This window comes from Pseudophryne corroboree, chromosome 6, assembly GCF_028390025.1.
Source record: "Pseudophryne corroboree isolate aPseCor3 chromosome 6, aPseCor3.hap2, whole genome shotgun sequence".
NCBI classification, from domain to species: domain Eukaryota; kingdom Metazoa; phylum Chordata; class Amphibia; order Anura; family Myobatrachidae; genus Pseudophryne; species Pseudophryne corroboree.
The window spans coordinates 29,088,639-29,160,727 of NC_086449.1; the positions used below are offsets into that span (position 1 = coordinate 29,088,639).

Genomic DNA, 72,089 nt, shown 5'->3' on the forward strand with positions numbered 1-72,089 from the left:
CTTTCATTGTGCAATATTTAACCACTAACAAAGGAATGCAGGTAATACTCCATATAATACAATTATTAAACCCCAGAAAGGCATGCAAGGGTTAAGGGGGTGTAGCCCCTTGCGACGGTGTGAAGAGCGCCCGTAGGGCGCGATGAAGCACCTAGTATATATATATATATATATATATATATATATAACATTGAATATTTTATAGATCTGAAATGAAGAATATTTAATACTGTATATAAGTTCCATCTGTTTATTTTCCCATCTTACCTCATCTTTATGTACAATATACTTTACAATGTTGTCCAGGAGACCAGTGCCCTTTTTATTCATTTAGATCACATTTATTCATTTTCTTTGTGAGAGAGAGGGTGTCAGGGAGAGAAAGAGGGAAAGAGAGAGAGAGAGAGACAGGGTGTCAGGGAGAGTGGGATAGGGAGGGGGACAAGGCGGGAGAGAGACAGAGGGTGTCAGAGAGAGAGAGAGAGAGGAGCAAGAGTGAGAGAGCATGTCAGGGAGAGAGAGGGGGGGACTAAGAGAGGGTGTCGGAGAGAAGGGGAGAGAGAGACGGTGTCAGGGAGAGGGATAGGGAGGGAAGAAGGTGGGAGAAAGACAGAGGGTGTCAGAGAGAGAGAGGGAAGCAAGAGTGAGAGAGCATGTCAAGGAGAGAGAGAGGGGGGAGACTGTGAGAGGGAGGAGAGAGAGGGTGTCAGGGAGAGAAAGAGGGAGAGAGGAACAGGGTGTCAGGGAGAGAGGGATATGGAGGGGGAGAAGGCGGGAGAGAAACAGAGGGTGTTAGCGAGAGAGAGGGGAACAAGAGTGAGAGAGCATGTCAGGGAGAGAGAGGGGGAGACAATGAGAGGGAGGGGAAGAGAGAGGGTGTCAGGGAGAAAGAGAGGGTTTCAGAAAAAGGGAGAGAGAGGGTATCAGGGAGAGAGAGGGTTTAAGGAAAAGGGAGAGAGAGGGCGTCAGAGAGAAAGAGACAGGTGGGAAAGAGAGAGGATTTCAGGGAGAATGAGATAGGGGAGAGAGAGAGAGGGTTTCAGGCAAAGGGAGAGAGAGGGTCTCAGGGATAGATAGATAGATAGATAGATAGATAGATAGATAGATAGATAGATAGATAGATAGATAGATAGAAAGAGGGAGAGAGAGTCAGGGAGAGAGGGCTAGGGAAGGGTAGCAAGCAGGAGAGAGACAGAAGGTGTCAGAGTGAGAGAGCATGACAGGGAGAGAGAGGGGAGACAGAGAGGGATGGGGAGAGAGAGGGTGTGGGAGCACTCTGAGCTGGCGGCGGCCCGGGCTTTATACGCCGATGACAGGTCACGTGCTTGTTCATAACATCTCTCCACCATACAGGGTTTCGGGATTTTATAGGACCAGTGTCGGACTGAGGCATGAAGGTCCCACCAGGGGAACGCAGTGGTAGGTGCTTATGTTTAGGGGTGTGACCAGTCTCCAGAGGAGGTGTGTCCAATCGGGATGTAGTTAATACGCCGAAATCCCTACAGCCGGGAATGCCAACAGCGCTCACCATGGCTATTCCCACTCGTGGGTGTCCACGACACTCATAGAATGGAAATGAAACCTGCGGCGAGCGCGAGCCCATAAGGGTACTCTTTGCGCTCGCCTCGCAGCCGGTATTCTGGCAGCCGGGACAGCCACCAGCACTGGTTTTGCCTGTTTCATTGATCATAAATAATTGAATTGGTTCAGGACCACCAATCCAAGGCACCCCTGCAAGTGCCCCGAGTCACCCCAGGGAGCCACGGCACACAGTTTGAGAACCACTTTACTAGATTAATCACAGCAATGCACTGCAGAATATACACCACAGTCCTGTGCAGTATAAGGTAACGTATATAGGCCCTCATTCCGAGTTGATCGGTCGCAAGGCGAATTTAGCAGAGTTACACACGCTAAGCCGCCGCCTACTGGGAGTGTATCTTAGCATCTTAAAATTGCGACCGATGTATTCGCAATATTGCGCTCACAAACTACTTAGCAGTTTTAGAGTAGCTCCAGACTTACTCTGCCTGTGCGATCAGTTCAGTGCTTGTCGTTCCTGGTTTGACCATACATACACAATAGGTGAAACCAAGTGGCGCCCCCTTATCACACCAAAGATGAAAACAAATAGCTTACACAATAGATGTGTGCAGGATGAATTCCTGCTCCAAGACACTTAATGAGACAATCTGTGTTAGCAGGGAGGATTCCTGCCCCCAATTCACTTAATGAACTAGAAGAAAAAATACAAAACACAACACATAGTGCATCCCATTTGAACAAAGGGTGTGTGGATTTACTTATTGGTACCACTCACAAATTGTAGTAGATAAAATTGCATGTAGTACAACGAAGTTTTCAGTTAACTTTGTTCCATGGATGCTGTTCCCATAGAAGCTTGAAAAAGAAATTGATAATAGTGCAATACCGTCTGTGTATTTGGTTCAAATATATTTTAATACACAACGCACTTACAAACAAAGATATAAAAACAGCATTTAAAGGAAGATATCCAGAGAGCCACAATGAGCAGTGTGGAGATATAATCACCAAAAGTCCCGGTAACTGACGGTGTCCCAAAGACTGCTGAGTAGTTCCTTAGTATCCTCCGTCAAAGCTGTAAAAACGTCCCCCAGGCTTGAGCGCTTTCGGACAAATTGTCCTTCTTCAGAAGCATGCTTCTGAAGAAGGACAATTTGTCCGAAAGCGCTCAAGCCTGGGGGACGTTTTTACAGCTTTGACGGAGGATACTAAGGAACTACTCAGCAGTCTTTGGGACACCGTCAGTTACCGGGACTTTTGGTGATTATATCTCCACACTGCTCATTGTGGCTCTCTGGATATCTTCCTTTAAATGCTGTTTTTATATCTTTGTTTGTAAGTGCGTTGTGTATTAAAATATATTTGAACCAAATACACAGACGGTATTGCACTATTATCAATTTCTTTTTCAAGCTTCTATGGGAACAGCATCCATGGAACAAAGTTAACTGAAAACTTCGTTGTACTACATGCAATTTTATCTACTACAATTTGTGAGTGGTACCAATAAGTAAATCCACACACCCTTTGTTCAAATGGGATGCACTATGTGTTGTGTTTTGTATTTTTTCTTCTAGTTCATTAAGTGAATTGGGGGCAGGAATCCTCCCTGCTAACACAGATTGTCTCATTAAGTGTCTTGGAGCAGGAATTCATCCTGCACACATCTATTGTGTAAGCTATTTGTTTTCATCTTTGGTGTGATAAGGGGGCGCCACTTGGTTTCACCTATTGTGTATGTATGGTTCCTTCTAAAAAACCACGGTGAAGGTTTTTCTGTGTAACCAAGGGCTGACACCTAAATATAAGCGCAAATAGGATCTACACAAGTTTGTTCCTGGTTTGACGTCACAAACACACCCAGCGTTCGCCCAACCACTCCCCCGTTTCTCCGGCCACTCCTGCGTTTTTTCCGGAAACGGTAGCGTTTTCAGCCACACTCCCATAAAACGGCCTGTTTCCGCCCAGTAACACCCATTTCCTGTCAATCACATTACGATCGCCGGAGCGATGAAAAAGCCGTGAGTAAAAATACTATCTTCATAGCAAAGATACTTGGCGCAGTCGCAGTGCGAATATTGCGCATGCGCACTAAGCGGAATTTCACTGCGATGCGATGAAAAATACCGAGCGAACGACTCGGAATGAGGGCCATAATGTATAAGTGCAGCGTCTGGAACCTGATCCCTAGAGAAGGAGGTGGGCTCAGGGCCGTTGTGAGCCACGTCAGGCCCTCTGGTAAAAGGGGTGTGGCTTAAAAAATTGAGCGTTCTGACGCCCATTACTATATTGTTTTTATATAAAAATATGCCTGCGGGATCGCTCCACAGGGGGGCGCTATTTTAGCACGGGGGGGGGGGGGGGGGGGGGCACCTGCTTCCTGCCTTACTTGCCCAAGAGGCGGGTCCCTCCTCCCCGGCCAGTGCCGTCTTCCCAGTGATATTTGGAAAGATGACGCTGGCTATTAAAGAGCAAAGACTGGCACAGTCTTTGATTTCTATGTGCGGTGCCATCTTGCCAAAGAGATTACCAGGAAGATGGCACCACCAATGTTGGCAACATTACAGGTATACTGGGGTGGGGGAACGGACCTGGGCCACCTCAGGGCCCCTCCAGTAGCCCGGGTAGTTTGTACCTGCTCCCCCCCCCCACCTCTCCGTGCCACTGGGTGGGCCCACCGGTGGTTTCCCCTGCACCCCTGTGGTCGAACTATGGGCCCTGTCCCCTGTGGGCCAGAGATCCCAAATACTGACGCCGTTATCCCGACACTACTCGGAATGCCGACGCCAGGATGCCGACATTTATCCCAACTGCCGGGATCCTGGATAACGATTTCACGGGCCGCCGCAGATGTAAGCCTCGGAGGGGTACATAGTGTACACTGCTGAGTGTACATAGCGCGGGCCTCAGCCCCCTGACTCAGTTACATACACCCAGTACATGGAGCCGGTCACACAGCAGACCATTGATGTTTTGTTAATAATCATGGGTAGGTATGGTCATCGGCCATCGATGTTTTCAAATCATCAATGGTTCATAACCAATGACGAATACTTTTACCATCTAATGGGGGAGAACCAAATGGTTACCCACCATCGATGGTTTAGAGCTACCGAATTTCTTTAATTTTTTCCCCCCTCCAAGGGGTAAATTTACTAAGGTGGGAGATTTTTTAGCACTGGTGATGTTGCCCATGGCAACCAGATTATACTTACAATTTATCTAGCTGCTTCTAGCAGATAATAGATATAATCTGATTGGTTGCTATGGGCAACATCACCAGTTCTAAAAAATCTCCCACCTTAGTAAATTTACCCCCAAGTGTCTGGGTACGGCGCTTAGCCCCGCCCCCTGACAACTGCAAAGTCCCGCCCCCGGGCCTCTGATTGGTCTGCTGTTCATAGTACATTAATTCAGGGGTGACCATCGATCGATTCCATTGTACCATCGATGGCGACCATTGATGGTTAAGGTTAAGCAGCAGATGGCCATCCTTAATCTCGGGTGGTTTATGGCTGAAGTTGAATACTTTTACAATCAATGGCAGGTGAATCTGATGGATTCCTGCCACCGATGGTACAGGACTACCCGATGGTTATTTCTTTTCCACAAGGTGCTGGGTCACACAGAGCATAACTCCACCCCCTGACACCAACAAAGTCCCGCCCCCAGCTTCTAATTGGCCCCCGGGTCAGTCAAACAACAGGGATGACCATCGGTTGGTGAAACAATCGATAGTTACCCTTCAAATTATTTGCAAATCATCGATGGTTACTTGTCTTTCCACCATCGATGGAAGGCAACACTGGGCAGCATGCCACGCCTCCCGGCTTCAGGCTTTGCCTCCTCTCTCCGGACCGCACGGATTACTTTACAGCTCCGCCCCCCCCGGCCGCAGGCCCTGCCCCCCCGGCCGCAGGCCCTGCCCCTCCCAGCCGTTGGCTACACTACCGTACCGCCTAATCACCCGACCGCAGGCCACGCCTCCCTCCCAGCTCCCCGCCCCCTGGATCGCACAGCAGCGCAGCAGGCGGCCTCTCTGCCCCGCGCATGCGCACAGTGACCGGACGCCTCCCACGTGACGTTAGACGTTACTACGTGTGACGTTGCTTCGTGTGGCGTCGCAAAGACAAAGGCACATTGTGTGTCCCGCCATTACCGCGCCCAGCAGCAGCAGCCCGGACAGCAGGCAGCGGGGAGACGGGTCACACTGAGGTGAGCGCGATAATGTGCATGGCAGGTGTGTGCGGGGGAATAATGTGTGGGTGTAATAAGTGGGGCGGTGGGCATGGCAGAGGTGGTGGGGGGGATATATTGCACGGTGTATGTGTGGGTGAGAAAATTTGTAGGGGGGGGGATAATTTTTTGGGCGGGGGTACAATGTAGGGGGTATAATGGGAGGGGGTTATAATTTGTGGGGTATAATGGGAGGGGGATATAATGGGTGGGGTATAACTGGGGAGTTTGGGGTATTATTTGTGGGGGTACAATGTGGGGGGGTATAATTGTGCTGTGTGGGGCAGTGGGCATGGCAGGTGTATGTGTTGGGGGTTGATGTGGGAGGTATAATTTGTGGGGGGGGGGGTATAATTGTGCTGTGTGGGGCAGTGGGCATGGCAGGTGTGTGTGTTGGGTTGATGTGGGAGGTATAATTTGTGGGGGGGGGGTATAATTGTGCTGTGTGGGGCAGTGGGCATGGCAGGTGTGTTGGGTTGATGTGGGAGGTATAATTTGTGGGGGGGGTATAATTGTGCTGTCTGGGGCAGTGGGCATGGCAGGTGTGTGTGTTGGGGGTTGATGTGGGAGGTATAATTTTTTTTGGGGGGGTATAATTGTGCTGTGTGGGGCAGTGGGCATGGCAGGTGTGTGTGAGGGGTTGATGTGGGAGGTATAATTTGGGGGGGGGGGGAGTTAATTGTGCTGTGTGGGGCAGTGGGCATGGCAGGTGTGTGTGTTGGGTGATGATGTGGGAGGGATAATGTGTGGGGAGAGGGGTGGTGTGTGTACGGCTAGCAGGGCAGTGTATGGGGGGATAATGTGGGCACGGCAGGTGCGGTGTGTACAGCAGGTGTGTGGGGGGGAGTATACTACCGGTATGGGGGGAATATGAGCTGCACAGCTTCCACCTTCTGATCATATTCACTACATTCTCATCTTCTAGAGTTCTCTAGGATTAGTTGGGGCAGGGCATTGAGAAGGGCACATTGTTGATGTGACACTTTGCGCACGTGTTTATAGAGGGTTTTTATACATATACTTTACTCTTCATGCTTCATATGGGTTGGTATTGGGGAACCGGTGTTTGGGATCCCGGAGGTCACCATACCGATCCCGGTCTCCAGATTGCTGGGTGGGAGTAGTCCCAGTTAGTTGGCATGCTGGCTGTCCACTGCTCGGAATTCTAGTGAGCAGAGGTTTCCTGACCGCCGGTCACATAACCGCATCCTGTTTCAGATACCCCTAAATACATATAGGACGCCCATGTAACGCCTAACATCTGTACTCGGAAAAACACTGTATATAGCCAGTCTTCTTGAAAGATTGCCTGTAGCGTATAACAAGTAGATAACATGAAAGGTCTCCACCAGCGCTGTAGTTATGATACTTAGGTGTTATAACACAGAAAAGTTAAGCAGAGGGTTAAAATATATAGTAGTGTTCACGGTAGGCTGTTTTAGCAGGGCGCCGCGTATTGATACAAGGGGGCGATTTATGGTCCTGCAGGGTGCACTGGAAAAGGGCAGGTTGAAGAAGCACTAAATTTCAAACAAAATGGCCGCAGTCATACGTGATCATTTACCCAAAGCAAATATGGCGGAATCTGCGTCACTTGTGCCATTGTTGTGATATCAGATGAGCGTGACCATGTGACTGTCTCCTTCTAGCATTGCCGTGATCGCTCTGTCGTCCAGGCTACGTTGTGTGCAGTTGGTGAGAGGTAGCGCCGCCGAGTCGGAAGAGGATCTCCAGACTGGAGTCGCGAACGAGCTTCGGATCCCGCGCCCCATTTGAGACCGGTAAATGACTTTCCCTTGCTGGCCGCTGTTCCTTTATCAGCGCTGGGCTCCTTGTTATCACCTTACAGGTCCGGACCTCCCCCCAATAGTGAAGCTGGGGGAGCTGTGGGCGAACGCACTGCCCAGACACCCCTGCGCTCTGCCCACATCCTAGGGGGAACATTGAGTAACTGGTTGCTATGTGCAATGAAATCCCATGGAGGCTGTAGGTTTCTCGTGTATGCCAAGATGCCGCCTGACGTGTAAGATCTCGGGAGAGCTCTGACACAAAGCGGCAGTGGTGCTTTCACTAATTGCATTTCTGCCAATGGTATCTTACTGACAACTAGACCCCTGGATGTATGCTATTGTGTGGGACAGATGCCTATCTGTAGCTGGTAATCCTCTTTCTCTAACGTCCTAGTGGATGCTGGGGACTCCGTCAGGACCATGGGGAATAGCGGCTCCGCAGGAGACAGGGCACAAAAGCAAGCTTTTAGGATCACATGGTGTGTACTGGCTCCTCCCCCTATGACCCTCCTCCAAGCCTCAGTTAGGTTTTTGTGCCCGGCCGAGAAGGGTGCAATCTAGGTGGCTCTCTTAAAGAGTTACTTAGAAAAAGTTTTTAGGTTCTTTATTTTCAGTGAGTCCTGCTGGCAACAGGCTCACTGCATCGAGGGACTTAGGGGAGAGATTTTCAACTCACCTGCGAGCAGGATGGATTGGATTCTTAGGCTACTGGACATAGCTCCAGAGGGAGTCGGAACACAGGGCTCGCCCTGGGGTTCGTCCCGGAGCCGCGCCGCCGACCCCCCTTGCAGACGCTGAAGATGAAGAGGTCCGGAACCAGGCGGCAGAAGACTCTCAGTCTTCATCAGGTAGCGCACAGCACTGCAGCTGTGCACCATTGTCAGCACACTTCACACAGCGGTCACGGAGGGTGCAGGGCGCTGGGGGGGGGCGCCCTGGGCAGCAATGTATAATACCTGTATGGCGAAAAATACATCACATATAGCCCTTGAGGCTATATGGATGTATTTAACCCCTGCCAGATATCTAAAACTCCGGAGAAGAAGCCTGCCGAAAAGGGGGCGGGGCCTATTCTCCTCAGCACACAGCGCCATTTTCCCTCACAGAAAGGCTGGTGGGAAGGCTCCCATGCTCTCCCCTGCACTACAGAAACAGGGTTAAAACAGAGAGGGGGGGCACTGATTTGGCGATATGTATATATATTAAAATGCTATAAGGGAGGAACACTTATATAAAGGTTGTCCCTGGATAATTATAGCGTTTTGGTGTGTGCTGGCAAACTCTCCCTCTGTCTCCCCAAAGGGCTAGTGGGTCCTGTCTATCAGAGCATTCCCTATGTGTGTGCTGTATGTCGGTACGTGTGTGTCGACATGTATGAGGAAAATATTGGTGAGGAGGCGGAGCAAATTGCCTGTAATGGTGATGTCACTCTCTAGGGAGTCAACACCGGAATGGATGGCTTATTTATGGAAATTACGTGACAATGTCAACACGCTGCAAGCCGGTCGACGACATGAGAGGGCCGGCGAACAAATTAGTATCTGTCCAGGCGTCTCAAACACCGTCAGGGGCTGTAAAATGCCCATTTACCTCAGTCGGTCGACACAGACCCAGACACGGACACTGATTTCAGTGTCGACGGTGAAGAAACAAACGTATTTTCTTTTAGGGCCACACGTTAAGGGCAATGAAGGAGGTGTTACATATTTCTGATACTCCAAGTACCACAAAAAAGGGTATTATATGTGAGGTGAAAAAACTACCTGTAGTTTTTCCTGAATCAGATAAATTAAATGAAGTGTGTGATGATGCGTGGGTTTCCCCCGATAGAAAATTATTGGCGGTATACCTTTTCCCGCCAGAAGTTAAGGCGCGGTGGGAAACACCCCTCAGGGTGGATAAGGCGCTCACACGCTTATCAGAACAAGTGGCGGTACCATCTACGGATAGGGCCGTACTTAAGGAGCCAGCTGATAGGAGGCTGAAAAATATCCTAAAAAGTATACACACACATGCTGGTGTTATACTGCGACCAGCGATCGCCTCAGCCTGGATGTGCAGAGCTGAGGTGGCTTGGTCGGATTCCCTGACTAAAAATATTGATACCTTTGACAGGGACAGTATTTTGTTGACTATAGAGCATTTAAAGGATGCATTTCTATATATGCGAGATGCGCAGAGGGATATTTGCACTCTGGCATCAAGAGTAAATGCGATGTCCATATCTGCAAGAAGATGTTTATGGACACGACAGTGGTCAGGTGATGCAGATTCCAAACGGCACAAAGATGTATTGCCGTATAAAGGGGAGGAGTTATTTGGGGTCGGTCCATGGGACCTGGTGGCCAGGGCAACTGCTGGAAAATCCACAGTTTTTTTTTTTTACCCTAAGTCACATCTCTGCAGAAAAAGACACCGTCTTTTCAGCCTCAGTCCTTTCGTCCCTATAAGAGTCATATCTGCCCAGGGATAGAGGAAAGGGAAGAAGACTGCAGCAGGCAGCCCATTCCCAGGAACAGAAGCCCTCCACCGCTTCTACCAAGTTCTCAGCATGACGCTGGGACCGTACAGGACCCCTGGATCCTACAAGTAGTATCCAAGGGGTACAGATTGGAATGTCGAGAGGTTTCCCCCCTCGCAGGTTCCTGTAGTCTGCTGTACCAATGTCTCCCTCCGACAGGGAGGCAGTATTGAAAACAATTCACAAGCTGTATTCCCAGCAGGTGATAATAAAATTACCCCTCCGACAACAAGGAAAGGGGTATTACTCCACACTATATGGTGGTACTGAAGGCTAGGTGAGACCTATTCTAAATCTGAAAAATTTGAACACTTACAAGGGTTCAAATCCAGATGGAGTCACTCAGAGCAGTGATAGCAAAGAACAAGGGGACTATATGGTGTCCCGGGACATCAGGGATGCTTACCTCCATGTCCCAAAATTTGCCTTTTCTCACCAAGGATACCTCAGGTTCGTGGTACAGAACTGTCACTATCAGTTTCAAGACGATGCCGTTGGATTGTCCAAGGCACCCCGGGTCCTTACCAAGGTAATGACCGAAAGGAGGATTCGTCTTCAAAGAAAATGGACGACCTCCTGATAAGAACAAGGTCCAGAGAACAGTTGGAGGTCGGAGTAGCACTATCTCAAGTAGTTCTACGACAGCACGGGTGGATTCTAAATATTCCAAAACCGCAGTTGTTCCGACGACACGTCTGCTGGTCCTAGGGATGATTCTGGACACAGTCCAGGAAAAGGTGTTTCTCCCAGAGGAGAAAGCCAGGGAGTTATCCGAGCTAATCGGGATCCTCCTAAAACCAGGAAAAGTGTCAGTGCATCATTGCACAAGAGTCCTGGTAAAAATGGTGGCTTATTACGAAGCGCTTCCATTCGGCAGATTTCACGCAAGAACTCTTCAGTGGGATCTGCTGGACAAATGGTCCGGATCGCATCTTCAGATGCATCAGTGGATAACCCTATATCCAAGGACAAGGGTGTCTCTCCTGTGGTGATTACAGAGTGCTCATCTTCTAGAGGGCCGCAGATTCGGCATTCAGGATTGGATGCTCGTGACCACGGAGGCCAGCCTGAGAGGCTGGGGAGCAGTCACACAAGGAGTGTGATCAAGTCTGGAGAATTCTCTCCACATAAATATACTGGAGCGAAGAGCAAATTTATAATGCTCTAAGCTTAGCAAGACCTCTGCTTCAAGGTCAGCCGGTATTGATCCAGTGGGATAACATCACGGCAGTCGCCCACGTAAACAGAAAGGGCGGCACAAGAAGCAGGAGGGCAGTGGCAAAACTGCAAGGATTTTTCGCTAGGCGGAAAATCATGTGATAGCACTGTCAGCAGTGTTCATTCCGGGAGTGGACGACTGGGAAGCAGACTTCCTCAGCAGGCACGACCTCCACCCGGGAGAGTGGGAACTTCATCGGGAAGTTTTCCGCATGATTGTGAACCGTTGGGAAAGACCAAAGGTGGACATGATGGCGTCCCGCCCGAACAAAAAATGGGACAGGTATTGCGCCAGGTCACGAGACCTTCAGGCGATAGCTGTGGACGTCCTGGTAACACCGTGGGTGTAACAGTCGGTGTATGTGTTCCCTCCTCTGCTTCTCATAACCAAGGTATTGAGAATTATAAGACATAGAGGAGTAAGAACTATACTCGTGGCTCCGGATTGGCCAAGAGGGACTTGGTAACCGGAACTTCAAGAGATGCTCACAGAGGACTAATGGCCTCGGGAGCTAAGAAGGGATTTGCTTTCAGCAAGTACCATGTCTGTTCCAAGAGGAACCGTGGCATCGGCCTTTAAGAAAGGACCTGCTCCAGCAGGGACCTTGTCTGTTCCAAGACTTACCGCGACTGCGTTTGACGGCATGGCGGTTTGAACGCCGGATCCTAAGGGAAAAAGCATTCCGGAAGAGGTCATACCTACCCTGGTCAAAGCCAGGAAGGAGGTGACCGCACAACGTTATCACCACATGTGGTAAAAATATGTTGCGTGGGTGAGGCCAGGAAGGCCCCACGAAAAAATTTCAACTAGGTCGATTTCTGCACTTCCTGCAAACAGGAGTGTCTATGAGCCTCAAATTGGGGTCCATTAAGGTTCAAGTTTCGGCCCTATAGATTTTCTTCCAGAAAGAATTGGCTTCAGTTCCTGAAGTCCAGACGTTTGTCAAGGGAGTATTGCATATACAGCCCTTGTGTGCCTCCAGTGGCACCGTGGGATCTCAACGTTGTGTTGGGATTCCTCAAATCATATTGGTTTGAACCACTCAAATCTGTGGATTTGAAATATCTCACATGGAAAGTGACCATGCTGTTGGCCCTGGCCTCGGCCAGGCGATTGTCAAAATTGGCGGCTTTGTCTTACAAAAGCCCATATTTGATTTTCCATTCGGGACAGGGCAGAACTGCGGACTCGTCCCCAGTTTCTTCCTAAGGTGGTGTCAGCGTTTCACCTGAAACAACCTATTGTGGTGCCTGCGGCTACTAGGGACTTGGAGGACTCCAAGTTGCTAGACGTTGTCAGGGCCCTGAAAATATATATATATATATATATATATATATAATTCCAGGACGGCTGGAGTCAGAAAGTCTGACTTGCTGTTTATATTGTAGGCACCCAAAAAGCTGGGTGCTCCTGCTTCTAAGCAGACTATTGCTCGTTGGATTTGTAGTACAATTCAGCTTGCACATTCTGTGGCAGGCCTGCCACAGCCAAAATCTGTAAATGCCCATTCCACAAGGAAGGTGGGCTCATCTTGGGCGGCTGCCCGAGGGGTCTCGGCTTTACAACTTTGCCGAGCTGCAACTTGGTCAGGGGCAAACACGTTTGCTAAATTCTACAAATTTGATACCCTGGCTGAGGAGGACCTGGAGTTCTCTCATTCGGTGCTGCAGAGTCATCCGCACTCTCCCGCCCGTTTGGGAGCTTTGGTATAATCCCCATGGTCCTGACGGAGTCCCCAGCATCCACTAGGACGTTAGAGAAAATAAGATTTTACTTACCGATAAATCTATTTCTCATAGTCCGTAGTGGATGCTGGGCGCCCATCCCAAGTGCGGATTGTCTGCATTACTTGTACATAGTTATTGTTACAAAAAAATCGGGTTATTATTGTTGTGAGCCATCTTTTTTAGAGGCTACTTCATTGTTATCATACTGTTAACTGGGTTCAGATCACAAGTTGTACGGTGTGATTGGTGTGGCTGGTATGAGTCTTACCCGGGATTCAAGATCCTTCCTTATTGTGTACGCTCGTCCGGGCACAGTACCTAACTGAGGCTTGGAGGAGGGTCATAGGGGGAGGAGCCAGTACACACCATGTGATCCTAAAAGCTTGCTTTTGTGCCCTGTCTCCTGCGGAGACGCTATTCCCCATGGTCCTGACGGAGTCCCCAGCATCCACTACGGACTATGAGAAATAGATTTATCGGTAAGTAAAATCTTATTATTGCACAGATATGAAATGTATGCTCCTCTATTTAATGGATCATCCACACTACTCTGCTGCTGTAAAGTTTTCTATAAAAACATGCGTGTTCTGTACCAAGGTTTTTGTTTTTTGTTTTTCTTTTGTCCCCCTCAATGTCTTGGACAAATCAGTGGTTATTTGTGTGCCTGTCTGCAGCAAATAAATTGTTCTACCATTCCATGCGATTGCGATGGGCACCAACATTAGCGTGAAAAGTGCACCCAAAAAACAGTTGAATTACCCCCACTGTGTTTATAAACGCGACCACTTTTTAAGATGCATCATTTGTCTTATTTCTGAGAACGCGGTATTGAATTCCTCTGCTCGTCCAACAATGGTGAAATCTGTATTCAATTTCTAACTATCCCCCTTTATTTTGTAGCCATGCATCGTGACTCCTGCCCGCTGGACTGCAAAGTCTATGTCGGGAATCTGGGTAACAATGGCAACAAGACTGAATTGGAGCGGTCATTCGGCTACTACGGACCCTTGCGCAGCGTGTGGGTGGCCAGGAACCCCCCTGGCTTTGCGTTCGTAGAATTTGAGGACCCCAGAGATGCCGCAGATGCAGTGAGAGAATTGGATGGACGGTAATTACGGAGTGGTGCACGGCTTCTCGTATAGCTTGCTGCGTATTGTAAAGGGTTCATCGTTTGTTGGGATTATTTCCTTTTCCATAGGTGGGGTGGAAATCTTCTTTAAAAAAATAAAACTTGCTCCTGTAAAATTAGATGTTGCTCATTGGGCTGGCTGTAGCTGCTGTCTGCATACTGTACGTGGCAGCAGTCTGCTAGTGTAGATGTGACTCCATATATGGACACAACTCCTTACTGCAGTGTTCTTGGCTACATCTGCAATATGTGGGGTTGTCAGCGCGTCGCAGAGCGTCTTGGATTTGTTCTCTGGTTTGTGGAATAATTTGTTTTGCTTTTCTCTAGAACTTTGTGTGGGTGTCGCGTCAGCGTGGAACTATCTAATGGTGAGAAACGAAGCCGTAATCGTGGACCTCCGCCGTCGTGGAACAGGCGACCTAGGGATGACTATCGCAGGAGAAGCCCCCCGCCTAGGCGCAGGTATGACGAACGATTTGCTGTTATTTAGTCTACAGCTAAGTATTGTGCGTCTGAGCGTCCTATCATTTCATTTACCTGACCGTAACGTTAGATTCTCTCGTGTTTGGGCCATATATATATATTACATGTAGTGCAGACATTAAGGGTGGAAATCAATTATCGCGCCCAATCTCCCATCTAAAGTGACTGGAGATCGCAGGGGTGATGATCAGTTGTGTCCCAGGATCGCACCCTTAGAGGTTGGCGCGGCTAAACCCAACCAAAGTGCTGATCACGAAAAAGTGCCGTTTGTGAGCCCAAACGGATCACTTTATGTATTTCAGCTTGCTGCCCCTGGGGGGTGCGAGCTAAAATGCAGACGCCGGCAGCCATCACGCCAGAACGGAGCTACTGTAGTACAATTGCTTAGCTCTGTTTGTGCGCCATCTAGTGGCTGTCGGTGGGATAAGATTTGTATTCCACCCTAAGCATGTTAGTGTAACAACCATTGTCTTTTGCATGTTATGTTGGCATAAGACCCTTGTCATAGAAGATAAATATACGTATATATGTATCCATGCTGAGGCAGGAGACACCATTGTTATGTAGGGAAGAAATAAGCAGGCCTAGTAGGTCACCTCCCAGGCTGTACTCTGCAGAAATCTATCTGCACACTAATGCATATGTTTAGAGGGAACACCTATTTATTTGTATTTAGTTTTGGCATTATATTTTCCCTTTACGGGTGGGTTTTTTTTTTTTTAATGATTTTTTTTTTTTTAGTGAGATGTAAGGTGGTGTAGTATTGCCTGGTTATATTCCCAGCATGTGCACCAGTTAGTGAGTGGGGAATAAGGTACTGCAGTAAGGTGTAGTATTGTCTGGTTATATTCCCAGCACGTGCACCAGTTAGTAAATGGGGCATCAGCAAAAGCAACACAACTTCTGTTATGGCTTCATCTCTGTGGTGATTGGATGTTTAATATGACCCAAGAGATTTATCATTTTACACTATTTCTGCTTATTATACGGAAGCTATTGGTGTGCAGCTTTTATTATGCCCTAGTCTGGGCCCCTAACAGTTCTCATGCTTGCTTATGCTTATTCATTTATTTTTTTTAATTACATATTTCTAGTCCATAGTCTTTATTCACCTGAATAGCTGAAAGATAACATTTGGGTCCATTCAGTCGTTTTACCCTGCAGCTACCACTAGGGGGCGCAAATCGGAGCAATTCAATTGTTGCTCTATTTAGATGCCCGGTAGCCGTAGGCATGAGATTTCTTTTCATATTCTCCAGAGGTGCAAGAGGAAATGTGCGATAAATTGTCATGCATTTGGACGCCCAAAGCAGGTCTTTAGACAGGTTTAGCAGTTCTACGCAGCTCAACCCTGTCTGCTTATGCTCCTAAACATCAATTATATTGTGACTATAGTTTAGACGGGATAATTAGATGCCCAAAACAATTGAATCGTCCCGATTGAGCTTTGCTGCTCACAGTACCTCGAGACTCCATTCCTTGTACCCAGGCAATAGCTGGTTATACTATTTTTGTTTGTATTTATTTCTTTTGTTGTATGTATGTGTGCCTTTGGTCCATCTAATAAACATGAAACCCGTTACAGAGTCACCATCATGTCTCTTCTCACCACCCTCTGGGTCTACATTAGTCAACTAGCCTTATCAGCGTCATGTGACCAACGCGCCCCATTCAGCTTGGCTGGTGTCGTATCACATGACCCAGGCATGGCCAGTCATCAGGTTGCACCGCCCTTTGGCTCCCGAGCATGCTGTCCACTCAGCCTTCCTCCTCTCCAACCTTAACCAATACTCCGCAGCAGCAGCCCGCACATTACCGGCCAGCAGTCCGCACGGCTGTTAACTGTGTCAACAACTGCAGCGCCAGTCTACGGCTGAGCAATAAAAGCGGGAAAAAGCACCACATCCCCCTCCGCCAACCATCTAAATTCAACGCAACACCTGGCAAAACCTTGTCAACAAATTCTACTTGCCCGTCCGGCATCCTCCACCATTTCTAGCTTGTTGCAACCCAGACAACTAGTAAGTTTCCTCCTGGCTCATACAGAGTTTTCTGCTGGTGTAAGTAAGACTTTAAGCAGCTTTTGTAAGGGCATTCATTTCTCTAAGGCTGGCTGTGCATAGACTGGAAGGTAAATGACATTGCTTGCAATTCTAGACACTTATGGGTGATAGAGAATTCTATTTGTGTGAGCCTGGGCCGTATGAGCTATACAGAGCACAGGTGTGTATGCCTATTGTGGCTCATTTACTCACCTGATCGGCCATCTTCTAATGCCGGGGTCTAGATCTATACTAACCCATCGTACATTCAGCTAACCAAGTATGGGACCGTGTAATTTGCTTACGGAAATAATTGTACCAATTACATAAATCAGACAAGCGAAATGTGTATATAATTTTAGTTGCCTAAATTTCTTTAAAAAAAAATTGTTTGTTTCGTGCTACGGCCCCTGGGTTGCATGATTCTGATTTCTCGAAGCCAGTCTGGGTTCACGAGTGGTGTTCAGGGTAAAATCCCCCCACCCCCACAGTTGGTAGCTACCGAGTGGGGGCACTATAGCGAGTGTGGTTCCTGCTTAGGTTCAGTATCCTTTTCCTGTCTCCTCCCAATCCTTCTAGGTGGTAGCCATGGTTTATATCTTGCCTAGGTATAAATTGGGTCCTTCACTGAGCAGGTTTGGGATTCCCCCTGAGTGGTCTGCAGTCACCGCTGAAATTCTTTTTTTGATTTATTTTTGATTTTTTTTCCCCCCATTTGTATTAGATCACCCAGGAGAAGGAGCTTTTCCCGTAGCCGTAGTAGGTAAGGTTCCTTTTGTATTACAGTGCGGTCTGTCTGAGTTAGGTCATAGGTGCAAAACCTCAGTTTTTCCTGTGTTTGGGAGAATTGCTGTAAGGAGACGTTCTCTCGGGAAGATACTGACAATGTAGGCAATTCAGTTGAATAAAGGCTAATTATTAATCAGTCTAGCTATTTGATGTTCCTAATTATTTGAGTATTTATTGGAATCCTCATATTGCGTAAAAGTCCTCCTGTGAGCTGCATGGGTGCCTGCTGTGAGTGGTTCTGGTTTCATGTCTCAGGCATTTCGTGCTTCTAATTCCAGGTCTCACACCTGTTAGGGTGCTGGGAATTGGAGGCTTGTAACTATGATCCCATAGATCAGAGAGGGGACGTCTAATTTCTGTTTTTGCCTTCAGGTCCCTTTCTAGAGATCGCAGGAGGGAGAGATCAGTGTCCAGAGAGAGGAACCTTAAACCCGCTCGTTCCTTTTCTAGATCAAGAAGGTATTTGATTCTCACCAACTCAAACCTTGAAACTGATGTACCAGATTTTTGTTAAGACTTAAAGACACATTGGGGGCAGTTGGTCTCGCTTGCCTGATTGCGCCTTATCCCCTGTCTAAACAGATGGTGCGATATTCAGTTTAGGTTTTTAACACTCTTGTTGCGCCCAAGTGGTGGTAATGATGATTATATAGCACTTGTCTCTAAACAAACTGAGTCCTGCTGGAGAAATCCAAAACATGTTACAGAGTACAAAGGATTTAGAATGACTGCAAGTAGAAACTCACACGGAAATAATATAAACAAACTTAGAGTACAGTAATCACTGCATGGTTGGTGCAGGCATTGGGGCTAATAACTTCCACAGATTGTATATTCCACCCACCAGGTGAGGCAAGACAACTTGGGCGCAGTACTTATGATTACCCTGTGCGGAATAGGTTACGCCTAGAAGAAATAGGCCAGAATGGGTGGTTGCATTCTGGGATATATATATAGATATAGATATATTTTTTTTTCATACGCTTAATATCATTCAGGTGCTCGAAAGGGAGGTCTATTACTAAGCAAGAAAAAATAAGAATTTAAACTTACTTGTAAATCTTTTTCTCCTAGTCCGTAGAGGATGCTGGGGACTCCGTAAGGACCGTGGGGTATAGACGGGCTCCCCAGGAGACACGGGCACTATAAAGAACTTTAGAATGGGTGTGCACTGGCTCCTCCCTCTATGCCCCTCCTCCAGACCTCAGTTAGAGAAACTGTGCCCAGAGGAGACGGACAGTACGAGGAAAGGATTTTTGTTAATCCAAGGGCAAGATTCATACCAGCCCACACCATCCACGCCGTATAACATGGAATATACGAACCAGTTAATGGTATGAACAAAACAGCATCAGCCCGAGACTGATCAAAACCGTAACATAACCCTTATGTAAGCAATAACTATATACAAGTCTTGCAGAAGATAGTCCGCACTGGGACGGGCGCCCAGCATCCTCTACGGACTAGGAGAGAAAGATTTACCGGTAGGTTTAAAATCTTATTTTCTCTTACGTCCTAGAGCAGGCATTCGCAACCGCGGTCCTCAAGGCACACCAACAGTGCAGGTTTTAGTGATATCCAGGCTGCAGCACAGATGGTTAAATCAAAATAACTGAGCTACTAATTAAGTCACCTGTGCTGAAGCTTGGATATCACTAAAACCTGCACTGTTAGTGTGCCTTGAGGACCGTGGTTGGGAATCCCTGTCCTAGAGGATGCTGGGGACTCCGTAAGGACCATGGGGTTTATACTTAAGCTCCAGACCGGGTGTGAGAGTGCGGATGACTCTGCAGCACCGATTAAGAAAACATGAGGTCCTCATCAGCCAGGGTATCAAACTTGTAGAATTTGGCCAAAGTGTTTGAACCCGACCAAGTCGCTGCTCGGCAAAGCTGTAATGCCGAGACGCCTCGGGCAGCCGTCCAAGAAGAGCCCACCTTCCTAGTGGAATGGGCCTTAACCGAATTTGGTAACGGCAATCCAGCCGTAGAATGAGCCTGCTGAATCATGTTACAGATCCAGCGAGCAATAGTCTGCTTAGAAGCAGGAGCGCCAACCTTGTTGGCTGCATACAGGACAAACAGTGCCTCTGTTTTCCTAACCCGAGCCGTCCGGGGTACATACATTTTCAATGCCCTGACTACGTCAAGGGACTTGGAATCCTCCAAGTCTCGCGTAGCCACAGGCACCACAATAGGTTGGTTCATATGAAACGATGAAACCACCTTAGGCAAAAATTGAGGACGGGTCCTCAATTCTACTCTATCCACATGGAAAATCAGATAGGGGCTCTTGTGAGACAAGGCCACCAATTCGGACACCCGCCTTGCAGATACCAAGGCCAACAACATGACCACCTTCCAAGTGAGAAATTTTAATTCCACCGTTTGAAGAGGTTCAAACCAGTGAGATTTTAAGACCTGTAACACCACGTTATGGTGCCACTGGAGGCACAAAAGGAGGCTGGATATGCACCACTCCCTTTACCAAAATCTGTACTTCTGGGAGAGAAGCCAATTCTTTCTGAAAGAAAATTGATAGGGCCGAAATCTATACCTTAATGGAGCCTAATTTCAGGCCCATATCCACTCCTGTCTGCAGAAAGTGGAGAACACGGCCCAGATGGAAATCTTCCGCAGGAGCATTCTTGGCCTCACACCAAGATGCATACTTTCTCCAGATACGGTGATAATGCTTAGCCGTCACCTCCTTCCTAGCCCTTATCAGAGTAGGATGACTTCTTCCGGAATGCCTTTTCCAGCTAGGATTCTGCCGTCAAACGTAACCGCGGTAAATCTTGGAACACGCAGGGCCCCTGTTGCAACCGGTCCTCTCTGAGAGGAAGAGGCCACGGATCTTCTGTGAGCATTTCCTGAAGATCTGAATACCAGGCTCTTCGAGGCCAATCGGGAACAATGAATCGGGAGCACTGATTTCTCTGTCCTCCATCTGGGGGACGCTGCGCCGTTACTTGTGGGTTAGAGGTGTGTGGTAGTGGAGTTTGGCACAGAATCTATCTAAAGCTGACTCCTCCCCCCTCTAACCCCTCCCATCTCCTTCCTGCTCAGCCATCACTCAGTTTGTTTTGTGCCTGTGGAGTACAGACACAGTTTTTATTTCTCCTAGATTTTTTATTTTTTATTTACAAGATACCTAGTCCCTGTTTACAGGTGACAGGTATTAATGGAGTGGGTCTAATATTCCACTCGAGGTTGCTGTCAAAAGGCCACCATACCTGGGTCACTGGGGCCTTTATTCACTGAAGACGGCAGAAAAAGGTACCGGACAGCCAGCAGGAGCGGCGTCGGAGACTTCTCCTCTACACCCACAGTGAGACCTGAGGGGTTGTGGGGACAGACGGCGAACAGGTCCGGGAGAGTCTTCTGACCTCCTGGGACCAGCTAGAAGCCGCCGCGGACGCTGTGAGTAGCGACGCGCGACGGCCCGAACTTCCGGTTTGAAGCGCGGGGTTACGTCAGCAGTGCAGGGACGGCTTCCCGCCCTGCTCTGCCCGCGCGCGCGCCACTCTGCCTGCCGCCATCTTCTTCAGCCGGAGACAGGGGAACGCTGTGCGCTTCACACACGGAGCCGTCCAGGGGGAGAATTTTGATTACATAACCGCAAGTATAGACGGGGCTAATCAAGGGGGGGATTACAGAGTAGCTCCCATGGTCTAGTGGATTAATGCTCCATACATTGAACCAAGCAGACCAGTGTTCAACACAGCTCACTAGTCAGGAATTTATGATACTTTTATTTAGTATATAATTTCGGAATGGAAAAAATGACTAGTAAACCGGACAGACCTACAAAGGGCAAAACGACCTCGGTTGTTTATTTTTCCTGCTCTGTGTGGCTCAAAGCTGGCAAAAGGTAGTACTGACGCGGGTACCTTATGTACTTCATGCTCTGGTGCATCAGTGACAGATCAGCAGGGAGGTTCCACAAATCAGCCAATGCCCCCATGGGTTAAAAACATGGTGGATGCCATTTCAGATTTGCGTCAATCTAGGGAGACAATCTGATCGGACTCAGGTGGAGCCTTTATGGGCCCAAAATATGGGCAAGTGTCTCACTGATTTAACTCGGTCCTTAAATAAGTTTGTAAATGCTGCCAGCAGTTCAACTGCTACTAAGCGATCGCAGCCGTTACCCGCTATAGCGTTTCCAGGAGAGGAGGTGGAGTCTGTCATCTCCTTTGGAGGAGGGGGAGGTAAATCCTGAATGGGATGAAGTTTCGGCTTGGGAAGATGAGGAATCTTCTACTAGTTCAGGTGTTAGATTGTTAATAGAAGCCATTCGTCAGACTCTTAATATTCAGGACACGGTGGTGGAGGAAACTCCTTCCCCCTTCTTCAAACGACAGAAGAGACAGGTTACTGCCTTCCCTTCTTATTCTCACTTTGCGGATATTTTAAAAGAACCCTGGCTTAAACCGGATTCTCGTTTTCAAGCGCCTAAAAAGTTTAAATTTCTATATCCTTTTACAGAGGAAGATGCAAAGTTTTGGGAGACGGCCCCTAAGGTAGACGCTCCTATTTCACATCTGGCAAAAGCTACGGTTATTCCGTCGGTACAGTCTGTGACCTTAAAAGACGCTACCGATAGAAAGATTGAAGCATTACTAAAATCTATGTTTTCTTTATCAGGTGTTTCCCTCCGTCCAGTGCTGGCAAGTGCCTGGGTACTTAAGGCCGTGGATGAATGGCTTGCACAGGTGCTATCTGGAATGCAGTCGGATGATCCGTCGGAAGCCATTCACTTAGCGGAACAGATTTTGGAGGCGCTCACTTATGTGGGTGAAGCCTTGTTGGATTCGGTTGCGCTACAGACCCGGGTTTCAGCCTTGACAGTATCCGCAAGACGCTCTTTGTGGCTTAGAGTTTGGAATGCTGATTCTGACTCAAAGCAAACATTGACGGCAGTGCCTTTTGAAGGTGAGTTTCTTTTTGGATCAGAGTTAAAGAAAATTATTTCAGATACTACTGGAGGAAAGAGCCCTTTCCTTCCATCTGCACCTCACAAACCAAAACCTACAAGGTTTTGGTCCTTTCGTACACGGGGCAGAGGTAGTTTCCAATCCTTTCGTGCTTCCTCCAGATTTCCTAGACGGGGGTCTTTTAGAGGAAGAGGATCCCAGGCTATTTGCAGACCGGCCAATAAGCCTGCCGACAAACCTGAGGCATGACGCCTCAGGTCCCCTGGAGGGATCGATGAAGGTTGGGGCCCGGTTACTTCAGTTCAGGGAAGTGTGGCTCCTATCGAAACCGGATCGGTGGGTAATGGGGGTCATATCCAGAGGATATATGTTGGATTTCGAAGAGACGGTCCCAACCCGACTATTCATAACACCTCTCCCAGACGATCCCTCCAGACGGCAAGCTCTTCAGGCAATCACAACCCTCTTACAAAATGGAGTAATCATTCCGGTTCCCTCTCATCAGAAGGGTCGGGGGTTTTACTCGGGTCTTTTTCTCGTGGACAAGCCGGATGGTTCGTTTCGGCCCATTCTGAATCTGAAGGCTCTAAACCCGTATCTCTCAACCCAAAAATTCAAGATGGAATCCATTCGCTCAATTATCGCAGCCATGGAGCCAGGGGAATATTTGGCTTCAATAGACATAAAAGACGCCTACTTACATGTCCCGATTTGGATAGGACATCAGTCTCTGCTGAGATTTGCAGTCGGCCCGGAGCATTTCCAGTTTCAAGCTCTTCCCTTTGGTCTTTCTACGGCCCCCCGGGTTTTTACAAAGGTCATAGGCCATGTAGTCGCAGTTCTTCGTTGCCAAGGGGTCAACATCACTCCATATTTGGACGACCTGTTGGTCAAGGCACCGTCAGCGGAGATTCTCACTCAGAACCTGCAGCTAACAATCGAGACTCTACAGTCGTTCGGGTGGATAATCAACTTTCCAAAGTCATCTCTACTCCCTTCTCAGAAGATGATTTTTCTGGGACTTTTATTCGACACCAACAGCCAGAAGGTGTTTCTTCCTGCGGACAAGATTCAGGATCTGCAGTCGAGAATCCGAACCCTGTTACACTTACCAGTAGTGTCGGTCCTCAGATGTATGCAGGTGTTGGGCAAAATGGTATCCTCTTTCGAGGCAGTTCCATATGCCAGATTTCATGCCCGTCCTCTTCAAACTCCGATTCTCAACTGTTGGACTCGGACGGAACCACGTCTCGAATTGCAGTTGATCCGCTTGTCGATAAAGACTCGTCAGTCTCTTCAATGGTGGCTTCACAGTCACAATTTGAAAAAGGGTGCACCGTTCACGATCTGGTCTTGGATGATGGTCACCACGGACGCAAGCCTCAGTGGTTGGGGGGCAGTGTTCCAGACTTATCACTTCCAAGGACGCTGGAACAATCAGGAGTCAAAATTACAAATCAACATTCTGGAACTAAGGGCGATTCGATATGCACTCCTTCACATTCAGACCATGGTACAGGGTCAACCAGTTCGTGTGCAGTCCGACAATGCCACCGCAGTGGCTTACATCAACAAACAGGGAGGAACTCGCAGCTGGTCCGCAATGAGAGAAGTCGCTCAGATCCTCGCGTGGGCGGAACATTGGGTCCCTGTGATCTCCGCAATTCACATTCCAGGAGTCGAGAACTGGGAAGCAGACTTTTTGAGTCGTCACACGATTCATCTGGGAGAATGGGAACTTCATCAGGAAGTGTTTCTCACTCTAGTGGACCGATGGGGAATGCCAGACATAGACCTGATGGCGTCTCGCCTCAACGCGAAACTTCCTCACTACGGCGCAAGGACTCAGGATCCACAGGCATTCCTGATCGATGCTCTAACTGCTCCATGGCAATTTAAACTGGGGTATGTGTTTCCGCCAATCCCACTGATCCCGCGCCTACTTCAACGCATTCGGCGAGAGGGTCTCGCAGTGATTCTGGTGGCTCCAGATTGGCCGCGTCGACAGTGGTACACTCTTCTGCGCAGTATGGTCGTCGGAGACCCCTTTCGTCTACCTCTGCGACCAGATCTTCTTCTTCAAGGACCTTGTCGCCACCCAGATTTACATCGGATGGCTTTGACGGCTTGGCTCTTGAATCCAAGATTTTAAAGGCAAAAGGTCTTTCTCGATCGGTTGTTCAGACGATGATTCGAGCTAGGAAACCGGTGACTTCTGGCATTTACCATAGAGTATGGCGAATTTACATTGCTTGGTGCGAGCAGCGGAGCCTAACTCCGCATTTGTTTAGACTACCTCGACTGCTCTCTTTCCTTCAGGAGGGTCTCGATAAGGGCCTAAAGCTTTCTTCACTAAAGAGTCAGGTTTCAGCTTTGTCGTTTCTTTTTCAGAAGAAGATAGCAAATATTCCAGAGGTTCAAACATTCTTGCAGGGAGTACTTCGGATTCAACCACCTTTTGTTCCTCCCTGGGATTTAAACTTGGTCCTTACGGCTCTTCAAACCTCTCCATTTGAACCTTTGGAATCGGAACCACGTTATCTGACGCAAAAAGTTGTTTTTCTGTTGGCTATTGCCTCGGCTAGACGGGTATCTGAATTGGCGGCTCTTTCTTGCAGACCCCCCTTGTTAGTGTTTCATGAGAACCGGGTGGTTCTACGGACAAAGCCTTCCTTCCTTCCAAAGGTTGTTTCAACTTTCCATTTAAATCAGGACATTGTCCTTCCGGCTTTTAATCCGACCTCTCCTCCTGGGGAGGAATCTCATTTGGCTCTCCTGGATGTGGTTCGAGCCTTACGTATCTATTTGTCTCGCACAGAGTCATTCCGTTGTACGGATAACTTACTGGTTTTGATTGATGCTCCGAAACGAGGTTGGCCGGCCTCCAAAAATACTGTGGCCCGTTGGATAACTTCGGCCATAAGACAGGCTTACGTGTCTTCTCATGTTTCGGTTCCTGACTTAATTAGGGCTCATTCTACTAGAGCTGTTGGAGCCTCTTGGGCTGTTCGCGGTGGTGTATCTGTTGAGCAACTGTGCAGAGCAGCGACCTGGTCGTCAGCTCATACTTTCACAAAGTTTTATCGTTTTCATACTTTTGGTTTGGAGACTGCCTCTGTTGGGCGTCGTATATTGAAGACTGCTATGCCGTCACCGTCTCCCTCCTCTCATTAGCTTGCTTTGGGAAATCCCACAAGTAACGGCGCAGCGTCCCCCAGATGGAGGACAGAGAAATGGGGATTTTTGTTTACTTACCGTAAAATCTTTCTGAGTCCATCTGGGGGACGCTGCGATCCCTCCCATGGTTTGTCTGGTTGATTGGTTAGTTTTTTTGTTCTGATCTATCTCCTTTGGCTTGGTTAAACGTTAACTGAGTGATGGCTGAGCAGGAAGGAGATGGGAGGGGTTAGAGGGGGGAGGAGTCAGCTTTAGATAGATTCTGTGCCAAACTTCACTACCACACACCTCTAACCCACAAGTAACGGCGCAGCGTCCCCCAGATGGACTCAGAGAGAGATTTTACGGTAAGTAAACAAAAATCCCCATTTTCGTCTTGTGGTTCTCAATATCTTTGATATGAGTGGAAGAGGAGGAAACACACATAGACCGACCGAAACACCCACGGTGTCACTAGGGCGTCCACCGCTGCTGCCTGAGGGTCCCTTGACCTGACACAATACCTCCGAAGCTTCTTGTTGAGGTGTGACGCCATCATGTCTATTTGAGGAAGTCAACGACTTATCTCTGCAAAAACGTCCTGATGAAGTCCCCACTCTCCTGGATGGAGATCGTGTCTGCTGAGGAAGTCTGCTTCCCAGTTGTCCACTCCCGGAATGTAGACTGCTGTCAAAGTGCGTACATGACTTTCCGCCCAGCGAAGAATCCTGGTGGCTTCCGCCATTGCCACTCTGCTCCTTGTTCCGCCTTGTTGGTTTACATGAGCCACGGCTGTGACGTTGTCTGACTGAATCAGAACCGGTAGGCCGCGAAGAAGATTCTCCGCTTAACGCAGGCCGTTGTATATGGCCCTCAATTCCAGTACGTTGATATGTTCAAGCCAGGAGGCTTGTCTACAGTCCCTGAAAATGTTTTCCTTGCGTGACTGCTCCCCCTCCTCTGAGGCACGCGTCCGTGGTCACCAGAACCCAGTCCTGAATGCTGAACCTGCGACCCTCTAGAAGGTGAGCACTCTGTAGCCACCACAGGTGGGGACAGGCTGATTTTCTGATGAATGTGAAGATGGGAACCGGACCATTTGTCCAGAAGATTCCACTGAAAAGTCCTTGCATGAAACCTACCGAAGGGGATGGCCTCGTAGGACGCCTCCATTTTTCCCAGTACTCGAATGCATTGATGAACTGACACCGTTTTTGGTTTCAACAGGTCTCTGACCATGTTCTGGAGTTCCTGGGCTTTGTCCGTCGGGAGAAAAACCCTCTTTCGTTCTGTGCCCAGAATCATGCCCAAGAAAGATAGTCGTTGGAACCAACTGTGACTTTGGCAGATTGAGAATTCAGCCATGTTGCTGCAGCACTCTCTGGGAGAGCAACACGCTTTTCAGCAACTGTTCTCTCGATCTCGCTTTTATCAGGAGATCGTCCAAGTACGGGATAATTGTGACTCCCTGCCGGCGCAGGAGCACCATCATTTCTGCCGTTACCTTGGTGAAAATCCTCGGGGCTGTGGAAAACCCAAACTGCAACGTCTGAAACTAGTAATGACATTCCTGTACAGCAAATCTCAGGTACGCCTGATGAGGATATATGGGGACATGAAGGTATGCATCCTTTATGTCTAGTGATACCATAAAATCCCCCCCCATCCAAGCTGGAGATAACCAACCGGAATTTGAACTTTTTCAAGTACAGGTTTAGAGATTTTAAATTTAAAATGGGTCTGACCGAGCCACCCGGTTTCGGGACCACAAACAGGGTTGAATAGTACCCCTGCCCCTGTTGAAGTAGGGGAACCGTGACAGCCACTTGTTGTTGACACAGTTTTTGAATAGCAGCTAAAACGATCTCCCTTTCTGGGGAAGAAGCTGGTAAGGCCGATTTTGAAAAACCGGCGAGGAGGCACTTCTTCAAATTCCAGTTTGTAACCTTGGGACACAATTTCCATTGCCCAAGGATCCACCTCTGACCAAACCCAGACGTGGCTGAAGAGTTGAAGACGTTCCCCCACCGGCGCAGACTCCCTCAGTGGAGCCCCAGCGTCATGCGGTGGATTAAGCCGGAGAGGACTTCTGCTCCTGGGAACTAGCCGTAGTAGGCTGCTTTTTCCCTCTTCCCTTACCTCCTGGCAAGGAAGGAGAAGGAAGAGCCCCGACCTCTTCTGGACTTATGCGACCAAAAAAACTGCATCTGATATTGCAACGTTTTCTTCTGCTGTGGGGAAACATAAGGTAAAGTAGATTTGCCCGCGGTAGCTGTGGAAACCGGGTCCGCGAGACCTTCCCCAAATAAATTCTCACCTTTTGTAAGGCAAAACTTCCATATGCTTCTTTCAGTCGGCAACACCCGACCATTGGTGGGTCCACAGGGCTCGCCTAGCAGAAATCGCCATGGCATTGGCTCTCGGACCTAGTAGCCCAACGTCTCTCTGAGCGTCTCTCATATATAAGACTGCGTCTTTAATGTGACCTAAGGTCAATAAAATGGTATCAGTCAGCTGACAAGGTATCCGTCCAAGCCACAACAGCGCTACAATCCCAAGCCGACGCTATTGCCGGTCTGATCAACTCATGAGATGGAGGGGAAAGGTTACCTCAGGTTTCTTTTTCTTAAACATGTGTACCCTCTTGTCAGGGACAGTGGGGTCATCAGTGATATGTAAAACATCCTTTACTGCAATAATGAATACTTTTGGCCACACATGGGTGTAACCTCGCATCATCGTAGTCGACACTGGGAATCAGAATCCGTGTCGGTATCACTGTCTGCTACTTGGGACAGGGGATGTTTCTGAGACCCTGAAGGGCCCTGTGACACAGCCAAAGCCATGGATTGACTCCCTGTTCTGTCCCTGGACTCTGCTTTGTCCAACCTCTGATGTATAAGACGCATTTGCATTTAAACATTCAGCATATCCATCCAATCATGTGCCGGCGTTGCCGACAGACACCACAATCATCTGCTCCACCTCCTCCTTAGATGAGCCTTCTGCTTCAGACATGCCGACACGTGTACCGACACCCCCAAACACTCGGGGATATATCTATATGGAGACGGTTACCCAAAGAGGCGCTTTGGAGAGACAGTATTCCAGCGCCAACGGACACTGGAAACCAAATTCCCAGACAAAACAAATAATTATACACTCACTGCGCCAATAAAATGTGCCCCCCCCCCCCCTCCTCTTTTTTTGCTCTGTCAGTGTTCAGCAGGGGAGAGTCCGGGGAGCCAGCTTCTCTGTAGTGTGCTGTGGAGAAAATGGCGCTGGGTAGTGCTGGAGGATTAAACCCGCTGAAATTTTCTATACTGGCGGGGGATTCAATAATGTAGTGCCTCCGCAGGATATATATATCTATATCTGTCCCAAGAGGTTTTGAATTGCTGCCCAGTGCGCCCTGCACCCTTCAGTGCCCGCTGTGTGTGGGAGCAATGGCGAGCAGCGTTACCGCAGATAAGATCTGAAGTCTTCAGCCTTTTGAAGTCTTCTTTCTTCTAATACTCACCCGGCTTCTATCTTCCGGCTCTGCGGAGGACGGCGGCACGGCTCCGGGACAAACGGCGAGGGTGAGACCTGCGTTCCAACCCTCTGGAGCTAATGGTGTCCAGTAGCCTAAGAAGCAGAGCCTATCATTGCTTCTCTCTCCTCAGTCCCACGACGCAGGGAGCCTGTTGCCAGCAGGGCTCCCCGAAAATAAAAAAAACCTAACAATTCTTTTTCAGAGAAACTCGGGAGAGCTCCCCTGCAATGCACCCAGTCTCCTCTGGGCACAGGAACTAACTGAGGTCTGGAGAAGGGGCATAGAGGGAGGAGCCAGTGCACACCCATACTAAAGTTCTTTATAGTGCCCATGTCTCCTGCGGAGCCCGTCTATACCCCATGGTCCTTAAGGAGTCCCCAGCATCCTCTAGGACGTAAGAGACATTGTTTCCCCCAGCACCCTGAATGATAGTAACCAGATATAGATACCACATAATATTAGAATTCAGAGATCTTGGTTACACATTTGCGCAAATGTATGACCAAGATCTCTGAATTCTAATATTATGTGGTATCTGTATCTGGTTACTGTTATCATTCAGGGTGCTGGGGGAAACAATGTCTCTTTCTTTTCTTCTTGCTAGGACATAAGTCAGGTCCATGTGTTATGCATCTGATCCACAAGCGTATCAGTTAAAGCAGCCATGTTGGATGCACTACAAAGCATACACTGGGAGATAAGCCATGCAAGGACTCGAGGCATATATGGGAAGACTGACACGTGTGTAGTAGTATGGTATACCTTATATGACTAGATCCACGTAGAGTACATCCTGCCCACCAAGGAACCATCTCAGACGGCCCTCAGGGGAGCACTGTAGGTTACTGCTGGAAGGATATGCAGGTAATGGAGGTATAGCATGCAGAAGTAAATGGAGGAAACAAAAGTAAAGTCCTGGTTAGTGCGGCCAAACCAGGACTTGGCGATTTTCCCCCCTCCTCCTCATGCCGACATGTCTGCATGCATAAAGTCTTGAATAACTGCCATCGGGGCGCATCGTACTGCCGCCGGTAGAAAAAATGATTGAATCGCATAGAACGAGAAGGGCGTTTTTTTTTTTCTGTTATGGTATGTGACCTTTTTCCATTTTCTTTTCCAGCCGCTCAAGGTCAACCGAGAGAAAATAGTCCGGCTATCTTCAGCAGTGCACAGAGGACGTTGAATATTTTTCTTTAGTTTTGTCATGATGCTTTTTAAATATTTTGTTCATTGGGTGGTTGTGTTTTTTTTTTTTTTTTTTGTAGTTTGTCCTGTAAGTAGTGTTGGAAATGTTTTGTTCTGGTTCCGTACAGGCAGACTGGTAAATAAACTGCTGACTTTGTAAATAATTTTTTCCTATCGCATTGTTTCAGGCATGACCAAACCTTTTTTGAAGGGCTATCGAGCTTTAATCTTTATGGGGAAAACATCAGCCTCGTGTAACAGCCGAATCTTCTGCATTCTGTTTAATCTTTTCAAATGTCTGGAGGATGCACTGAGGTTTTCTACTACATATCTGGTTTGTGGGGGGATTGGGGGAATTATCTCTCGCAGCTAGCTGCAAACGTAACACATTATTTATATTCATGTTTCTGTTAAGATTGGGAAGTTGATGTGCTGGGATGGTCTTGGGAGGACGTATTGACCTATAACCTCATCCATTTCTCAGTGATAAGCTGCCACCGCATTCCAGGCCTCAAACTCGCAGCTTAAAATGTAATTGTAACATTGTGGCGGAGACCTTCTTTTTTTATTTTTTATCAGTGACCGATGTGTATTGAAACGGTAAAATATCCTGGTGAGACTTGGTGGTACACATTGCCACGGCACAACGCATCGGGTCCCTTTTGTAGGGAATTGCTGCAGACCCCAAGGCGTAAGATTATTGACCTCTGCGGAGCGCCCTCCACTTCCGAGATTGGAGTATATGGGATTAATTCATAAAGCGTGGAGGAGTTGCCCATGACAACCAATTGGCTGCTTTGTATGATTTTATAGAATGCACTTGATAAATGTTACAACAATGCTGATTGGTTGACACGGGCAACTTCTTCACACTCTCACTGCTTCATGAATCGGCAGGTTACACTCGGCAGTCACCTGTACGTACATCTTTCTGTTCCCCCATAGAGTGAGGTTGTGTTGCGCTGTACATAGTTCCATGTTACTTGGAACGTTGCGTCACTGAAAGGCTCTGTGCCATTGCTGATGTAAAGTTGTTTTTCTTTTGTTTGTGTAAGTGACTTTAATCCTGTGACTTATGTTTTGGGGGGATTAAAGTTGGGTTAAATAAATGGTGAGGCCTGTCTTCTCCTTCCTTGTAAAGTGTTTTGGGAGTTTATTATCCGGACAAAATTCCAGATTGATGTATTATAAAAACTGATCTCTGTTGGGTGGCTTCATGTGTTATATTGGATAACTAGTTACCAGCCCGGCAAAACGACGGCACAACAGAACAGTAATGTCTGCCGCTGGCTGTACATGCTTGAAAGGAGCAATGATTGTCGGATGCCATCTAGTGGCCGCCGGTGCGCAAAACACTTGAATTACCCAACGTACCTACAGAAGTAACATCGTTACATAGAACGCAAATTGCCATTATCAGTCTTTGCTAAGCGGCTTGCTGTATCCAGCTAGGAAATGTAATTCTCTATCATATGCATACACACTTTAGGTTAATTTGCTCCCAACAAAATGTCACCTAACCAGCACATTTTTGGACTGGGAGGAAACCCACACAAGCATGGGGAGACTATACAAACTCTACACAGTGCTGTAAAGCAGTGATGCTAGCCCCTACACCAACTGTGCGGCCTGTGTAATGACACACTGGTACTTTCTTTTTCATCCACTAGGGGTCACTGGAGTACTCTTGGGATATGGATAGCTTTAGCAAGAACAGGGCACTAAATATTTAAATTTAGAACTCTCCTCCCCTCCATATCCCAGAGTACCTCAGTGTTTTTTCTGTGCTCACGCACTAACGAGGCTTGTGTGGAGCTCCCACACTTATTTTGGAGAAAAAATAAATAAAAAAAATATATATAAAAATTTCACCAACTTTATTCACATCCCATCCCCCCCCCCCCTTCCCAAAGGCGTGGGTCCGGGATAGTGGAAGCTGCAACAAGCAGCTGCTGCTGGTATGTCGGTCCTCACTACAGAGCACCCTCACAGCCACGTGCAGACAACCTGCAGGAAAGGCTGGACGGAGCTTGCAGAGAAGCCCCGTCATAGCCCCTCACCACAGGCATCCAGGTATGTTGGGGTGGTCCGCTCACGCCCTGCTGTGTGGGGACACTGTTATCTATGCGTGCCGCCCGCCGCTGCTACTTGCGCTTGTAAGTGGCTGCCAGAGCCTGGTGTCTCCATAAGATGTGTGTGTAAGGTGTCGTGCGTGTACGTACATGTGTGTCAGGTGTCACATGTGTATGTACACACATGCGCTTGTGTGTCTAGGGTCACGCGTACCTACCAGTTGTGAGGTGCCACTTTGTGTCAGGTGCTGCGTGTGTATATGTGCATTAACTGCTACATGCATGCAAGTATGTGTGTACCAAGTTCTGCACGTGTATATTAGTGTCTGATGCTGTGCTTGTATATGTCTGTGGGCCTAATTCTGAGTTGATCGTAGCAGCAAGTTTGTTAGCGATTGGGCAAAACCATGTGCACTGCAGGGGGGGGGGGGGGGAGGGAGGGAGAGAGATATAACATGCGCAGATAGTTAGATTTGTGTGGGTTATACTGTTTCTGTGCAGGGTAAATACTGGCTGCTTTATTTTTACACTGCAATTTAGATTTCAGTTTGAGCACAACCCACCCAAATCTAACTCTCTGCACATGTTACATTTGCCTCCCCTGCAGTGCACATGGTTTTGCCCAACTGCTAACAAATTTGCTGCTGCGATCAACTCAGAATTAGGCCCTGTGTCTGGTGCTGCGTATGTATGCATCAGTTGCCGTGTTTGCGTGTGTCAGGTGCTGCGTGGGGGGTGGCCGGACACACAGCAGGGAGGAGGAGAGGGTGGCCGGACACACAGCAGGGAGGAGGGGAGGGTGGCCGGACACACAGCAGGGAGGAGGGGAGGGTGGCCGGACACACAGCAGGGAGGAGGGGAGGGTGGCCGGACACACAGCAGGGAGGAGGGGAGGGTGGCCGGACACACAGCAGGGAGGAGGGGAGGGTGGCCGGACACACAGCAGGGAGGAGGGGAGAGGGGGGTGGCCGGACACACAGCAGGGAGGAGGGGAGAGGGGGGTGGCCGGACACACAGCAGGGAGGAGGGGAGAGGGGGGTGGCCGGACACACAATGGTAGGGGGGGTGGCCGGACACACAATGGTAGGGGGGGTGGCCGGACACAGCACGGGGGGGGCGTCCACAGCAGGATACATAGACAGTACTGCGGGATCTCCCAGTCGGGCTGCGAGGAGAGGAACGGTGCCCGGTGGTCAGCGGCTGTCCGAGGTGCCTCCTACTGCCAGCCCCACCCTGTCAGGAGCGACAGCAGCGGGCAGTCCACTGCACCACAGACCCGGGGAGGGGACGCAGGCAGCCGCCAGGGATGGTACGGCGGGCTGCCGGACACACCGGGAGGGGAGGGTGGCCAGACACAGTCAGTGGAGGGGAGTGTGGCCAGACACACAGGAGGGGAGGGTGGCTGGGGACACAGCAGGGGGGTGGGTGGCCGGACACAAAGCAGGGAGGAGGGGTGGTGGCCGGACACGCAGTGGGAGGAGGGGGGGGGGTGGCTGGACACAGTGGGAGGAGGAGGGGGGGTGGCCGGACACAGTGGGAGGAGGAGAGGGGGGGGGGGGGGGGTGTCCGGACACAGCGGGAGGAAGGGAGGGGGTGGCCGGACACACCGCAGTGAGGACGGACGGACACACAGCAGGGAGGGCGGGGACGAGGACGGACACACAGCAGGGAGGGCGGGGATGACGACGGACACACAGCAGGGAGGGCGGGGGGAACGGGACACACCGCAGTGAGGACGGGGGGGTGGGGGGTGTACACAGTGGGAGGAGTGGCCGGACACACAGCGGGGGGGGCAAGATGGCGGGAGACAGACAGTACTGCGGTAGCCCCCAGTCGGAACGGAGACCGGCGGTCAGCGGCTATGTGAGACGCCTCCTACTGCCAGCCGCACCCCGTCAGGAGTGACAGCAGCAGGCAGCCCACTGCACCACAGACGTGGGGAGGAGATGCAGGCAGCCGCTAGAGGCGGTCCGGCGGGTGGCCAGGCACACAGCGGGAGGTAGGGGAGGGTGACCAGACACACAGCGGAGGGGGAGAACTGGACACAGTGTAAGGGGAAGCTGGGTACACAGCAGGGGGCTGGCTGACAGAACTCACCCAGCGCTGCGCAGCTCCGACTATCTCCTCTCGCTTCATGGACCTCAGTGAACTCACAGCCTCACACCCCGGGAACCGCTGGCTGTCCTCCTGTAGCTCCACGTGACTCCTTCCCTCTCTGTCTCCTCGTGCCCAACTGCCAGTGTATAGGCTACTAGAGCCTTCCACCAATGACAGAGACAGATGTACAGCGTCATCCATCTTCCTACACCCAACTTAGTGAAGCTACTCTTTGTACACCCCTTGCTGGTGGCCACTGCGCAGCCGCAACAAATTGAAAAGCACTATCTTTATAATGGGGCATATTTTACTTAATTAAAAGAAATTGATAACTTTCTGAAAAACCTTAACCCCAAAAGGCATTACACTGGGACAAGATCTATCTAATAAAACAAACCCCAAGTCTTAATTCGTCCTCTATCCTGACTTCCCATAAAAATTCTCATTCACTATATGGGAAAACGGTGTCAAAAAGGCAAACAGGAAGTCACAGAAAAAAACTGACAGTTGAAACTTTAGGTTACTCCCAATTCCTCACTTTTTATTATTTTGCCCTGAAATTTGGCATGCAGCACCGGGTGACGATTCTACGCGCCCATGCCAAATTTCAGCTCAGTATGTCCTCCTATGTCACTTTTGAGGTGTAGCCCCTCAAACACCATGCCCCCATCTCAGGAGTTCCCTATGGGAGAATTCCGTTTGTTCGATTCAGCCTTAATATAAGGGCACGACCGTGCCCTTATTATATATATATATATATAAACATCCATGAAAGCGGCACTTGGAGACTTGGTTAAAGTGATGAAAAAAAAGTGCTTTTATTGTAGCATCATCGATCTACGTATCGGGGTCGCAGCCCCTTCGTCAGGATAAATGCTTACATGAAATAAAGTGCTTAAATACCTGGTGAATATCGGAGTCCTCCCCGCTGCTCCCTGTCATGCTGCCCGGTTTCCGGTCCTGTATTCACTACACCCCCGGAAGTGACACAGCTCCGGTCCGTCCGGCTAACGTGCTGGGGCTGTGGAGAGTAACCATAGCAACCATAAACAACTCATGTTCAATGTTGCCATTGTGACAAACTCAATCACATTGTATCTTAGTACAAAACAAAATGCATAGATAAATATAGCATTAATGTAACAAACAGCTGACAAATTCATGTGTACAAATAAAATAAAACTTGTTAATCATATTAATGCAATTAGCTGATATACTGAAATCTTCTATAAAAAGCATCTCAGATTTAAAGACTCGTTCAGGCCCTTCGGGTATTGAGTATCCAACTCATATATCCATTTGGCCTCAATCTGAAGGAGTTTTTTAGACCGATTACCACCCCTGAGATTTTTAGGAACATGATCTATAATTTTGTAGCGCAAAGTCGCCATACTGTGCCTTGCTTGAACAAAATGGCGGGCAACCGGTTGTTCACTGTTGCCTGTTTTTAAAGCCTCTCGGATGGCATACCGGTGTTGTGCCATCCTAGTTTTAATTTCACAGTCGGTCTTGCCTACATATACCAGTCCACATGGACACGTTAATAAATAAATTATGAATCGTGAACTGCACGTGAGGAAATGATTAATATTATATTTCCTCCCTGTGTGAGGATGCTGAAATGAATTCCCCGGGATTAGGTAACTGCACGTGGTGCACCCACTACATCTGTAACAGCCATGTTTGCGTTTCAAAAAATTCCTAGTATCAGGGCCTGTGGAAAAGCCTGAAATATCGGTCTTAACTACATAATCTCTGATACTGCGTTTCTTCGAATAACTAGACAAAAGTTTTGTCTGGTATACTTCTCCCAAATCTTTGTCAGTAGCTACTATTGGCCACAGCTGACGTGCCTTTTTAGCTATGCATGTGCTACTGGTATTGTATTCTGTAACCCATGGGAATCAGCCTTTTAATGATTTTCGTTTATTGGATTTGAGTAATTGTTTCCTTGATATTTTTATTGCTTTTTCCCGTGCCAACCTGAGCTCATTCAGCAGATAACCTCTCTGTAAAAATGTATCCTGCATTGCATCTAGCTGAGCATCCCTGGTCAGTTCCTGATTATTAATGCGACATACACGGATGAATTGTGAAAAAGGAAGGCCTTTTACTGTAGATCCTGGATGGAAGCTATCAAATTTAAGCAAGTTGTTTCTATCAGTCGGTTTTGTGAACATACTAGTGTTAATAACACCATCTGTAATTTCTACTAATATGTCCAAGAAATGAATCTGTGTCTTATGGGTCTCCATAGTGAATTTAATCGGGCTGTCAGTGTTATTATGCAGTTCTACTAGAGAAATAAGATCCGATTCTTGTCCCAACCAGAATATTAACACATCATCTATGTATCTCTGGTATAGTTGTAGACGTGTAGATACATGGATGTCTTGTAAAAAGATCTCTCTTTCAATTTCCCACATAAATGAATTGGCAAAGGCCGGGGCTACAGCCGACCCCATGGCACAGCCAGTGCGTTGTATATAAAACATTTTGTCATATAAGAAATAATTGCGAGAAAGAGAAAACTCTAAGAGAGAGAGAAAAAAATTAATATCTGGACCTGTATACAGCGGGTTATTTGTAATGAAGTGTCTGACTGCAGCCACACCCACCCCATGTGGTATACAATGGTACAAACTCGTGACATCAATAGATGCCAACACAACCTCCTGTCTCAATCGTCCCATCCCTTCCAGTTTGCGCAATAATGCTGAGGTATCTTTGAGACGTGTGGGTGTATTTTGTATACACGGTTGTAAAAAGTAATCACAGTATCGGGAAATGGCTTCACACAAGGAGCCCCTGGCTGATATAATAGGCCTGCCAGGTGGATTAGCCATATCCTTGTGTAATTTGGGAATAATATAGAATATAGGCACAATCGGGTATTCTACCAACAGGGCTTTCTTGATACCTTCTGAAATTATATTTGATTTAATCGCATTATCTAATAATTCGTCTAATTCACGTTTAAAAACATTAGTGGGGTCAGCAGATAATACACCATAAGTATTCACATCAGATAAAAGTCTGGTACATTCGATCTTATAACTTTCTATATCTAATACCACTACGCCTCCCCCCTTATCTGCATTTCTGATGACAATGTCCTCCCTCTTGCCCAAGTTTTTTAATGCTTCATATTCAGCTTTAGGCAAATTGGGATAGACTTTATCATGACACTCATCTTTAGCTGTTTCTAACATTCGGCTAAACGTCCTGATGGATGAATTCACAGTATTCGGTTCAAAATTAGACTTAGACTTAGTTTTCTCACCTGTGGAGGAATCAATGTATTACCTGTGTCCACATTAGATGGACACTGTTTAGCAAAATGTTCTTTTAATTTAAGAGACCTTGTGAGTTTATAAGTCTCTATTTTCCACTGAAATGGGTCCAGTGTGCTTGTCGGCACAAATGATAGTCCTCTGCTGAGTACTGCCTCCTCCGCTGTGGACAAAGGTTTAGAGGAAAGATTAAATATTAGTTGTTTTTCTGCGCCTGATCCTCTCCTGCCGCCTCGTCTGCCCCCCTCTCCTCGTCGGGGCACTTCTCTTCCTGCCAGGATTGCCCTGGTGCGCACACCTAAAGGGACATCTCTCTCCTTTCGTGGATTTCCATGGGTTAATTCCTCTGATTCACTCATCGAAGTACTGGAATGATGCGGACGTTGATACCGTTTTCTGTATTGTGTCACATGTTCAGATTGCGGTTTGGAGGTGTTACTCCCCAACCATGTGTACACCCTGTGTAGGTCATAATCTTGTTGTACCCGTTGTTTCTTCTGTTTTTTAAATTTAATCAAATTTGCTTTATATACTTCAACTTCATCCGAAAGCTTACTTAACCAATCAGGTGGAGAGTCTGTTATAATTCCATGTTCCCGTTCAAAATTGGCTATCTTCTCCTTAGTTATATTTAACTCACGAGTTGACTCCTCTATCACTAAAACCATTAGATCCATCGAACATTTGTTCAAAACTGAAATCCACTTCTTACAGAAAGTGGCATCGAATCTACCAATGGTCGGTGTATTATAAATTCTAAAGCCCTTAGGTATTTGTTTGGCTCTATGATAATCAGAAAGAGTCATTGCGTGGTATAAAAAGTCTATTTCTCTTTTCCTCAGTTTAAACAAATCTCTATAGTGGTCCTCATGAGTGGACCCAGTAGTAGTGTCAAATACCTGTTCCTTGTAGAGGATTTTTTCCACCTCGGCATCCGAGAAACTCAGGGTATCGGTGGTATCACACTGGAGAAACAACATGGCTCCTTCCACTGGCGTCTCGCTGTTTGTTGTCATTATGCCGTTTTATAGAAAGTGCAAGTGCTGTGCAAATAATATTCCTTAAAGTGCAATAGTGATAATAAAGTGCAGTGAGAAAACTCCTGTCTTTTAGCAATGGGGGATGGGTCGGTGCCTTGGTTATTGCTTTGGAGTCCTGTTGCAAGGATCCTATGCATGTATGCAAAACCACGTTACCCGGCACTCCTGTGTATTCCCTCCGTCAAGTGACAGCTGCTCCCGTGCCTTCTTAAACGAGAGTGCATGCTCCCGTAAACAAAACATCCATGAAAGCGGCACTTGGAGACTTGGTTAAAGTGATGTGCTTTTATTGTAGCATCATCGATCTACGTATCGGGGTCGCAGCCCCTTCGTCAGGATAAATGCTTACATGAAATAAAGTGCTTAAATACCTGGTGAATACATACCGTGTTTCCCCGATAATAAGACACTGTCTTATTATTTTTTTTGGACAGAAAAACACCAGAGGGCTTATTTTCAGGGGAGGGCTTATTTTAATGAACAATAATTCTTTTATCCTCCATCATGCCCCCTGAGTGCTTATTTTATCCTCCATCATGCCCCCTGAGTTCTTCTTTTATCCTCCATCATGCCCCTTTTATCCTCCATCATGCCCCTTTTATCCTCCATCATGCCCCCTCACTCCCGCTTACATACCGGGTTTTTATGTTGTCCTGCCTCAGCTCTCCTCCGCGGCACTGCTCTCAATGGCGCCAGCAAGCAAATCACTGGGGAAGAACAGGATGACGCGCTCACTGCTGCCGCTCTGATTGGATGCAGCTCGGAGCGCGGCGTGCGTTTCACCCGGGGTGGGGTGGGGTGCATACAGAGGGTACCGTAATGTCGCGTGTAGCGCAGGGGATCACCTTCACTACAGTAGCAATCTCAATAGGGCTTATTTTCGGGGGAGGGCTTATTTTAGAGGAATCTTACACAGTAAGGGGCGGGCTTATTTTCGGGATAGGTATTGTTATCGGGGAAACACGGTACACACACCCACCACCACCACCACCGCATGGGAAAAACAGAATGTCCCCGACAGGGAAAACAAATCGCACACATTGGCCCCCTACAGAAGACTGACCTCAGTGCTGGACTGTCAAATATCTGCTGGCATATGGGTGTATTCAATTGACGTTGGATCATTTCCGACGGAAAGGATCAGACATTTCAGTGTTTAGTTAGTGTCAGATTTGGCTGTTCCCAACCAAGCCAGTCCTTTCTCTAACGTCCTAGTGGATACTAGGAATTGAAGATCACCATGGGGTATAGAACGGGTCCACTGTAGCCTGGCACTTTAGGAAATGAATAGTGTGTGCTGGCCCCTCCTAGCAGACTCCGTTTAGAAAAATGTGTCCAGGGAGCTGGGTGCATTCTGTTGCTCTCTAGAGTTTTCTTCAGAATTGTATTTTAGTTTATTTTCAGGCAGTGCTAGTTGGTACCAGTGTGCCTGCGTCGTGGGACTTAGGAGGGGAAACAGAACCAACTTCCTCAGAGTTAATGGTTTGTAGCCCCGCTGACAGGACACTGAGCTCCTGAGGTGATGTTTCTCATACCCCTTGGGTGTGAGCCTATGCTGGCAGCATGCCGCCACCCCCAACAGATGCCGAAGGACGAGGTGTGTCGAGTAGTATGCTGGGGTCCCGGTTAGCGGGTCCCTGGCGCAAATGGTGGCATGAAGGGACAGCGTTCACCCAGCTATGGGCTGTGGTGCCCACTTGGTACCCACACTGGCGATTGGATAAAAAAAGGGGTTTGGGGGCCTGGTGGGCTAGGGTGAAGGACGTGCCTTGGAGCGGCTCCTGCACGGCATCCTTATAAAAAGGATACTAATTAGCCCACCTGGTTCTCCCACGGCCTCTACCATACCCTTGTTGCCGACGGGGGACTGGAGGAAGCGGGTTGCGGAGCCGGATGGCACTCTGTGCGTCCTTGCGGGTTGTGGCCCACTTCGCTCCCCAAAGCTGGGACCTCAATTATGCTGGGTGCCCGCTGCGGACCTCCGGGGCAACGGAATGGAGCCTCCTGTTCCGCTCGTGCCCGTGGCTACAGCGCTGACTCTCCTGCTCCCCGGAGAGTGACCTGGCGGTTCTGGCCTCCTGCCTTCACCCCTCATACACGGAGCTCACTCACTGGACACACGCTGCTCGCTTCCCCGGGCTGTACACCTCCCGGTGGCCATCTTGAGTGAGGGGACACCTGCAATACCAGAACTCACCTGCGGCTGCTGTTCATTACAGGGATCATACCACTGGCTGGTCTGGGACTGTATGCTGGCTACACACTCTTGGTTAACTGCCTTCAATATATTTTGATGGTGGTAGGCAGGAAAGGACAGTGTAGTGCTCTGACTCTCCATCCTATATTTTTCTTATTTCCATTTATATATGTATATTTCTCTTTTTATATTTCTTTTTTTTAATTTTTATTATTATTCTCCTTTCAGGAAATGAATGCATAACTATTTGCATTTATACAATCAGAACTACTGCTTACTGGACATTGTCGGTCACTTAATCTTTGCCGTATAAGCTACAGTTGTCCTGTGGCCCGCTCTCTTGGAGAACATTTTAAGCAGTCTTTCACTACTACCAAATGTTCTGTGGAGCTATGGAAAAAGCTGATTGCTCTTAGTTTATAGCAGTGGTTCTCAAACTCGGTCCTCAGGACCCCACACAGTGCATGTTTTGCAGGTAACCCAGCAGGTGCACAGGTGTATTAATTACTCACTGACACATTTTAAAAGGTCCGCAGGTGGAGCTAATTATTTCACTTGCGATTCTGTGAGGAGACCTGCAAAACATGCACTGTGTGGGGTCCTAAGGACCGAGTTTGAGAACCTGTGGTGTATAGTGTTGGAGCTCCCTCTACTTGCGTGAAATTATATTGCAGTGGATTTCATTTCATACTCATTTATCTATGCCTTTTATATCTTGTCATATAGCACAGCCTTTCCAATACCACAAGTTCTTAATAATGGATAAGTACATGGCTAAAACTCCCAGAAATCCTTGTGGTTCACAAACGAATAAAGGCTGGGGTCGGGACAACATCCCTGCAGATAGCCCTCAGTCACTGGCATCTGGTCTTAATACTAGTCTACCGGGATGCTCATCACTTACTACCACATTGGATTCCATCAAATCCTTTACAACGCATGAGATTACCGACATATTGGCATCACTACTAGATCAAAAATTAGCTCCTTTGAAAGATTCTCTACATTCCGCTCTTACCCAATTAAATCATCATGACCGATGTTTATCGGAGGCGGAGCAAAGAATCTCAAACCTTGAAGACTATTTAACCGGCTAGAGCGGCGCTCTCTGAACAAGGTAAAATGGTGACGTCTATGCAGGAGAAGCTCGAAGATTTGGAGAACAGAAATATAAGAAGTAATGTACGCCTTATCGGACTCCCAGAATCGGTGAAACCTTATGAACGCATGAATCTAGTCTCTCAATGGCTGCCAAGAGAATTGGGATGTGCATCTGATTCTGATTCATTGCTGAGTGAACGTGTTCACCGTATCGTACTGATCGACAATCTACTAAAGACAGACCTAGACCGGTTATCATGATGTTTTTAAATTACGCTGACAAGGTTCGTCTGCTTGATGCTTATAGAAAACGTTCCACTCTCAAGTACCAAGAATCCAAGATTCTACTTTTTCAAGACTTCTCATATATGGTGGCTGCAAAGCGAAGGGAGTTTTTCCCAATTTGCAAGTACATGTTCGAGATGGAGCTTCGTTTTGCATTATTATACCCGGCCAAGCTGAGGGTCACACACTCGGGAAAGTCCTACTTCTTCAACTCTCCACATGCGGCAAAAAAATGTGTGGATTCTCTGACTTATTCACGCTCGTTTAGGATGGATGTCGCGGACTGACACTACAGAATCACTTTGTGATGTCATCTTTAATTTAAAGAACATTCAGGTTATGGATGACCATTAATGGTTGGAAAAGTTTCTGGTTTATTTTATGTTTAATGCCTAGATATGTTGCAATAGCATTTGTTGGAGCTTTTCAATGATCAAATGTACAGAAAATCGTCTAGTCAGGCTTTCTTTTTTCTTCTTTGGCTCGCTTGCCCTCTTTTTCTTATTCTCTTTCTATATTTCTCCAATTTTCCTTCTTCTTTTTCTTCTCTTCTCTACTTGACCTTTAAAATGCTTTAGTATTAGATGGCCTTCTGGTTCGAAATCCCTATTGTTATACTGGTATGACTATGTCCTGGCATGTTATGCAGGGATGCGACCCAGTCGGCAATCCTATTGGGTTCATATAATGTTAAAATGGTTTATGACTATTATTGAAAATGTAACTGTGGTTAACACACATGGTATATTGCTGCGAAATGTGATATGTTTATACTTCCATCTGTTGGGCCTGTATTTGCCTACCATATGCCCGCTCGCTGGGACGGGTAGGGATTTTCGAAAGAGTCTCGATACTTATAAGATTTGGTCTAGGGTTGGCATCGGTTGAATGACAGCAACTGTGAATCCCCCTAAAAAGATAAAAACAGTCTTTAAACTAGTGACTTGGAATGGGGAGGGCCTGAATTCCCCTATAAAGAGGAAAAAAATTCTGACCCACCTCAAACGTTTACGACCAGATATAGTTTTATTATAAGAAACGCACTGGAAGATTTCTGATCCTAATGTGGTAAGAGATTCATGGATAGGGGAATTCAGAACGGCATCTTATACATCTAAACAAAGAGGTGTTATGATTATTTTTTAGCAAATTCCTTCTTTATAATATTAGTGACTACTTAATAGACCCGGAAGGAAGGTATCTATTTTAAAAATGGACTATACATGGTATATCATACGCCATAGATAATATTTATGCTCCCACGGGGTCTAATGCCCCTTTTTCGCGGATATTTATGCAAAGTTACAAGACTGGGCAGAGGGTGCATTTATTCTGGGTGGAGACTTTAACTGTGTTCAATTGAGAGGACTGGATAGAACCATCCTCTGCCAATACTCATGGCTCGACCGCTCACCCATCGCTTTCTTTATTAACCAACTCGATGAGAGAAAGTATTTTGTTAGGATTTTCTATTTTCAGAGAGATCTGCTGGCAACAGACTCTCTGCTACGTGGGACTGAGGGGAGAGAAGCAGCCCTACTCACTAGAAGATAGGTCCTGCTTCTTAGGCTACTGGACACCATTAGCTCCAGAGGGATCGTACACAGGAACGCACCCTTGGTTGTCCGATCCCGGAGCCGCGCCACCGTCCTCCTCGCAGAGCCAGAAGACAGAAGCCGGCGTGAGAAGCAAGAAGACTTCGAAATTGGCGGTAGAAGACTCTAGTCTTCATATGAGATAGCGCACAGCTGCAGTGCTGCCATTGCTCCCACACTACACACTCCGGTCACTGTAGGGTGAGGGCGCAGGAGGGGGGGCGCCCAGGGCAGCAATTGAGAACCTCTTGGCAAAAAGCAGCATATATACAGTTGGGCACTGTATATATGCATGAGCCCCCGTTATTATTTTACACACAAAACGCGGGACAGAAGGGGGCGGGGCTTCTTCCTCAGCACTCACCAGCGCCATTTTCTCTCCGCTGAGAGGAAGCTCCCCAGGCTCTCCCCTGCAGAATCACGGTAGAATGAGGGTGAAAAGAGAGGGGGGGGGGGGGGGCACATAAATTTGGCGCAAAAACAGTATATACAGCAGCTACTGGGTTAACACTAAGTTACTGTGTAATTCCTGGGTCATATAGCGCTGGGGTGTGTGCTGGCATACTCTCTCTCTGTCTCTCTAAAAGGCCTTGTGGGGGAACTGTCTTCAAATAGAGCATCCCCTGTGTGTGTGGTGTGTCGGCACGCTTGTGTCGGCACGCTTGTGTCGGCATGTTTGACGAGGAAGGCTATGTAGAAACAGAGCGGGTACAAATGAATGTGGGGTCGCCGCCGACACCTGATTGGATGGATATGTGGAAGGTGTTAAATGATAATGTAAACTCCTTGAATAAAAGGTTGGATAAAGCTGAAGCCTTGGGACAGTCAGGGTCTCAACCCATGCCTGATTCTATGTCGCAGAGGCCGTCAGGGTCTCAGGAGCGCCCACTATCCCAAATAGTTGACACAGATATCGACACGGATTCTGACTCCAGTGTCGATGGCGAGGATGTTACAGCCTAAAATGGCTAAAGCCATCCGTTACATGATTTTAGCAATGAAGGAGGTGTTGCACATCAGAGGAAACCCCAGTCCCTGACAAGAGGGTTTATATGTATGGGGGAAAAAGGCAAGAGGTAACCTTTCCCCCTTCACATGAGTTAAATGAGTTATGTGAAAAAGCGTGGGATTCTCCAGATAGAAAACTGCAGATTTCCAAACGGATGCTTATGGCGTATCCTTTCCCGCCAACGGACAGGTTACGCTGGGAATCCTCCCCTAGGGTAGACAAAGCTTTAACACGCTTATCCAAGAGGGTAGCCCTGCCGTCACAGGATACGGCCACCCTAAAAGATGCTGCGGATAGAAAGCAGGAGGGTATCCTGAAGTCCATTTATACATATTCAGGTACCCTACTAAGGCCGGCAATTGCGTCGGCCTGGATGTGTAGTGCTGTAGCAGCATGGACAGACACGTTATCTGAGGAACTTGATACCTTGGACAAGGATACTATAGTACTGACCCTGGGGCATATAAAAGACGCTGTCCTATATATGAGAGATGCCCAAAGAGACATTAGCCTACTGGGCTCTAGAATAAATGCAATGTCGATTTCTGCCAGAAGGGTCCTGTGGACTCGGCAATGGACAGGCGATGCCGACTCAAAAAGGCACATGGAGGTTTTACCTTACAAGGGTGAGGAACTGTTTGGGGACGGTCTCTCTGACCTGGTCTCCACAGCTACGGCTGGAAAGTCAAATTTTTTGCCATATATTCCCTCACAACCTAAGAAAGCCAAATGCAGTCCTTTCGATCACAAAAGGGCAAGAAAGTCCGAGGTGCGTCCTTTCTTGCCAGAGGCAGGGGTAGAGGAAAGAAGCTGCACAATACAGCTAGTTCCCAGGAACAGAAGTCCTCCCCGACTTCCACTAAATCCACCGCATGACTCTGGGGCTCCACAGGCGGAGCCAGGCCCGGTGGGGGCACGTCTCCGAAATTTCAGCCACAAGTGGGTTCACTCACAGGTGGATCCCTGAGCTGTAGAGATTGTGTCTCAGGGATATAAGCTGGAATTCGAAGTGATGCCCCCTCACCGTTACCTCAAATCGGCCCTGCCAGCTTCCCCCATAGAGAGGGAAATAGTGTTAGCTGCAATTCACAAATTGTATCTCCAGCAGGTGGTGGTAAAGGTTCCCCTCCTTCAACAGGGAAGGGGTTACTATTCGACAATGTTTGTGGTACCGAAACCGGACGGTTCTGTCAGACCCATATTGAATTTAAAATCCCTGTACATATACCTGAACAGGTTCAAGTTCAAGATGGAATCGCTCAGAGCGGTCATCGCAAGCCTGGAGAGGGGGATTTCTTTTTCATCCACTAGGGGTCACTGGAGTACTCTTGGGATATGGACGGTGTTAGCAAGGACTGGGCACTGAATATTCAAATTTCAGTAACTCTCCTCCCCTCCCCTCCATACTCCCAGAATGCCAGTGTTTTTTCGGTGCTCACATGGACAGGAAGCACAAGTGTGGACCTCCAGAGGGAGGCTCCGTCGCTTAGGGGAAGGTAACTGCTCTCTCAGACCGCGGACAGCGTTCACTGCTGCCGCGGTCTGTCTCAATAACGGCCGGCAGCTCAGCACTGCCAGCGCTCCCTGCACACACTAAGGGTAGCAGGGGGGGGGGATGCCGGCGCCTCTTATCACTCAGACCGCGGACAGTGCACACTGCTGCCGCGGTCTGTCCCTGTAAAACAGCCCTCTAGTAACTAGTGGGCTCATGCTGGGCAGTCAGGAGTTTCCCTGTCCCTATTACTTGTAGCGCAGCTGCAGGGGGGAGAGATTATGCCACAGCAGCAGCAATAGACAGCCTATGCTAAAGAAGGGCTGCATTGTGTTATATATGCATTTGTGTAGCACTTGTTATACCATAGACAATGTTATACCATAGGAAATGTATATAAAATACTGTATGTATGTATATATGGTCATGTAACAAAATATGCTATGTTCTTTGACTATAAGCACATGGCTGGAGGCCATTCTAATCATACTTTCTGTTTCTTTTCCAGAACGTTCCTGTCCTACAAACACTGCTCCACCGGATGGCGCAGGGGTGTTAGTAGGAATTTTTGCATCAGGTTTCTTATGGTCTGGCCACGTGCACTGCAATTTGACCATATACACACAATTTTACTGAGGTGGAATTGGTTTGTCTTTGTCTATTTATTTGTCTGGTTACATAATAAGTCAGTCATCAGCAAAGACGGAAAAGTTGTTTCACTGCAATGTCTGTACCAGTGGGTTCCCGGTGAATTCTACCACATGCACAGTATATTTTAAACTCCCATTTCATCTCCTATTTTGCAAAGATAGTTTTCATTTGCCTTATAAATTCCCAGTTTCTGCTATGTTGCAATCCTGACGATTCTATGCCAGGCCTAACTGCGCAAGATGAATGTGAGAAGGGTGAATAGACCAGCAGTCAGATAGTGTGGGTGCGTCAGACTCTGAAGTTTACAGGGACTGAAGAGGCTCTGACAATTTATAAGGTGGTCTTTACTAAGGCCACAGATCTCCAGCGTGTAATCTCTAAATAAGATGTTAATAGGATCCTGATACACAGGTTTCGAAACCTCGACGATTTCGGTCTAGTTACCCGTTTCTAAAGTCGGTGACATCTCCATGGGAGCTATGCTAGAGTCGCTGTATACAGCAGCAGGGGTGTTGCTTCGACCGTGTTTGGTTGGCATTTGGGTAACTATGGCGTTGCTTGTCTGGATAACAGGACTCGGGTCCTCCCTACAAAACGTCCACCTTATGCTTCTCGCTGATCAAATCTGCGAAGCTGCTGATTATCTATGTACAGCTTCTACGGACGTCTGCCTAGTCAGTTCTCGCCTTTCAGCGTCACTCGTTGTGGGACGACATGCGCTCTGGCTGCATCCTTAGCAGGCGGAGGCAAAGGTCGAGAGAAGAATAGAAGCATTACATTTTGCGAAGGTTGTTTGGTCCTGATTTGGACAAAGGTATTTTTCACGGGATACTCTGGACCAGCGTTCGAATCCTTTAGACCTCAGCCCGTTCGAGGCTGTGGTAGACAAACAGCCACGCCTGGTAGGCGAGGTCGAGGACGTAGTTTTCAACAAACCAACGCCAGTCGTCCGGACGCTACGGTCACCGGCAAGCCAGTGGCATGACGGGCTCCCAGCCCATCTCAGTGCTCCAGTTGTGGGAGCACGCCTTCAGATGTTTCATTTGGCATGGTTGCAGATATCCACAGATGGGTGGCTCCGCAATTTCGTGTTAAAAGCAGTCTACCGCCTCTGCGGTTTTTCAACACAGGACTGCCTGTGTAGGAAGAGGGCGGTTCGGTAAATTGCTATTCATTCTCTGCTGGAGTCAGCAGTTTTGATTCCGGTCCCTGTACACCAACAAGGTCACGGTTATTATTCAAGTCTGTTGTGGTACCAAAGCCGGATGGCTTGGTCAGGCCAATATTGCATACTTACTACAGATTCAAGATGGAATCTCTGCGGACAGTACTTGCAGGTTTAGAGCCACAGGAATTCATGATTGCGCTGGATCTCGAGGATGCGTACTTACACATTCCGATTTGGCCACCTCGTCAGAGGTTCTTGCGTTTGCAATACGGCAGATCCATTATCAGTTTCAGACTCTACCGTTTGCCCTCTCGTCAGAGCTTAGGGTATTCACCAAAGTGATGTATGTTTTGATGGCTCATCTCATATTCCTGTAAGTGATAATAGTTCCGTACTTAGATGATTTGCTCATCAAAGCTCCGTCTCAACCAAATGCACCTTCAACATGCGTTGCTAAGGTACAATGTGCTGGTTCAGCACGGTTGGTTTGTCATGTTCAAGAATTCACATCGGATTCCATCTCAACGACTTCATTTCCTAGGAATGATTCTCGATACGGTAGATCAAGGAATTTGTCTACCAGAACAGAAAGTACAGACTATTCGTCATCTGGTACGATTAGTGCTCAAGCCTCGATATGCTTGTGCATTCGCCTGTTAGGCACAATAGTGGCGGCTTTCAAAGCGCTTCTGCTCGGAAGATTTCACTCACTTCCTTTTCAACTGCATGTGCTCGCACAGTGGTCGGCCTCGCATCTGCAGTTTCACTAGAGGGTGAGGTTGTCTCCACGGGCCAGAGATTCTGTACTCTGGTGGCTCCAAGTACACAATCTAACCGCAGGAACTCTGTTAGGCGTCTGGAATTGGATAGTGCTAATCACAGATGCGAGTCTCAGAGGTTGGGGAGCTGTAGTTCAAAATTGTCAGCTCCATGGTCTCTGGGAGGATCACGACAGATTGCTGTCTACAAATGTCTTAGAACTCCGACCAATTTACAATGCGCTACGACAAGTAGTGCACTTGCTTCGGACTCAGACGGTCCAAGTGCAGTCAGACAACGCAACGGCGGTCGCGTACATCAATAAACAAAGGGGAAAGAGAAGCCGCATGGCAATGCGGGAAGTAGCTCGAATCCTCAATTGGGCCGAACATCACCAAGTGATATTGGCGGTAGTGTTCATTACGAGAATGGACAACTGGGAGGCGGATGATCTCAGCCATCGGGATTTTCATCCAGGAGAATGGGCATTAAATCCAGAAGTGTTTCACATGTTGGTCCAGAGGTGGGGTTACCCTCAAGTGGACCTGATGACATCTATATTGGCTCTATTGCCGTCTCACACACCTTTTCTGCAAGGTGTTCTCAGAGTACAGCCTCCATTCATTCCACCTACAGCGCCATGGGACTTGAATCTGGTTTTAGATTTTGTACAGCTTCATACTTTGAACCCTTACATCAAGTGGATGTTAAGTTTCTCACTTGGAAAACAATTTTTTCTCCTAGCCTTAGCTTCAGCAAGGCGTGTTTCAGATTTGGGTGCATTGGCATGCAAGCCACTGTTTGTAGTGTTTCATGATGACAGAGTGGAGCTTCGTACGAATCCCGCTTTCTGGCAAAAGGTAGTGTCATATGTTCACATCAATCAACCAATAGTAGTTCCTGTGTTAACAGGACAGTCTGGAACTTTGGATGTGGTACGTGCATTACGCGTTTATGTATCCCGACGGATACGTTGTTTGTTTTCTATGATGCTGCCAAAATGGGTTGGCCAGCTTCTAAGCAGACCGTATCCAGATGGATTATACTGACCATACGTCAGGCTTACCTTCATGCTAGGTTACAGCCGCCTACATCAGTAACAGCTCTTTCCACACGTTCTGTGGAAACTTCAGGGGCAGCTGGTCGTGGGGTGTCTACGACGCAGAATTGCCGTGCGGCCACAAAGTCATCAGTGCACACGTTTGTGCGCTTTTACAAGTTAATACGTTTGCGGCATCAGCATCTAGCTTTGGCCGCCTAGTGTTACAGGTGCCAAACAGCTCTCCCGCCCACGAGGGAAGCTTTGGTACGTCCCAAGAGTACTCCAGTGACCCCTAGTGGATGAAAAAGAAAATAGGATTTTGGTACTTACCAGGTAAATCCTTTTCTTTGAATCCATAGGGGGCACTGGACGCCCACCCAGAGCAGTTTTACCTGGTTGTGGTAAGTTCAGGGGATCTTATGGTAACACATTCTCACCGATTTATCGGTTATGGTGTCAACTGGTTAGTTGTCAGTGACGTTATGTGTCAACTTTATTGTTGTCCGTTATGTTATAATATTATAGGTAATTCTCCATTGTTCATCCTCTCTATCCTGTTCGCCTCAGGAAAAAACACTGGCATTCTGGGAGTATGGAGGGGAGGAGAGTTACTGAAATTTGAATATTCAGTGCCCAGTCCTTGCTAACACCGTCCATATCCCAAGAGTACTCCAGTGCCCCCTATGGATTCAAAGAAAAGGATTTACCTGGTAAGTACCAAAATCCTATTTTTATGGTGTCTCTGGACATAAAGGATGCTTACCTTCATTTGGTCTGTCCACGCACCGAGAATATTTACCACGGTAATGGCAGAAATGATGGTGCTCCTGCGAAAGGGGTCACAATTATCCCATACTTGAACGATCTCCTCATAAAGGCGAGGTCCAGAGAGCAGTTGCTGATCAGCGTAGCACGCTCTCGGGAAGTGCTACAACAGCACGGCTGGATTCTGAATATTCCAAAGTCGCAGCTGATTCCTACGACGCGTCTGCCCTTCCTGGGCATGATTCTGGACACAGACCAGAAGAAGGTTTTTCTCCCGACGGAGAAGGCTCAGGAACTCATGACGCTGGTCAGAGACCTCTTAAAATCAAAACAGGTGTTGGTGCATCACTGCATGCGAGTCCTGGGAAAGATGGTGGCGTCATATGAGGCCATCCCCTTCGGCAGGTTCCATGCGAGGACCTTTCAGTGGGATCTGTTGGACAAGTGGTCCGGATCGCATCTACAGATGCATCGGCTGATCACCCTATCCCCCAGGGCCAGGGTGTCTCTTCTGTGGTGGCTGCAGAGTGCTCACCTTCTCGAGGGCTGCAGATTCGGCATTCAGGACTGGGTCCTGGTGACCACGGATGCAAGCCTCCGATGGTGGGGGGCAGTCACACAGGGAAGAAATTTCCAGGGTCTGTGGTCAAGTCAGGAGTCTTGCCTTCACATCAATATCCTGGAACTAAGGGCCATATGCAATGCCCTAAGTCAAGCGAAGACCCTGCTTCGCAACCAAACGGTGCTGATTCAGTCAGACAACATCACCGCAGTGGCTTATGTAAACCGCCAAGGCGGCACAAGGAGCAGGGTGGCGATGGCGGAAGCCACCAGAATTCTTCGATGGGCGGAGAATCAGGTACGAGCACTGTCAGCAGTGTTCATTCCGGGAGTGGACAACTGGGAAGCAGACTACCTCAGCAGGCACGACCTCCACCCGGGAGAGTGGGGATTTCATCAAGAAGTCTTCACGCAGATTGCAAGGCGATGGGAACTGCCACAGGTGGACATGATGGCATCCCGCCTCAACAAAAAGCTACAGAGGTATTGCGCCAGGTCTAGAGACCCTCAGGCAATAGCTGTAGACGCACTAGTGACACCGGGGGTGTTCCATTCGGTTTATGTGTTTCCTCCTCTTCCTCTCATACCCAAGGTGCTGAGAATCATAAGAAAAAGAGGAGTGAGAACAACACTCATTGTTCCGGATTGGCCAAGAAGGACTTGGTATCCAGAACTGCAAGAAATGCTCACAGAGGAACCATGGCCTCTGCCTTTAAGACAGGATCTGTTGCATCAGGGGCCCTGTCTATTCCAAGACTTACCGCGGCTGCGTTTGATGGCATGGCGGTTGAACACCGGATCCTAGCAGAAAAAGCCATTCTGGCTGAGGTTATTCCTACGCTGATAAAGTCTAGGAAGGATGTGACGGCTAAACATTATCACCGTATATGGCGAAAATATGTTGCTTGGTGTGAGGCCAGGAATGCCCCTACAGGGGAATTCCAGCTGGGCCGTTTCCTTCATTTCCTACAGTCGGGAGTGACTTTGGGCCTAAAATTGGGGTCCATTAAGGTCCAGATTCCGGCCCTATCCATTTTCTTTCAAAAAGAACTGGCTTCTCTTCCTGAAGTTCAGACGTTTGTAAAGGGAGTGCTGCATATTCAGCCCCCGTTTGTGCCTCCAGTGGCACCTTGGGATCTTAACGTGGTGTTGAGTTTCCTGAAATCACACTGGTGTGAGCCACTTAAAACGGAGTCCCCAGCATCCACTAGGACGTTAGAGAAAATAAGAATTGACTTACCGGTAAATCTATTTCTCGTAGTCCGTAGTGGATGCTGGGCGCCCGTCCCAAGTGCGGACTTCTTCTGCAATACTTGTATATAGTTATTGCTTAAATAAGGGTTATGTTATGGTTGCATCAGGGTTATCTGATGCTCTGTTGTTGTTCATACTGTTAACTGGGTAAGTTTATCACGAGTTATACGGTGTGATTGGTGTGGCTGGTATGAGTCTTACCCTGGATTCCAAAATCCTTTCCTTGTACTGTCAGCTCTTCCGGGCACAGTTTTCTTAACTGAGGTCTGGAGGAGGGACATAGAGGGAGGAGCCAGTGCACACCAGTATCCTAATTCTTTCTTAAAGTGCCCTGTCTCCTGCGGAGCTCGTCTAATCCCCATGATCCTTACGGAGTCCCCAGCATCCACTACGGACTACGAGAAATAGATTTACCTGTAAGTAAAATCTTATTATTTTGGTCCGCCTCGAAACCGGTAGTCCGGGGTCAGATTATGGAGTATGTTTCCAGGAGACGTAGAGCACTCAACAATCAATTAAACGATCTTAGTCAAAATTTGACTAAAACTTATAATTTCTCATTTCACATTACTCACCTGAAAATCGCCAGGCCTACCTTGCTGCCAAACAACAATATGACGCGTTATGCACTGAAAGGGCAAGCTTTTCTCATGATATTCGTAGAAATAAGTTTTTAGAAATTGCAATAAATCAGGTAGGTTGTTAGCAAATCTGGTTCGCTCATGCTCTACTCCTTCACGTATCACTCAATTGTCTATTGACCCCACCTCTACTGCAGTGCCAGATTAAGGTCCACATGGGCCTGGAGCTTACATTTCTGAAGGGCCTATTTTGTGCTGCCGCAGGGGGTGTGACTAGTGATGTGGGGGACATGACCAGTGCTGTGGGGATGTGGTCTGAAAAGGGGGTGTGGTCTGAGTTATGGACTGTGGCTAGTACCTTTCTACAGTCACCTCAATTGCCTTAAATCAACAGTGTAATGTGAGTCTATAAAAGTAAATGCCGATTGTTAACGTGACTGAAAATGAAATATGTCAGATACAGTAATACGAGTATAACATATGTATGTTTATAACATTTTACAATTAAATGCAAACAGTAATAACAAATCTATAACATCATAGTGTATTAAACAAATAAAATAAAACTTGGTCATAAAAATGGTAAAAAATTGATCTTTTAATCTCAAAAAATGTCAGCCATCTTAAGCAATGAATATAGGGTCCTGGTATGTTTAATGGCATACAAAGCGCTTAACCTGCATTTACAGTATTCTTGGGTTGAGCCAGTAGGAAAAACCCCTTCTTACCATTGTTCCTGAACTACTGTAATGGCGTTGCGGCGATCATGTGTAGTTGGACTGCAGACTATGTGGTCTGGGCGTTGCAGCAGTTCTATGTAGTTGGCGCGCTATAAGCGCTCTTACTTGTTTCAAACAAACTACGTAAGTGTATGGTGGCAGCAGCAGCTTAAGGTGAGGTGGTTGCAGAAAGGAGGACAGCCTAGTCCTCAGTGTTCAGGATACTGGTAAGTCTGGGCTGCGCCCCCCTTTCCCTGTAGATAGTGGTTACCTTGCATAAAGACAATTACATTGTAACGTTTTTAACACCCCTTTTACACTCGCAGAAAAATCCCGAGTGTGAATGGGTACAGGGACAATTTCCCGGGACGAGCATCCCGGGATTTCAACCCAGGTCTCGACCTGGGTTGAATCCGGGAGCGTCACGGGAAGCTGGCAGTGTGAATGGGTATACCGGGTCAAGGCGACCCGGCACCCGTTCTCTGCATAGGACGAGGCGGTGCTTGGAGAAGATTATCTCCAAGCACCGCCTCCGCTAGAGTCAGCGGTGACGTCACCAACCCGGCAATATGCCGGGTCGGCCAGCTAATGTGAAAGGGTCATTCCCGGGAATGTGTCCCAGCAAATATACTGGGACAAATTCCCAGGAATGACCTTTCCTGCGAGTGTAAAAGAGGTATAAGTGAGGGCATTAAATGAAGGTGCCAGCATCTGATGCACTTATTCTGTGGTTCCAGGGTGTGTTCTCTTTAAATGTAACATTGCGGTCAGCACTGTCTCAAGGGGATCCGGTCTTTAGGTCGACAGTAAGTAGGTTGACCACTATTGGTCGACAGTAAGTAGGTCGACATGGTTTCTAGGTCGACATGACAAAAGGTCAACATGAGTTTTTCAGATTTTTTTTTTCTTCATTTTTTTTTACTTTTTCATACTTTACGATCCACGTGGCCTACAATTGGGAACAGTAACCTGTGCTGAGCGTAGCGGTAGCGGAGTGAGGCACCTTGCCCGAAGCATGGCGAGCGAAGGGAGCCATGCGAGCAGACACGGTGCACTAATTGGGCTTCCCGGTCACTGTACAGAGAAAATGACACAAAAAGTAAAATAACTCATGACGACCTAGTACACGTCGACCTAGAGTCCCTGTTGACCTAGAAAACATATCGACCTAAGTACTGTCGACCAATAGTGGTCAACCTAGACACAGTCGACCCAAGTTAAAACTCAAAGGAGGTAAATATTGCTGCCTGTACTACACTAACTCACCCAACACAGAGCATCAGTGACCACTACATAATACTGACGCCATATAATACGGAGAGCATCAGTGACGCCATATAATATCGAGAGCATGTGATGTCATATAATACAGAGAGCATGTGATGCCATATAATACAGAGAGCATCAGTGACGCCATATAATATCGAGAGCATGTGATGCCATATAATACAGAGAGCATCAGTGACGACATATAATACAGAGAGCATCAGTGATGACATATAATACAGAGAGCACCAGTGACACCATATACTACAGAGAGCGTCAGTGACGCCATATAATACAGAAAGTGTCAGTGACGCCATATAATACAGAGAGCGTCAGTGACGCCATATAATATAGAGAGCATCTGTGATGCCATATAATACAGAGAGCACCAGTGACACCATATAATACAGAGAGCGTCAGTGACGCCATATAATACAGAAAGTGTCAGTGACGCCATATAATACAGAGAGCGTCAGTGACGCCATATAATATAGAGAGCGTCTGTGATGCCATATAATACAGAGAGCACCAGTGACACCATATAATACAGAGAGCGTCAGTGACGCCATATAATACAGAGAGCGTCAGTGACGCCATATAATACAGAGAGCGTCAGTGACGCCATATAATACAGAGAGCGTCAGTGACGCCATATAATATAGAGAGTGTCAGTGACGCCATATAATACAGAGAGCGTCAGTGACGCCATATAATACCGAGAGCGTCAGTGACGCCATATAATATAGAGAGCATCTGTGATGCCATATAATACAGAGAGCATCTGTGATGCCATATAATACAGAGAACACCAGTGATGCCATATAATACAGAGAGCGTCAGTGACGCCATATAATATAGAGAGCATCTGTGATGCCATATAATACAGAGAGCACCAGTGACGCCATATAATACAGAGAGCATCAGTGACGCCATATAATATAGAGAGCATCAGTGATGCCATATAATACAGAGAGCACCAGTGATGCCATATAATACAGAGAGCGTCAGTGACGCCATATAATATAGAGAGCATCAGTGACGCCATATAATACAGAGAGCGTCAGTGACGCCATATAATACAGAGAGCGTCAGTGACGCCATATAATACAGAGAGCGTCAGTGACGCCATATAATACAGAGAGCATCAGTGACGCCATATAATACAGAGAGCGTCAGTGACGCCATATAATACAGAGAGCGTCAGTGACGCCATATAATATAGAGAGCGTCAGTGACGCCATATAATACAGAGAGCGTCAGTGACGCCATATAATACAGAGCGTCAGTGACGCCATATAATATAGAGAGCATCTGTGATGCCATATAATAGAGAGCACCAGTGATGCCATATAATACAGAGAGCGTCAGTGACGCCATATAATATAGAGAGCATCTGTGATGCCATATAATACAGAGAGCGTCAGTGACGCCATATAATACAGAGAGAACCAGTGACGCCATATAATACAGAGAGCGTCAGTGACGCCATATAATATAGAGAGCATCTGTGATGCCATATAATACAGAGAGCACCAGTGATGCCATATAATACTGAAAGCATCAATGACACCATAGAATACAGAGAGCACCAGTGACGCCATATAATATAGAGAGCATCTGTGACACCATATAATAGAGAGCATCAGTGACGCCATATAATAGAGAGCATTAGTGACGCCATATAATACAGAGAGCGTCAGTGACGCCATATAATACAGAGAGAACCAGTGACGCCATATAATACAGAGAGCGTCAGTGACGCCATATAATATAGAGAGCATCTGTGATGCCATATAATACAGAGAGCATCAGTGACGCCATATAATAGAGAGCATTAGTGACGCCATATAATACAGAGAGCGTCAGTGATGCCATATAATACAGAGAGCGTCAGTGACACCATAGAATACAGAGAGCACCAGTGACGCCATATAATATAGAGAGCATCTGTGACACCATATAATAGAGAGCATTAGTGACGCCATATAATAGAGAGCATTAGTGACGCCATATAATAGAGAGCATTAGTGACGCCATATAATAGAGAGCATTAGTGACGCCATATAATACAGAGAGCGTCAGTGACGCCATATAATACAGAGAGCGCCAGTGACGCCATATAATACTGAAAGCATCAGTGACACCATAGAATACAGAGAGCACCAGTGACGCCATATAATATAGAGAGCATCTGTGACACCATATAATAGAGAGCATCAGTGACGCCATATAATAGAGAGCATTAGTGATGCCATATAATAGAGAGCATTAGTGACGCCATATAATACAGAGAGCGTCAGTGACGCCATATAATACAGAGAGCGCCAGTGACGCCATATAATACAGAGAGCGCCAGTGATGCCATATAATACTGAAAGCATCAGTGACACCATAGAATACAGAGAGCACCAGTGACGCCATATAATATAGAGAGCATCTGTGACACCATATAATATAGAGCATCAGTGACGCCATATAATAGAGAGCATCAGTGACGCCATAAAATAGAGAGCATTAGTGACGCCATATAATAGAGAGCATTAGTGACACCATATAATACAGAGAGCGTCAGTGACGCCATATAATACAGAGAGCGCCAGTGACGCCATATAATACAGAGAGTGCCAGTGACGCCATATAATACAGAGAGCGTCAGTGACGCCATATAATACCGAGAGAGTCAGACGCCATATAATACCAAGAGCGTCAGTGACGCCATATAATACAGAGAGCGTCAGTGACGCCATATAATACAGAGAGCGTCAGTGACGCCATATAATACAGAGAGAACCAGTGACGCCATATAATACAGAGAGAGTCAGTGACGCCATATAATACAGAGAGTCAGTGACGCCATATAATACAGAGAGAGTCAGTGACGCCATATAATACCGAGAGAGTCAGACGCCATATAATACCAAGAGCGTCTAACCATAACTAACTAACCCCATTATTCCCAATAGCATTTCTCTTATTATACTTCTCCCTCCACCCCCACTAAGGTGCTCACAAAATGCTGCTTTTTTCTGTTACATCCCCCTCACCTGTTGAAAATCATGTTAATCCTATTAGGGGGGCCACCAGGAGGAGGTAGGAGCTGTGTGTGCAGTGCTGTAACACAGCCTCTGTAAGTCCCCAGCTTGCACACATCGTAGAACATTTTTGTTTATAACCTTAAAATAATCAAATCAGCTGCAGTACAGAGGACAAATGACTTCCCTCTTTCCACTGTCCAGTATCAGTGTCCTCTCTGCACGGATGCTCACAGTGCAGAGTTGAAAGTTCATCATTCCTTTACTGCTGCTAAGTGCTAAGCCTGCCATGTGCACGTTCTTCCATCCACTCTGGCTTCACCTGCTAGCTCCGCCCCCGGGGTGGACCCTATGTGACGTCATACAGTGCAGGCAGGGCTGAGTGTGGAGCTCCTCACAGCTCCGCTGTTTTTAATGACAGGGACCCGGCTTCAAGCGAACGGAGGTATTCTCCCGGGGAGGTAGGTGAGGTGCTGGCTCTGCAGGGTTTGCATGGGGGCCTGGGAGGCCAGCTGCTGGCAGCTTGTGATAGGATTTTTTTTTTTCCTGTCAAAGCTGCCAGTCTCCTGTGGGCCTATTTTCATGGGGAGGCCTGGAGCTGCAGCTCCATCCGCCCCATTGTTAATCCGGCCCTGCTCTACTGTTATGGATACACCAGCTATCTCAGAGGAATTCTTACGATATTACCAAACTTTGTATACGTCTCCTCCTGATCACTCAATAGATGGCATGAGATTCTTAGAAAAAGCAGGACTTCCAGTAGTAACGGAGGAAGAGAGGGAGTCGCTAACTGTACCGATCCAGGAACCGGAATTACTATCTTTCATCAAATTGTTGAAAAAAGGGAAATCGATTTTGTATATATATATATATATATATATATATAAAGTGGGCGCTAGAAGTTAATAAATTAAATTTAAAATATATTTTAATAGGCAAAAAGGATCTGGATATCCTCCAAAATAAGGGGACACTACACCTAGAGAATTTATGTTTTAAGTGTGAGCGCACAGATAATTATGGATTTTTCACTTAATTAAACTCTGCTGGTTTAATAAAATAATCCTTTATTTCTTAAAAACAAGAAACTGTATAGACATTACCAGAAAAAGGACATCACAATAAAAGTATAGGATAAAATATATATCTGCTCTGGCCAGTTAGACTTTTTGGTCAATTAATAATTTGCATGCATACCGGTAGGTTAGTAATTGATTTAAGCAAAGCACAGTCTTTTAATGCAGTCTTAATGGTTAATAATCTGTTATCTCCCTCCAGGGAATTTTTGGTTTCAGTGTTAGTGTTGGTTATAAAAGTTGTTAGGACCGCATAATTAGCACTCTCAGAAGAAGTCACAGTCCTATGATGAGAGTTAGTAACACAGGGGGTAATTCCAAGTTGATCGCAGCAGGATTTTTGATAGCAGTTGGGCAAAACCATGTGCACTGCAGGGGAGGCAGATATAACATGTGCAGAGAGAGTTAGATTTGGGTGTGGTGTGTTCAATCTGCAATCTAAATTGCAGTAGAAAAATAAAGCAGCCAGTATTTACCCTGCCCAGAAATAAAATAACCCACCCAAATCTAACTCTTTCTGCACATGTTATATCTGCCTCCCCTGCAGTGCACATGGTTTTGCCCAACTGCTAACAAAAATCCTGCTGCGATCAACTTGGAATTACCCCGTGTTACTAACTCTCATCATAGGACTGTTACTTCTTCTGAGAGTGCTAATTATGCGGTCCTAACAACTTTTATAACCAACACTAACACTGATACCAAAAATTCCCTGGAGAGAGATAACAGATTATTAACCATTAAGACTGCATTAAAAAGACTGTGCTTTGCTTAAATCAATAACTAACCTACCGGTGTGCATGCAAATTATTAATTGACCAAAACGTCTAACTGGCCAGAGCCGATATATATTTTATCCTATACTTTTATTGTGATTTCCATTGTGATGTCCTTTTTCTGGTAATGTCTATACAGTTTGTTGTTTTTAAGAAATAAAGGATTATTTTATTAAACCAGCAGCCTTTAATTAAGTGAAAAATCCGTAATTATCTGTGCGCTCACACTTAAAACATAAAAAGGGAAATCCCCTTGACCGGATGGTTTTGGGGCGGAGTATTACCGAATGCTTGCTCCTCAATTGATGCCTTACATGCTAGCTCTTTTTACAGTTAAATCCATCCCGATTGGTTTTGATGAAGCTAGAATTGTAGTCTTTCCAAAACCGGGAAAAGATCCCAAATATGTCCAATCCTATAGGCCAATTTCCTTGCTGAACCAGGATTTAAAATTATAGACTAAACTATTAGCGTTTCGACTACAGCCCATTTTGCAGCGTATTCTACACCCAGCCCAAAATGGGTTAATCAGAAACAGAACCTCAGTGCATAATATCCGTACGTTGTTGGCGGCAATACATAGCTCAAAACAATCAGGTTATCAAAAAGCCCTTATAGTCAGTTGTGATGCCTATAAGGCGTTTGATCGCGTCTCCTGGACTCATATACTGTGAGTCCTACATGTCCAACACTTTGGTCCAAAGTTTATTGATGTCTTTAAAACATTATATGCAACACCACAGGCATTTATCACGATTAACGGATTAAACACAAATTCATTTCAGTTACATAGAGGGATGAGACAGGACTGCCCCCTCCCCCCCTTGTTATTTAATTTGGCTTCAGACCTGCTCATACGCACGTTCGTACGTGATGCATTGTGGAAAGGAATCAAAGTAGGCCCTCACACCATAAAGGTCTCCGCGTTTGCGGATGATCTTTTACTATATTTCAGCGACCCTATAACGTCCTTTCCTTCATTATTGACCACATTGCTGGACTTTAACTTGATATCAGGATTTTAAATTCATTTTGACAAGACGGAGGCACTGGCATTGGGTGGAGACGTGAGGATGGGATGGGATGGTAAGTTCCCATTTAAATGGCCGAACAATTATATAAAATATCTCTATACGTATATCATCTAATCTCTTGGAACTGTATTCTTTAAACTTTTCTTATTATATTAATAGGATGATTGAGGACTTTACGAGGTGACAACACCTGCCGATTTCTTACTTGGGTAGGTGCCACTTGTAGAAGATGGTATCTTTTCCTCATTTGCTTTACCCAATCCCGATGCTTCCATTCTTGCTATTAAAAAAGATATCCATACAATAAATAAAGCCATTACTAAATTTGTATGGGCGAATAAGCGCCCTCGTATAGCGCTGTTTAAATTAAAACAACCACCCTCACTTGGAGGAGTCAATCTCCCCTGCCTGGAAGATTACTCCTTGGCGGCTAATTATAGATGTGCCTTAGATTGGATAGGTAATGGAGACCATTTTGTTAACAAAGCACTGGAACAGGCCTTATTGCCTAGTCATGATTTGCTAAAGATATTACATTTCCCAAATTCCTCCATATTACAGGAAATAAAATGAATTCCATTATTATTATTTGCTCCTTATAAGGCACATTTCCAGATGCGTAGTTTTGCTACACGCATCATAGCTCATTTGCAGGCCAATGAACTTACTTTTCTACTGGATGGAATAGTACGACGACATCTAGATTCCCCCCACTCTACATCTTTAAGATACTCTTATATTAGACGAAAATATTGACTATACTAAGCTTACTACAGGAATAGTTCAATTGAAAGACGCCTTACGGGAGTGGCTATACAAACTATTATTAGGTGGTCTAATATGCTTAATAAACAATTGGGGGTATATTTACTAACATTCGTATTTTTCCGAATGAGGTTAAAGTTCAAACACGAATGGCATCGCAAGTGTAAATTTGCAACTTTTTGAATTTATTCCGACTAATTTACTAAGCTGTCGTATTCTCCATTTTCGTGTTTTCCGATGTCGATGTCATTCGTATTTTTTGGCAGTGTTTTACGGGAGTGAATTGTAAAACACTGCCGACATTAACACATTGAATCTCGGCCGGATCTGTGAGATCCGTGCTGGGCTTCATTGTGCACCTTTCGTAAAAAAAAAAAGGACATTGTAAAAATAAAAAAAAATAAAAATGCGTGGGGTCCCCACTCCTAAACAAAACCAGCCTCGGGCTCTTTGAACGGGTCCTGGTTCACAAAATATGGGGAAAAAAATTACTGGGGTTCCCCCATATTTCATAAACCAGCACCGGGCTCTGCGCCTGGTCCTGTTTAAAAAAATACGGGGGACAAAAAGCGTAGGGGTCCCCTGTATTTTTGAAACCAGCACCGGGCTCCACTAGTCAGGTACATAATGCCACAGCCGGGGGACACTTTTATATTGGTTCCTGCGGCCCTGGCATTACATACCCAACTAGTCACCCCTGGCCGGGGTACCCTGGAGGAGTGGGAACCCCTTAAATCAAGGGGTCACCACCCTCCAGCCACCCAAGGGCCATGCGTGAAGCCCGAGGCTGCCCCCCCCCCCATCCAAGGGCGGCGGATGGTGGGCTGATAGCCTTTTGAAACAAATAGAATATTGTTTTTAGTAGCAGTACTACAAGTCCCAGCAAGCCTACCCCGCAAGCTGGTACTTGGAGAACCACAAGTACCAGCATGCGGAGTAAAACCGGGCCCGCTGGTACCTGTAGTACTACTACTAAAAAAATACCCCCAAAAAAACAGGACACACACACCGTGAAAGTAAAGTTTTTTCTCTATCGTCCTAGTGGATGCTGGGGTTCCTGAAAGGACCATGGGGAATAGCGGCTCCGCAGGAGACAGGGCACAAAAAGTAAAGCTTTAGGATCAGGTGGTGTGCACTGGCTCCTCCCCCTATGACCCTCCTCCAAGCCTCAGTTAGATTTTTGTGCCCGGCCGAGAAGGGTGCAATCTAGGTGGCTCTCCTAAGGAGCTGCTTAGAAAAGTTTAGCTTAGGTTTTTTATTTTACAGTGAGTCCTGCTGGCAACAGGATCACTGCAACGAGGGACTTAGGGGAGAAGAAGTGAACTCACCTGCGTGCAGGATGGATTGGCTTCTTTGGCTACTGGACATTAGCTCCAGAGGGACGATCACAGGTACAGCCTGGATGGTCACCGGAGCCTCGCCGCCGGCCCCCTTGCAGATGCTGAAACGAGAAGAAGGTCCAGAATCGGCGGCAGAAGACTCCTCAGCAGCTGTGCGCCATTTCCTCTCAGCACACTTCACACGGCAGTCACTGAGGGTGCAGGGCGCTGGGAGGGGGGCGCCCTGGGAGGCAATGTAAACCTATTTTTTGGCAAAAAATACCTCACATATAGCCTCCGGGGGCTATATGGAGATATTTAACCCCTGCCAGAATCCGTTGAAGAGCGGGAGACGAGCCCGCCGAAAAAGGGGCGGGGCCTATCTCCTCAGCACACAGCGCCATTTTCCCTCACAGAAAGGCTGGAGGGAAGGCTCCCAGGCTCTCCCCTGCACTGCACTACAGAAACAGGGTTAAAACAGAGAGGGGGGGGGCACTAATTTGGCGTTAGAAATATATAAAAAGATGCTATAAGGGAAAACACTTATATAAGGTTGTCCCTATATAATTATAGCGTTTTTTTGGTGTGTGCTGGCAAACTCTCCCTCTGTCTCTCCAAAGGGCTAGTGGGTCCTGTCCTCCTATCAGAGCATTCCCTGTGTGTGTGCTGTGTGTCGGTACGTGTGTGTCGACAGGTATGAGGACGAGGTTGGTGAGGAGGCGGAGCAAATTGCCTGTAATGGTGATGTCACTCTCTAGGGAGTCGACACCGGAATGGATGGCTTATTTAGGGAATTACGTGATAATGTCAACACGCTGCAAGGTCGGTTGACGACATGAGACGGCCGACAAAAAATTAGTACCGGTCCAGACGTCTCAAAAACACCGTCAGGGGTTTTAAAACGCCCGTTTACCTTAGTCGGTCGACACAGACACGGACACTGAATCCAGTGTCGACGGTGAATAAACAAACGTATTCCTTATTAGGGCCACACGTTAAGGGCAATGAAGGAGGTGTTACATATTTCTGATACTACAAGTACCACAAAAGAGGGTATTATGTGGGATGTGAAAAAAACTACCTGTAGTTTTTCCTGAATCAGATAAATTAAATGAAGTGTGTGATGATGCGTGGGTTCCCCCCAATAGAAAATTATTGGCGGTATACCCTTTCCCGCCAGAAGTTAGGGCGCGTTGGGAAACACCCCTTAGGGTGGATAAGGCGCTCACACGCTTATCAAAACAAGTGGCGGTACCGTCTATAGATAGGGCCGTCCTCAAGGAGCCAGCTGACAGGGGGCTGGAAAATATCATATAAAAGTATATACACACATACTGGTGTTATACTGCGACCAGCGATCGCCTCAGCCTGGATGTGCAGAGCTGGGGTGGCTTGGTCGGATTCCCTGACTAAAAATATTGATACCCTTGACAGGGACAGTATTTTATTGACTATAGAGCATTTAAAGGATGCATTTCTATATATGCGAGATGCACAGAGGGATATTTGCACTCTGGCATCAAGAGTAAGTGCGATGTCCATATCTGCCAGAAGATGTTTATGGACACGACAGTGGTCAGGTGATGTAGATTCCAAACGGCACAAAGGTGTATTGCCGTATAAAGGAAGAGGAGTTATTTGGGGTCGGTCCATCGGACCTGGTGGCCACGGCAACTGCTGGAAAATCCACCGTTTTTACCCTAAGTCACATCTCTGCAGAAAAAGACACCGTCTTTTCAGCCTCAGTCCTTTCGTCCCTATAAGAGTCATATTTGCCCAGGGATAGAGGAAAGGGAAGAAGACTGCAGCAGGCAGCCCATTCCCAGGAACAGAAGCCTTCCACCGCTTCTGCCAAGCTCTCAGCATGACGCTGGGACCGTACAGGACCCCTGGATCCTACAAGTAGTATCCCAGGGGTACAGATTGGAATGTCGAAACGTTTCCCCCTCGCAGGCTCCTGAAGTCTGCTTTACCAAGGTCTCCCTCCGACAAGGAGGCAGTATGGGAAAAAATTCACAAGCTGTATTCCCAGCAGGTGATAATCAAATTACCCCTCCTACAACAAGGAAAGGGGTATTATTCCACACTATATTGTGGTACTGAAGCCAGAAGGCTAGGTGAGACCTATTCTAAATCTAAAAAATTTGAACACTTACAAAGGTTCAAATCAAGATGGAGTCACTCAGAGCAGTGATAACGAACCAGGAAGAAGGGGACTATATAGTGTCCCGGGACATCAGGGATGCTTACCTCCATGTCCCAAATTTGCCCTTCTCACTAAGGGTACCTCAGGTTCGTGGTATAGAACTGTCACTGTCAGTTTCAGACGCTGCCGTTTGGATTGTCCACGGCACCCGGGGTCTTTACCAAGGTAATGGCCGAAATGATGATTCTTCTTCGAAGAAAAGGCGTCTTAATTACCCCTTACTTGGACGATCTCCTGATAAGGGCAAAGTCCAGGGAACAGTTGGAGGTCGGAGTAGCACTATCTCGGATACTGCTACAACAGCACGGGTGGATTCTAAATATTCCAAAATCGCAGCTGATCCTGACGACACGTCTGCTGTGCCTAGGGATGATTCTGGACACAGTCCAGAAAAAGGTGTTTCTCCCGGAAGAGAAAGCCAGGGAGTTATCCGAGCTAGTCAAGAACCTCCTAAAACCAGGAAAAGTGTCAGTGCATCATTGCACAAGGGTCCTGGTAAAAATGGTGGCTTCCTACGAAGCAATTCCATTCGGCAGATTTCACGCAAGAACTTTTCAGTGGGATCTGCTGGACAAATGGTCCGGATCGCATTTTCAGATGCATCAGCGGATAACCCTATATCCAAGGACAAGGGTGTCTCTCCTGTGGTGGTTACAGAGTGCTCATCTTCTAGAGGGCCGCAGATTCGGCATTCAGGATTGGATGCTGGTGACCACGGAGGCCAGCCCGAGAGGCTGGGGAGCAGTCACACAAGGAAAAAATTTCCATGGAGTGTGATCAAGTCTGGAGACTTTTCTCCACATAAATATACTGGAGCTAAGGGTAAATTTATAATGCTCTAAGCTTAGCAAGACCTCTGCTTCAAGGTCAGCCGGTATTGATCCAGTGGGAAAAACATCACGGCAGTCGCCCACGTAAACAGACAGGGCGGCACAAGAAGCAGGAGGGCAATGGCAAAAACTGCAAGGACTTTTCGCTGGGCGGAAAATCATGTGATAGCACTGTCAGCAGTGTTTCATTCCGGGAGTGGAAACTGGGAAGCAGACTTCCTCAGCAGGCACGACCTCCACCCGGGAGAGTGGAAACTTCATCGGGAAGTTTTTCCACATGATTGTGAACCGTTGGGAAATACCAAAGGTGGACATGATGGCGTCCCGTCTGAACAAAAAACGGGACAGGTATTGCGCCAGGTCAAGAGACCCTCAGGCAATAGCTGTGGACGTTCTGGTAACACCGTGGGTGTACCAGTCGGTGTATGTGTTCCCTCCTCTGCTTCTCATACCTAAGGTACTGAGAATTATAAGACGTAGAGGAGTAAGAACTATACTCATGGCTCCGGATTGGCCAAGAAGGACTTGGTACCCGGAACTTCAAGAGATGCTCACAGAGGACTTATGGCCTCTGCCGCTAAGAAGGGACTTGCTTCAGAAAGTACCATGTCTGTTCCAAGACTTACCGCAGCTGCGTTTGACGGCATGGCGGTGGAACGCCGGATCCTAAGGGAAAAAGGCATTCCGGAAGAGGTCATTCCTACCCTGGTCAAAGCCAGGAAGGAGGTGACCGCACAACATTATCACCACATGTGGCGAAAATATGTTGCGTGGTGTGAGGCCAGGAAGGCCCCACGAAGAAATTTCAACTCTGTCGATTCCTGCATTTCCTGCAAACAGGAGTGTCTATGGGCCTCAAATTGGGGCCCATTAAGGTTCAAATTTCGGCCCTGTCGATTTTCTTCCAGAAAGAATTGGCTTCAGTTCCTGAAGTCCAGAAGTTTGTCAAGGGAGTATTGCATATACAACCCCCTTTTGTGCCTCCAGTGGCACTGTGGGATCTCAACGTAGTTCTGGGATTCCTCAAATCACATTGGTTTAAAACCAGTCAAATCTGTGGATTTGAAGCATCTCACATGAAAGGTGACCATGCTCTTGGCCCTGGCCTGGGCCAGGCGAGTGTCAAATTGGTGTTTTTTTTCTCAAAAAAGCCCATATCTGTTTGTCCATTCGGACAGGGCAGAGCTGCGGACTCGTCCCCAGTTCTCTCCCTAAGGTGGTGTCAGTGTTTCACCTGAACCAGCTTATTGTGGTGCCTTGCACCTACTAGGGACTTGGAGGACTCCAAGTTGCTAGATGTTGTCAGGGCCCTGAAAATATAGGTTCCAGGACGGCTGGAGTCAGGAAAACTGACTTGCTGTTATCCTGTATGCACCCAACAAACTGGGTGCTCTTGCTTTTAAGCAGACTATTGCTAGTTGGATGTGTAATACAATTCAGCTTGCACATTCTGTGGCAGGCCTGCCACAGCCAAAATATGTAAATGCCCATTCCACAAGGAAGGTGGGCTCATCTTGGGCGGCTGCCCGAGGGGTCTCGGCTTTACAACTTTGCCGAGCGGCTATTTAGTCAGGGGCAAACACGTTTGTAAAATCCTACAAATTTGATACCCTGGCTGAGGAGGACCTGGAGTTCTCTCATTCGGTGCTGCAGAGTCATCCGCACTCTCCCGCCCGTTTGGGAGCTTTGGTATAATCCCCATGGTCCTTTCAGGAACCCCAGCATCCACTAGGACGATAGAGAAAATAAGAATTTACTTACCGATAATTCTATTTCTCGGAGTCCGTAGTGGATGCTGGGCGCCCATCCCAAGTGCGGATTATCTGCATTACTTGTACATAGTTACAAAAATCGGGTTTTTATTGTTGTGAGCCATCTTTTCAGAGGCTCCGCTGTTATCATACTGTTAACTGGGTTCAGATCACAGGTTGTACAGTGTGATTGGTGTGGCTGGTATGAGTCTTACCCGGGATTCAAAATCCTTCCTTATTGTGTACGCTCGTCCGGGCACAGTATCCTAACTGAGGCTTGGAGGAGGGTCATAGGGGGAGGAGCCAGTGCACACCACCTAATCCTAAAGCTTTACTTTTTGTGCCCTGTCTCCTGCGGAGCCGCTATTCCCCATGGTCCTTTCAGGAACCCCAGCATCCACTACGGACTCCGAGAAATAGAATTATCGGTAAGTAAATTCTTATTATTACATACATGCACACCACCATACATACATTCTTACCTATGTTCACACGAGGGTCGGTCCTCTTCTCCATGTAGAATCCATGGGGTACCTGTTGAAAAAATTATACTCGCATAATCCAGTGTAGATCGGTCCTCTTCTGTTCTTTGTATAATCCACGTACTTGGAAAAAAAATAAAACGGACACCGACCACGCACTGAAAGGGGACCCATGTTTTCACATGGGTCCCCTTTCCCCGTCTGCAGGGACTCCCCCTGACTTCTGTCTAAGAGGGTCCCTTCAGCCAATGAGGGAGCACCACGTCGTGACACCCTCCTGATTGGCTGTGTGCTCCTGTAGTGTGTGTCAGACAGCACACGGCAGTGATACAATGTAGCACCTATGTGCTCCATTGTATCCAATGGTGGGAACTGTGCGCCCAGCGGTGAGGTCTCTCGCCATTAGATCTCCACCATTCCACAACAAACTATAGTCGTACATTTGCACAGTTGATTTATATTGTTATATGGTATTTCTCATACGTCCTAGAGGATGCTGGGGTCCACTTCATGACCATGGGGTATAGACGGTTCTGCAGGAGCCATGGGCACTCTTAAGACTTTTAAATGGGTATGAACTGGCTCCTCCCCCTATGCCATTCCTCCAGACCTCAGTTTTAGAAATGTGCCCAGGCAGACTGGATGCACTCTGAGGTGCTCTACTGAGTTTCTCTGAAAAGACTTATGTTAGGTTTTTTATGTTCAGGGAGAACTGCTGGCAACAGACTCCCTGCTTCGTGGGACTGAGGGGGCAGACGTAGGAACCAACTTACTGAAGAGTTTCATGGCTCTGCTTCTGGCTGACAGGACACCATTAGCTCCTGAAGGGAACTGAACGCTAGCCGTGTCTAGATGCTCACTCCCACAGCACGCCATCACCCCCCTCACAGAGCCAGAAGTCAGAAGACAGGTGAGTGTAAGAAGACAGATCTTCAATCAAGTAAAGTGACGGCTGAGGTAACGCGCGGCTGGCGGGAGCGCAGCGCGCCATTGCTGCCCACACATACACAGGCACTGCAGGGTACTGGGAGGACGCCCTGGGCAGCAAATAACCTCGTAAACTGGATAAAAGGGGGCATAAGATGCCAAGGCACAGCCCTACCCACGCCAGTATAAATATTATGTGAAAAATCTCTGAGGAGAAACGTGCCATTGCAGGGACGGAGCTTCCTCCTCAGGCAGCCAGCACACTGTTCAGCACCATTTTCTCTCATTCACAGACTGCAGAGAAGACACTGGTCCTCCTCCACTTCTGAACAAGTATCAGGGTGACAAAAGGGGGGGCCTGGGTGCTAAGTCATATTGTTCATAATATAATAGCGCTTAGAGGTTTCTGTGTACGGAGTACGCAACACAGGGATTTTGTCTCTGTGTACAAAGTACGTGCCACAGGGATTTTTTCTTTGGGTTGTGAACTGGCTGCTCCTAGACTGTGTCCCTTTGACAGATTTTACTGTGGGTCTGTCCCCTGTAAGTCCCAGTGTGTCTGTGAGAGTGTGGTGTACACGTGTGTGACATGTCTGAGGCAGGGAGTTCCTCCCCGGAGGAAGGCATTTTAGGGACACAGAATTGTAATGTGGTGGTGCTGCCGGCACACCAAGAGCCTGCATGGGTGAAAGAAATACGTGATAGTATGCATCATATCAATAGGAGATTAGATAAATCTGAATCTCATGCTGAGTGCTGGAGAAAATTTGTGGAGGATGCGATTTTTCAGTGCTCTCTTCTTCCATCTGCAGACGACCCCTCTGGGTCACATAACAGACCATTTGCGAATATTGTGAATACTGAAACCGACACGGACACTGATTCCTGTGTCGACGATAGTGACTCCAGAGAAGCAGATCATAAATTGGCAAAAAAATATACAATATATGATTGTAGCTATACGGGAAGTTCTGAAAGTCACGGAAGCCACTCCTGTACCTCAGTAGAAGGCTTATTTCTATAAAGAAAAGAAATCCAAGGTCACTTTCCCTCCTTCCCACAAGCTTAATACTCTTTTTGAAGGGATGTGGGTGAATCCCAAAAATAAATTTTGTATTCCCAAGAGAATTCAGATAGCTTATCCTTTCCCGGTGGAGGACAGGAAAAAATGTGAGTCACCCCCTGTGTTAGACTGTCCAGGTTGACAAAGAAGGTAATTCTCCCTGCACCTGGCACGGCTTCACTAAAAGAGCCGGCAGACCTGAAAGATGGAAACTACATTGAAATCCATTTATGTTACCAATGGTACGCTGCTCAGGTCCACTATTGCTTGCGCGTGGGTGAGTCGCACTATTGAAAAATGGTCAGAAAGTGTGTCATCAGAAATTGACAATTGAATTGGAATAGGGAATATCAAAGATGCTGCTGCATACATGCTAGAAGCGATGAGAGATATTGGGCTCTTGAGTTCACAAGCCGCTACCATGGCAGTATCGGCTCGGCGGGCGTTGTGGATTCGCCAATGGAACGCGGATGCAGATTCCAAAAGAAATATGGAGGCTCTCCCATATAAAGGTGAGGCCTTATTTGGCGATGGACTGGATGCGTTAGTCTTGGCGGCTACCGCAGGTAAGTCGACATTTTTGCCCTCTGCACCTGCACCGGCAAAAAAGACATATCACCCACATATGCAATCCTTTCGGCCCAATAAATACAAAAAAAGCGAGAGATCCCCCCTTCTTTGCAGGTAGGGGAAAGGGAAAGAAGGCTGCAGCGACTTCAGGTTCCCAGGAGCAGAAATCTACCCATACTTCTGCCAAATCTTCAGCATGACGCTGGGGCTCCCTTGCGGGAGGCCGCTCGGGTGGGGGCACGTCTCAAACTGTTCAGCCAAGGTTGGATTCTGTCTGGCCTGGATCCCTGGGTGTTGCAAATAGTGTCCCAGGGATACAAACTGGAGTTTCAAGACGTTCCCCCATGCCAAGTTTTCAAATCGACCTTGCCAGCTTCTCTTCCGGAAAGGGAAGCAGTAACAGCGGCAATCCCAAAAAAACAAAACAAAAAACAAAATCTGAATCCCTACTTGAAACGATTCAAGTTCAAAATGAAATCACTGAGGGCAGTGATTTCCAGTCTGGAGGAGGGGACTACATGGTGTCTGTAGACATAAAGGATGCTTACCTGCATGTTCCCATTTATCCTCCTCACCAGGCTTATCCGAGATTCGCGGTTCAGGATTGCCATTACCAATTCCAAACGTTACCTTTCGGTCTCTCCACGGCGCCGAGGGTATTCACCAAGGTGATGGCGGAGATGATGGTTCTCCTGCGTCAAAAAGGAGTCAATGTAATTCCTTATCTAGACGATCTCCTGATAAAGGCGAGATCCAGGGAGCAGTTGTTACAAAACATCACACTCTCCCTGTCGATACTCCAACAACACGGTTGGATCATAAATCATCCAAAGTCACAGTTGGAACCGATGACAAGATTGTCTTTTCTCTGGATGATTCTGGACACAGAAGTTCAGAGAGTTTTTCTTCCGGTGGAAAAGGCTCTGGAAATCCAGAAAATGGGAAAACAAATATTGAAACCATCAAGTGTGTCGATTCATCAGTGCATTTGGTTGTTGGGGAAGATGGTGGCGGC

At 47.4% G+C, this 72,089-nt stretch overlaps 1 protein-coding gene across 3 annotated transcripts; it reads left to right on the forward strand.

The window, feature by feature from the left end:
- The first annotated feature begins 5,598 nt into the window (after positions 1–5,598).
- On the forward strand, positions 5,599–31,405 carry LOC134935975 (serine/arginine-rich splicing factor 3). Of its 3 annotated transcripts, none has more exons than XR_010180429.1 (7): positions 5,599–5,760; positions 7,431–7,562; positions 13,939–14,146; positions 14,495–14,629; positions 16,236–16,671; positions 17,417–17,455; positions 17,854–17,905. XR_010180429.1 is itself a non-coding variant. In XM_063930841.1 (7 exons), exons 3-7 carry the CDS (start codon positions 13,941–13,943, stop codon positions 30,257–30,259), a joined length of 495 nt encoding a protein of 164 aa, XP_063786911.1. In that variant the 5' UTR covers positions 5,611–5,760; positions 7,431–7,562; positions 13,939–13,940; the 3' UTR covers positions 30,260–31,405. The 3 variants fall into 3 exon arrangements, 2 of the variants coding, with proteins under 2 accessions (XP_063786911.1, XP_063786912.1); XM_063930841.1 differs by lacking the exon at positions 16,236–16,671 and adding an exon at positions 30,232–31,405 and having other exon boundaries at positions 5,611–5,760; positions 17,854–17,940; XM_063930842.1 differs by lacking the exons at positions 16,236–16,671; positions 17,417–17,455 and adding an exon at positions 30,232–31,405 and having other exon boundaries at positions 5,613–5,760; positions 17,854–17,940.
- The last annotated feature ends 40,684 nt before the right edge of the window (positions 31,406–72,089 follow it).

Coding starts and splice junctions, on each gene's coding strand:
- LOC134935975 (XM_063930841.1), top strand. CDS start 13,941: ATGCATCGTGACTCCTGCCCGCTGGACTGCAAAGTCTATGTCGGGAAT. Junction 14,630..17,416: donor AGCCCCCCGCCTAGGCGCAG/GTATGACGAACG, acceptor CATTTGTATTAG/ATCACCCAGGAGAAGGAGCT. Junction 17,941..30,231: donor TCCTTTTCTAGATCAAGAAG/GTATTTGATTCT, acceptor TTTCTTTTCCAG/CCGCTCAAGGTCAACCGAGA.